The sequence below is a fragment of the Nicotiana sylvestris genome, chromosome 3 (genome assembly GCF_000393655.2).
Source record: "Nicotiana sylvestris chromosome 3, ASM39365v2, whole genome shotgun sequence".
NCBI lineage: Eukaryota > Viridiplantae > Streptophyta > Magnoliopsida > Solanales > Solanaceae > Nicotiana > Nicotiana sylvestris.
In genome coordinates, this window is record NC_091059.1 from 43,118,337 (window position 1) to 43,190,425 (window position 72,089).

The window sequence follows — 72,089 nt, forward strand, 5'->3', positions numbered from 1 at the left end:
ACAGCTGGCTGATGGACTACTAATGTGGTTCAAATGCTGATCTATATGTACATGTGCGGCATAAAATGCAGCACCTTGGAAGGGATAGGAGTATGATATGTACAAATTATGTAGGGAGGAAAGCATATGTAAAGCATACTAAAGTATGACTGTTAGATAGAAATCTAAATATAAGCTGAAAGCTAAACAAAAGTCTGAACCAGCAATTGATTTAGAACTAAACCGAAGTTTAAGCTGAAACTGAACAACTATTTGAACTGGTACTTGTCTGGTATTATGGGTTATATCCACCTAGAAGGTAAATATATAATCAACAGGCTCGGTTGGTGTTATGGACTATCTCCCCCAGCATATAATCAATAGGCATTGCTGGAGTTATGGGCTATCTCCCCCAGCATATAATTAATAGGCCTCGCTAGTGTTATGGGTTGTATCCCCCCATCATAATTAATTTAAGTATGTATAAGGCATAACACATGTGGCAACATCATATGGACTTAAGAGATCATGAGGAAAACCATAAATAGAATCACAAACGTAATCTGACGCTCATATTCCATAAGTTGGACGGAGGAGCCTATCGTCATTTTAGGGAGAAACTGAGTATGTACATGAGATACTAAGGTTAATTAACTCATTAGTATCCCTCTATAATTAGTTTAGACAAAGGAACTCAAGATTTGTCCAACTCTTCAAGTTTTCAAAAATTTCAGCAGAGTTTCCCCTAAAACTGGATGAATGATCCCCAAAAATAACAGCAAGCACTACAATATACACGGGAATGGATATACATACAAGATGATAGCATCGAACTAAATGAGATCCACATATCCACAATAGTTTCAAACGATCGACAAAACGGAATTGTGAATGTAATGTTGACTCCTAATATCTAACTTGTGACATAAAAGTCTAAATATAATTTAGGAATAATCTAAGAATTAACACATTTAAATTAATATTATACAATATTAAATGAAGCTATTAGGATAATATGGGGGTTAGGTATAAATAAAAATATCAAAGGAACAGAACAAACGAAAGTCTGGATGGCATAGGCCAAATTGGCAATTTGCCATTTTATTTTTGTTGTGTTTTGAAGTTCCAATATAAAATATTTTATCCCATAATTCATATATCAAATTGTATAATATACAAGGATACAATAAATGGTGATATTTCCCTTAAAAACCCTTAAAATATCAAGAAGAAAGGTTATAACATAGCTAAACTAAATCATGCCGAAAACGAATCGAAAACCCTACATACCTCTAGTGTTCTTGCTTCCAAACCTTGTTCCCTTTTATCCACACCCTTACATATGCTTGTATTACTAAAATACATAGTTAAAAATCTTCCTTAGCCATGAAGCTCTTTCCAAACCACGAGTTATAAGGAGAAGGGGGATGGCAAAGTCTTACATATATCATAAGGATCGCGTTGATGTGTTCTTCTCTTGACTTTGAGTTGTGGATGATGGAATTGCTTACAAAACCCCAAGGATGTATTTAGAATGTCTATATAGATTTTTTAGGTATGATTTGGGTCGAAATGAGCCTTAGAGACAAAGGCTACATCTTTATATATCAAGATAATCCTCAATCGACCTTTTTGGTCCCAAAAGGAGCTGCTTGCGCTGTGTCGCGAAAACAAGAATATTTCTTCACTTTGACATCATATCAATGAATAATTTAATGTGTTAAATAGACTCGTAGATATTCAATTTGGTGGGTAGATCACCTCGTAATTCCAATCACATTGAGAGAAAATCTCAGCAACATTAGACCTAAATTTTAAATAAAATTATGAATGTAACTTGCGACAACTTTTGTCGACTTTTTGTTTCCTAACCAGTTTGACTTCAAAACTTAACACATGAATAAAACACCTCATAATATCACTTCCTTATAATGTTAATAGTATTACCCTAAAAGTATGGGTAATGACATTCCAAACTTGTCGTTTCGACGAAATTTATTTTCTTCGATATGCTTAGCTTCTAAACCTTCCAACGCTCCTGGCATCTGCAGTTCATGATCTTAAATATTTGTACCATTCAAGGTAACATGATTAATTTACTTTATGTACTTTCTAAGATGATATAATTTCTAAGCTTACATCAACTGACCTATGACGTACTTTTATGTATGAAAATATGGGGTGTAACATCATTCCCCCCTTTGGAATATTCGTCCTCGAATGTTGACTGATGTGCTTATGAGTCTCATAACCTACAACTCTTACGAATACTTTTATACTGTCCTTTCCATCTAGGAAACTGTTTTGCGAATAAATCCAAAGGCCGGAGTATTCCCCCTTCTTTAGGCCTCTTTATCACACCACGACCTGTGGTCATAATTCTTTCAATCTTGTTATTGTTTATACCTTCTGGCATGCAGCCTGTATGATTATCCTTGTATGTGCGCCTATGCGAATCTTTTTTTCTTTTTCCTCTCACTTTGTGAACATATACATAATGCTAGGCATCTATAGGTGTACTGAGGTTCTTCGCTTAGTACTTTGTCGAACTTACCACTATTGACACATTTTGTTTCAAAGTCTTAGTTATCTTTGTTGCATCTATGTAGGTCATATTATACCATAACAATTACTTCGGTTTACTATTACCGAGGTCTTCTACCCAACTCCAAGTTACTCTCTCGTAGCTTATCTTTATACTATATGTATAAATCTAAGTCCTTTAATGATTTCTCATTGTTGTTCATCTTAAGAATGGCAGCCTAATCTCATCTCATACTTTGGGAATTTTATCTATCTATTGTTGATTCACCATAATATTGATCTATAATCTACCACTGATAACTTGAAACCTCTTACGTAATACATTTCCACTAGGGCCTGAGGCCGTAGTTATGTATATGTATACTTAGGGCCGACGTCGCAGCTTGTGCACATATATATTGGGACTAAGGCCACAGTTTGTTTATTCAGATAAACAAGTGGTTCATCATTCATAAGAGGGATTATTCATATCTTTACTTCCTTAGTTCAGTTTAGTTATCATTTTAGTTACCAGTTATCAATTATCAGTTTAGTTTTAGTTTCATCACATACAATTCTTTCTTTATGTTGTTTTATATACCGGTGCAATTCAAATGTACTAACGTCCCTTTTACCCAGGTACTGCATCTCACGATGAAGGTAACAATTTTCAGGTTGACAATTCAGAGCGCTAGGATTCTCGTACCAGCTATTTGGTGAGCCCTAGTTCTTTCGGGGCATTATCATTACTTTATAGTCTTTCAGTATTTATAGACAGTTGATGTTTTTAGTATTTCATTAGAGGCTTCATAGACTACAATAATAGTTTGACAGAGTCGCATGCTTTTCATATTAAGTAATGTTGGCTACAGATATATTTCAGACTTCTGTTAGTGTTTCCGCACATTTATTTATATCATTTAGACTTTCAGTATATCAGCATGTGTTAGTTTATATTTCACATTCAGTATGTTATGATATCACATGTTGATTCAGTTAGCCAATTGGTTCGCTCGGTCATATATAGTTAGGCACCGGGTGTCGTGTTGTGTCCAGGCCCAGGTTCAGGGCATGACAAAGCTTAACAGAGTACTAGGTTCAAGTGTCCTATAGAGTCTATGAAGTCGTGTCCAGTAGAGTTTCATTCATATATGTTTGACGGCCACGCATATAAATGGTTAACTACCAACACATTTAGGATTGTCTCATTTCTTTCTACTCTAGATCGTGTCATAAAGCTTAGAGCAATAGGTAACCTTCTCTTCCTATTGAATTCTAGATGTATCGAATGCCCAAGCGACGGGCAGGAGAAAACCCAAGGTCCTAGAGAGGATGATTTCCTTTCTGGTATAATTATGGAGTACAGGTTGGAAACAAATATTTGAGAGGATGTTGAAAGTGATATACAGTGGATAGTAGTACATATTAGAGCATAACCTTATCAAAAAGTATGAAAGCAGTTATCATGTTTTAAGGTTATCAGTTTACTCCAACTACCAGTTATACAGTCTATCAGTTAGCAGGTTTATGGTTATTAAGTAAGCCAATATTCAGTTAATCAGTTATCAAATCTCAAATTTTCAGTTCATTCAAATTCTATTGACTTGTGAGTGAGTATACAGTGATGCCTATGGGTGCTGAAAGAAAAAGTAAGTAACAGTGATTATAGAAAAATCTTTGCATGTTTTAGGTCCAAAGTAAGACCCAAGACTTGCCAGATGGTGCATAAAGTGATTGATCAGACAATGGTATACTTTGAAGGACAAGTTTGTGTATGGTAGTGTATCCGTATGTGTTTTACCTCAAAGAAAAAATTCATTTTAATTCTTGGAAATGGATTCACATATTGGATGATAATAGTTTAGATGTCAGACCTCACAGTATAACAGGTTAAGAATTTAACAACAATGGGCATAGAATTGATCACTATAGTTTTGGACATGAAGGAGTCTAAGGGGAAAATACGTAGGAGTCAGAAACGTTTGTTATTATCAAAGATGTGTTTCTCGTGCAACTCATGCGTATGACTAAGAAGATATTATGTATGAAGTGAGAACCAATAGTAGTCGATATTGAATTAGGGAATGAATTTAAGTTGTTCAGATTTATTCAATCAGAAGTAGAAAGTACCATGTTAGTAAGTTACTATAAGCAACAACTACTGTTGTGAGGTAAATGATATAATGGTTCCCTCTTAGGTTATGGGACTAAGTGTTTACCCTGGATGTTTATAGTCTGATATGATTTTGAAGTGTATAGAATGTTGGGGGTTAGATATTTCAATTTCTTTTAAGACAAATGAATTTTCCCTAAGTGTGATCCATGTGCATAGTTAAAAAAAGATAGTATGCGACCGTAGAATAGGGTCGGATGGTGATGCTAGTAGGTGGTTAATAAAACAATAGTAAGTAAGTTTTGAGTGGATACAGTGAATTAGCAATTTCAGCAAAGCTAGTAGAGGTACGATTTGATTTACTTATCTAGGTTAGCACTACTGAGTGGGTAACATTTTGAAATATTGAACGCATGTTGGAACCAAAAGAGTTTAAGATAAACCCAAAGTATAGTGACAGTGGAAGAAAAAAATTGCTAGCTAGTAAGAGAGCAAACAACAGGAGAATAGCCTTTAAGAGTTATCGGAAAGGGGTTTTCCCAAGATTGACAGTGTGACCAGAGTTAAATTATTATGATTGTTGTGAATACATTAGCTTTTCATCTATGTAAGTAATTTAGTTTTTCCTAGTAGGAAGATTGCTCAGAAGTAAGTCGGAAGATGAGTCATCATTGACATAAAGTGCAAAGAATTGTAGAAGATAAGGAAAGTTATTCGGATTCCAACAAAAGAGAAGGATCCGCAAGTACAAGACCTTAACCTTTGGTCTAAGGGTAAGATGTGAAAATTGTTTGTAAGTCCAGTTGGAGATTTGAAACCTGAAAAGTTAGCATGCGATAAAAAAACTCAGTTCAGTAATGAGGGAAAAATGATATAATTATCAAAAGGAATGTGTAAGAAACACGAAGTGAATTGAATGATCATCGAGCGTAGTTATTGTTGATAAAGCGATCATAGAAAAACTATAAAATCATGCACAATTATGTGTCACGAGGGTAGTTCCATTGCAAGAGACTCTAATCTTTAGAGTATTGGTCAAAGACTTAGCTCACAACAATACAATAAGTGTTTTTAGAAAGTACCTTAAAAGAAAATCAAGTATGGGATGTATAGCTCATGATTGAGGCGGATAAGAGAACTACGGCGAAAGAGGTTCACCACTTAGCAAATCTAGGAGTTCGGCTTTCTGACTCCGAAGATGGTGGAGTTGTTTTCCAGAACAGGACTTGTTTATCTTAATAGCCTAAGTGAGGGAAAAGCAGTTTGATGACCCCTACTTGTTATAGCTGAAAGAGGGGATTCACGGGCATAAGACGATGGCTTTTGAACAAGGAGGAGATTATGGTACTTTGAGGTACCAAGAAAAATTTTGTGTCTAGACATAGATGGACTTAGAGAAGGAGGATCATGTTAGAAGCCCATAATTCCAGGTATTATATCTACCCAGGTTCCCCCCAAAGATATATCATGATCTCAAGGATTTATTAGTGGAATGACATGAAAAAGAACGTTGCAAACATTGTGTCCAAGTATCCAAACTGTCAGTAAGTGAAAGTCAAGCAACATGAAGCTAATATTTTACCACAAAATACATATATTCTTTAGTTGAGATGGTAACTATGGACTTTATAACAAGATTATATCGCTCATTTTGAAATCATGAGTTGATTGGGGATTGTAGTTGAACTTACCAAGCCAGCACACTTCTTGCTAGTAAAGACCATGGATACAACAGAAGATTATGTGAAGTTGTACATTCAGGAGATCGTCCATTTGCACGGGACTCCATTGTATATCATTTTTTAGATTGTGGTGCTCTGTTTACAACGAACTTTTAGAAGTACTTTCAGAAAGGATTAGGCACAAGAGTAAACCTCAGCTCAGTTTTTCATCTTCAGTTTTGATGATATGTTAGTTAATTCCTTAAATGCAGGAGATCATTTAAAACATCTCCAAGAGATGTTTGACATTCTAAGGATGTATAACATGAAGCTTAACACGGAGAAGTGTGCCTTCGGGGTTTTCTCCAATAAATTCTAGGGTTTCTGGTCTTACAAAGAGGGATCGAGGTAAATCCTGACAAAATCAAATACATCAAAGACATCCCAGGCCAGCTAACAAGTGTAAAAGAAGTACAGAGGTTTACCTGTAGATTGGCGGCTCTAATCAGGTTCATATCAAGGTCCTCAGAGAAATTACACCACTTCTTTTCACTTTTGAAAAAGAAGAATGACTTTGTATGGACCCCAGAATGTCAACAGGCACTGAAGAACCTAAAAAGGTACCTATCCAGCCCTTTTTTGTCAAAACCGAGGGAAGGCGAGCAGATGCTAATTTATCTAGCAGTCTCGAAAGTAGCAATAAGCATCGTTTTGGTTCGAGAAGAAGAAGGTACATAGTTTCCTATTTATTATGTTAGTAAGATACTATCAGGAGTGGAGACATGATATCTGCACCTCGAAAAACTGGCCTTAGCTCTCAAAGTTGCCTCTCAAAAGCTTAGGCCTTATTTTCAATGTCATCCAATAGACATTGTGACAATCTTTCCCTTAAGGAATGTCCTTCATAAGCCCCGGTTGTCGGGTTGATTAGCTAAATGGGCAGTCGAAGTTTGTGAATTCGACATAGAGTACAAGTCTGGGACTGCTACAAGTTTTGGTTGACTTCGGGCCAAATTTAGTCCAGGGTTAATGCCTTTGGATGCTAAGAAGCAGTGTTAGTATTATATATGGTATCGAGAGTTTGGACCTTGTTTACGGATAGAGCCTCCAACATGGCTCAGGGGGAGACCCTGATACAGGCCATTAAAACTATGTCGTTAACTAATAATGAAGATGAGTACGAGGCTTTGGTTGCAAGACTCGATCTAGCTTGGGGACTGGGTTCCGGTGTAATCGAGATAAAATGTGACTCCCATTTGGTGGTGAACCAAGTGTATGGAATTTTTGACATAAAGGAGGAGCGCATGCAATAATACTTCAACAAGGTTCAAGCATTTCTTAGACGATTTAGAGAATGGTCAATAGTCTACATCCCAAGGGAGGAAAACGTGGAGGCAGACGTGTTGGCTAATTTGGGCTCATCTACAGAGATGAAAGGATATGATTCTTACGGGGTCGTCCAACTGTTGCATTCGGTACTAGATGTGAACAACTATTATGAAGTTAATTCAACCAATTTAATCTGGGACTGGAGGAACGAGTTCATTGAATATCTCAGACATGGTAAATTACCCGAGGACCCAAAATCATCTCAGGAACTACGGACAAAGCAGCCCGTTACTGTCTAGTTGATGGACAGTTGTACAAGAGGTCGTTCTCAGAAGCAAACTACATGATGAGGGAATTCCATGAAGGAATCTTTGGAAACCACTCCAGTGCAGACTCGTTGGTTCTCAAGTTAGTCAGGGTCGGATACTATTGGTCCCGGATTGAACAAGACGCAAAGACATTTGTACAAAAGTGCGAAAATGCCAACGTCATGCACAGTTAGTGCATCAACCAGCAGAATTGTTGCATTCGATGCTGTCACTGTGGCCATTCATGAAATGAGGGATGGACATAATCGGCCCCTTACCACAAGGGCCCGGGAAGGTAAGATTTCTTTTGGTTTTACCTAATTATCTTACTAAATGGGTTGAGGCAAGTCCTTACCAAAAGATCGGATAACGCAAAGTGGTTGACTTCATATGGGACCACATAATTTGCCGGTTTGGAATACCAAAGGAGATTGTTTGTGACAACGGGCCGAGTTTGTAGGTTCAAGAGTCAAAACGTTCTTGAAAGGGCTAAAGATCAAATGAATTACATCTTCATCATACCACCTGAGTGCTAATGGACAGGCGGAGTCAACCAACAAGGTAATTATTCAAAACCTTAGAAAAATTTAAAAAGATTCCAAGGGCAAATGGCTAGATGAGCTACCGGGTGTGCTACGGGAATATCGGACCACGGCAAAGTCGGGCATGGGTGAGACATCCTTTTCCCTCGTATACGGTTCAGAGGCTTTGATACCTGTGGAAGTGGGGGAGCGGACCTTAGGTTTCCGGGGCAAATGAAGAAGCGAACAACGAAGCATTGCTGGTCAAGCTATATTTACTTGAAGAACACCGGGATCTAACATACGTGAGGATGGTGGCCCAAAATCAAAGGATGGAAAGGTATTACAACCGCAGGATAACTCTCCGTTATTTCAAAGTTGGAGATTTGCTTCTGAGGAAGGTTACTCAAAGCGCTCGGAAAGTTAACGTTGGAAAGTTGGGATCAACGTGGGAAGGACCTTGTCGGATATCAGCTATAACCGATAAAGGCTCATATGAACTGGAAAATCAAGATGGAGTCAAATTGTCGAGCAACCGAAACCTGACTCACCTCAAAATGTATTATTGCTGAAGATCCTTGCTGGTACTAAAATTATGTGTTGCACTCCTTTTCCCTTCGTCCAGTTTTTGACCCAATCAAAATTTTCTGGCAAGGTTTTTAACAAGGCAACAACGTAAAGCATACTACGAAGGGAGGATCATTGGAATAAGGCAAGACCTTTAATATCAAGGCACTAAATATTGTGTGGAAACAGCTTGTGGATGGTTAAATAATCTTTGGTTTGATGGCAAGTCTCGCCACCCAAAACTTAAATAGATTATTTAACCATTCACAAGTTGTCTCCATCGATGAAGCAGCAATATAAAGTATTATAAGATGAATAAAAGACCTTCGGTGAATGCAAGACTTTTAGCATACGAATTCTCGTACTTAGCGGACCAAGAGTGCCACCAAAATCGGGTACTTTTAAAATCGTGATCAATGACTTATCGGGATCAGGGACTGCACGATCAGCCCCGTAGAAATAAATTGTACAAGTTAGCCACATGTACCGGTAGCTTTATTTATTTAAGCAAATGAATGTTTATGTAAATGTACTTTTGAAGATAGAAAGAATAAATCAAAGTTCTTTTGTGTTTTTATCTCATTTCTTGTTCGAGCGATAAGTTAATTTATTTTATCATTTGAGAGTTAACAAAAACTTCAAATGCTTTTGCCGTAATAAAAAGGAGACGACCTCTTCATGAGCATTGTAAACATAAGAGCCCTCTCTTATGGAACCCTCATGGTAAAGGGTAGATTCTAGAAGTGTATATTCCCGGAATCAAAAGCTATCGGATGCAAAATATTCCCGAAGCTTTATCAATTAAACATAAAAAGAATATTTTTGCACAACACTTAAGGAAAAAAGTTTATTTATTAATTAAAGCACCAAACTTAGTAAAATGTTTTGTCATAATTACAAAGGTAAAAGAAAAAATTTATACATCACTCTTTACTGCCAGAACCCGAAAGGAGAGAAGGGTCTTCATTTTCCTTGGCGGAAGAAGATTGTTCCGCTTCCGATTTGTGGCCTTCATCTTCTCCGGTCTCCCCTTCAGCTCCCGAATACTCAGAACTAATATTTGAGAAGTCAGATGCAGCGGACCGAGTAGGAAGGTTCTCACGATCAGTTAACTCTAGTCCTCGGGCCTAGGCAATGCAGTCATCGATATTGGCAATACCTTCATTGACCTCCTACAAAGTCTTCATATCCATATTATACATGGTGTAGGTTTTATCAAAAATAAGGGAATCTTCTTGATTTTGGAGTTTTGATGGGAGCTTGTCAATTTTGGCCTAGATCTCTTCATTTTCAGCCTTCATTACACAAAGTCTAAAATCGAGCTCAAGGTTGGTGGTTGAGTGAAGCCGATTTTGCTCCATGACTCTCTTGAGCCTCTCTTCCATTTTGGCCCTCCTCTTCTCGGCAGTAGTGGCCTCCTCGATTTTGGCACGTAAGCCAGCCTCCAATACCAGCAGGCATAGTATCGTGAAGCTCGGCCTATTTAGCCTTCGCTTCCTTGAGGTTCTCGTGTAGCTGGGTGGCTTCTTGACTATGAGCCATTATGTCTTGCTCGAAATATTGCAGTCTGGCCTCGAGCTCATCCATAATAAGCTGATTTCTTTCAGCCAAAAGTTGATCCCGCTCGGAAGCAAGTTCTTGTTTATCTAGGATCAATCTTTGCGACAGTTAGAATCAAGGAGGTTGGCCTAAAAAAGGTTAGAACCAACGTTATTATTACAAAATATAAACGAAAAGAAGATAGTAAGGGGTTAGAATTTTACCTGTACTGAACAATGTATAATGTTGTTTACTAGGCACTCCCTAGAAAGGGAGTCCATCTTTTTACAATCCTTCGTTGAAGCCAGCGGCTTCAGGTAATTGGCAAGCTCCATCGGCTTGGAGAGAATATGGCACTCCTTTGAAACCGAAAGATTGGCACTTCACTTTCCACGAGGATCTTGGGAAGGTGTCAGGTAATTATTTCCCAAGTTCCCGTGGCCAGGAGGCCATGGAAAAGTGGCATTCCCTACTTTTTTTGTTGATGGTGGTGGAGGAGAAGCAGTCGATGTTGATGGAGAAGGGAGAGCTAGTGTCGATGGATAAGGAGTTGTTGGTGTTGATGGAGAAGAAGAAGCTGGTACGCATGGGCGGTAGTTATCACTGGCTCAGCAGTCGGCGATAGAGGAAGGTTAGGGGCCAATCTCCTCAGACCAGGAGCATCGACAGGGATCGAAAAGCGGGAATAAACATTTTCAACCAAACTCATTTCCCCCCAAATTTCTTGAACTTCCTCCGACGATAGATTTTGAAGCTCTGCTGGCTGAGAACCCGGTTGAGATGATGAAGACCTTTTTCTTCTTTGAAGAGGGGTACCTTCATTATTAGCCCCTTCTTCATCATCAATAACCATTGTGACCGGTTCAGTTGATGATCTTCTCACTCTCTTCTCCTAAGCCCCAGTCGAGGAGGTTCACTTCCTCTTTGGTTTCTTGCTTTTAAAATGGGGACTACGATATGAGGCATCCCCATTGGAGGCTCGAGAAGATCCACAAACCCTGCTCTGGTTAAGGTCATTCCGTAGTACCCACTCGGCTTCCTTGGGGTCATCGGGAGTATCAACGTCAGGGCACACAACAGAACCCCTCGGAAGCCTTATACAAGCAAATAGATAGTTAGTAAATTGTTCTTAGAATGTTTAGACAGATAAGATTGAAAGAAAGAATAATTTTGCTTACCATGATTCTTGGCTCTCCACTCGTATTTAGGAGCCATTTATTTTCATCGTGGGATTTTCAGAATAGTGATATATAATATTTTTTTGAACCCATTGGGATAGTCCTTGAACCCGTGGTGGTTCCCACTAGGTAGCTGGAATAAAGAAAATAAAATGTTAGTTAAGGAGAAAGGTTTTGCATGAACAATAGAAAATAAATATACGAGACTTACGGAAAAGGTTTCATGATTCGAGAATAGCTGGCGCTGTGGTTGGGGGACAATGTTCCCAGTAACAATGACGACAAACCATTCCATCCACACACGGTCGTTGTCATCATCAACACTGGTGAGAAGAGCGTGGTGACCACGCTTGCTGAGTTTCAGCACACTCCCGCAGAAAATTTTGGGGGAGTAAAGATTCTTCATGTGCGCAAGAGTTAAGGTTTCTCTGGTCTTAGAGCACAACTGACGAAGGCAAGCCACCATACGCCATATAGATGAGCCTATTTTTGCCAAGCAGACCCGGTACCGGTGGTAGCACTCCAAGATTATTGGTTCAAGTCCTTCACTCGACCCCAAGGTGAAGGGACCCAAAGTAAAAGGGTATGTATAACATACATGAACCCCGCTCTGGAGTAGGTAACTCGTTCTACCCCATCTGGGGCGAAGTTTTCAATATTGTTGCAGTTACAGTCCTCCATCACAAGAGATATGCTAGAAGGACGGATGGAGGAGGGATATCTACGAACATGGTGGTAAAAGGATCAGTGAAGAAATTCTTATTGAGAAAGTTGAGTGTTGTAGAAAAGTTCTAAGGAAATTCAGAGAAGGATAAAGAGTTGTGAAAATAGTGAAAGTAAAGAGTAAAAATGATGAGTAGTGGGAAGTTATACACGGTAAAAATCGCGGTCATGATTACCTCGAAAACCGGCAAAAATACTTGTTGAATCACAGCGCAACACGTGTTCGGGTTATTAAATTCTAGAAGACGTGCGTCCTTTCGAATGTTAGAGACCGTTCAGGAACTTTTTCGCCAATAAAGGAATTCTTATCTACTTCTCGGTAATATTAAGTTGTGTCACAGAAAAGTAGGAGGACTATCTGTATGGGGTAAAACTGGTTTTTGAAATTTGGGCGAATGACGGTGTGACACGTGGCACAGAAGACAGGTGGGATATGAGATCAGCAAATAGTTATCACCGGTTGCAAGCACCGAACGATCAGTGTCGGACAAACCTCGAAGACAGAACAACCGATATCAAAGATTTGCAGCATTGTCATCAGGTAATATTCATTGGGCAATGTTACAGAGAGTATTTGCATTTAAAGCCAACAGTTTGCACCCATCAATGGCGATTTTATTTGCATTCAAGAGCAGCTTGATTTTTGGATCTTGTCCCCCTAAATATGGCTATAAATAGAAGGGTTAACAACCATTATAGGGACATGAAAGACTCTGCACATAAAAGTTATAATCTATTATCTTGTTACACTTAATTTGAACACATGAACAATTGCTTTTACTTTTGTCCTCGGAAAGGCTAAGTTCTGACTCATGCTTATTATCTCCTTTAATTTCAGTCGTTAATATTATATTTGTCCTTATTTATTTATCATTTTTAGATCAAATCGATTCACTTGTCTATAAACTACGCTATAAATTCAACTGTTCTATTTTACGAGTAAACACCTTTCTTCTTATCTCCATTTGAAGGTGTTCTCCCATACATATATCGAAAAAGGCACAGATATTCCATCGAACTTTAAGAAATTGCCTATCTACTTTTACGCTACGTCCACCTATTGGTAAATGGTTTACTTTTATTCTTCATCCACCTATTGGTCCGAAAATACATATAACATTATTTTCTTGTCTAAAATTACCCCGCAATTAACGAAAAATTATGTGGTCCCCTTTTTAATATGTTGGCAGCATGTAATTGGGCCACGTGGATTCTTGGTCCGAATCGATTTTAACCCGCCCCAAATTGAGACCCGCCCTAATTTCTAAAGCTCCTCTCTAAAGCCGTCAACCAAAAATTGACTGCTCTGATGACGGAAATGTTATCGAAATAACATCACAAGAAAGAGATATCATTGTCGAAATTTATTTTCGTCAAGCAAAAGACATCACCGCCCAACCTTACCCCATTTCATTTTCTTTCTTTGATTTTCATCTAGAATCAGTAATATTTTAGTTTACAATCAACAATAAATCAGTTTCAAGCTCAAAATCGCATTCGAAATCGACTTTAAAAGTTCAGCTCGAGCTTAATCCTTCAATGGCATTTTCCATAAAATGTTATGTTAAGTTTCATTGTCATACCACAATCAAAGTTCAGATCTGACTTCACAATCAGATATATGCCACAGAACTCAATCTTAATAAAAAAATTCACAAATATTGCACGGAATCAACATCAATAGTGAAGAACAAATAAGTTTTTTTTTTAAAGTTCTTCACATTGGCTTTACCCAAACACCAAATCTCTAAATGGGGTTAACACTTTTCATGATAAGAATTTTTGTATTGGTTTGGATTTGTGGTGGTTGTCAGCATTCTTGATTGCTATTGATTGCTTATGTTGTAGGATTTGAAAATCCCAAATTGGTATTGTAGACATACTCTATCATGTATCTCTGAGAGACCGACTAAAGTTTGAGACAGTGACGTCCATCTTTTTACGGATGGGTCGGGTGTAACAAATGGAGCGGGTATAACTCAATTCGATTTGGGATGCACGTGGCACAGTTATGTGCTGCCAACACATTAAAAAGGGGACCACAAAAAATTTTGTTAGTCGTCGGGTAATTTTAGACCAGAAAATAACATTGTATGCATTTTCGAACCAATAGGTAGACAAATAGTAAAAGTAAACTATTTATCAAATGAATGGGGTATATATATACACTAACGTTAAACTATTGGTTTATATATGTCATATTTTTACTAATGAAACCCGTGGTATTATCTAAACACTTCGTTACTTACCAGCCCACTCCCCTTTCAACTCCCATTACGGGTGGCACATGTGAGCATTTCCTTTAAGTTTAATGGCATATTTGAGCCTTTTCCCAAGCCACAACTACATCTCAACCATTGTAACAACCCCAAATTTTACAATGAAACACATATAATTCACACACTCATATGTACTTTCCATATCTAGTTACACCTTATTAGGGGTGGCAAAATGGTTTAAAGAAAACAGTTAACCACCCATATTATTCACTAAAAAATGGGTTGGATAATGAACTTTTTAAAAACGGGTCAAATATGGATAAGAACAATATTATCCATTTAGAAAATGGATAATCAATGAGTAACCAATGGATAATCAATGGGTCTAACTTTTACATTTGTAAACCCTCAAATTGGGGGTTCCTCAAGTTAGAGAGACTAAAAATTCTCCCAAAAGTGATCATATACAAGAAGTCATGGATAAGGGATTTTTACCTTCCTATACCATATATGAAACCTTATTACCCTCAATGTTTAAGGTTTGTGTTTATTACATTTCAGCATACCAAATTACCATTTATATACCATAATTAATTCAGAGGTATAATTAATTGGCAGTTTCTTACTCCTTAATTAAAGGTGTCCATATATCCCACATTTCTCTCTCCCCTTAATTACTAAGATCTTACCAGCCTGTTTTCCCCCTCCCATTTCTTTCTCTTCTCTGTTTCTATTTCTTGTTTCTTTATTATTCTACTCTGTTTTGCTTTTTAATCCATTTTTATAAACATAAAAAAAGTATACTAAATAAGTTGTTGGCTAGGTGATGAATCTCATTTTACCTAGTAATTCATGTAATAATTGCTAAAATTGTAGTAGCTAAATGAAGCTTTTTTGCCAGCATAAGTTGACGGAAGTTGTGTTGATTTGATAGATGTACACAGTACACTTGTGGGTGGTTCTTCAATTACCGGAAAAAAATATCGAAAAGTACATGGTTAGCACCACCGTCGCTGCTCCTTTTTACCATCGCTATTGGAGATTTCAGAAGGTGTGTTGCTTGTGGTAGACTTGTAGATAGTCGTCCGATTGCCAGAAAAGTTGCCGGAGTCGGAAAAGTTCAATGTACCAATCCAATAAATGGTGACGATTTTTGTCGATGAAGAGCAAATTTTGTTGTCAATATATTTTTTCACATAAGATTGTAGTTTAATTGTAGTATAAATGTAGTAATTTTGTAGAAATTGTAGATAAATTGCAGAAAAATTAGAAAAATTAGATAAATTGTAGACTGTTTTTTGCAGAAGATTTTGTAGAAGCTTTAGTCATTTTGGATTTGTGAAAACAGAAAACAATGCATCTACAATCAGAATACAAATAATCTACAATTTATCTACAAGATATCTACAAACTGGATACATTGAATTTTAATATCCCAATTTTCATTTCAATTGTAGCATAATTGACATTTTCGACATAATTGTAGAAATTTTAGTCTTCCCAATCTACAATTTATCTACAATTCTACAATTTATCTATAATTTCTGGAAATATGTCTTCTTCTTCTTCGAGTTTCAATCTGAAATTCAGTCAAAACCAAGTCTAATCTTCACTAAAACCCCTCAAAATTGAGATATAAACTCCTAAACATATTCCGAATTATTTACAACAACACACAATCCAAACAAATAATGATTTTTGAAAACCCAAATTTGAATTCAAAGCTTTCAAGCTTTTTAATGGCTATCAATGGTGGAAAATATATGGAAGAACAGATTTTTTCAACTTTGAGTTGTTGAAACTCGAAAATTTGAATTGTTCGTTCTTTTTTTTTCGAGAATTTGAATTGTAGTTCTGGAGAAAAATACGCAGATGAGAAATCTCCTTTCCCTTTTTAAAAATTGAATTTAATGTAGAATCAATTAACACCAAGATTCTCTCCTTAATTTTAGCGCGTTTTTAGGGAATATTCTGCCCTTTTAATGCCTAATAGTCATTCGTATATAAATTGTAGTCATTTTCCTAATAAATTCTGTCATTAAATTCCCTTTTAATGCCTACAATTTATATACCATTCGACTATTAGGTGACATAAATTGTAGTCAATTTATTTAAAAATTAAATGACCTTTTAATGTCTCCTAAATAAATTATGTCATTTTCCCAAGCCATTACCATGTCCAGTTACACCTCATTAATGTACTCTCTAGTAAGCCCGTCTCTTTTTTCTTTTTCTTAAATAACTTTTATGTGGTTTTTAAGTCTTTTTAAGAGCTAATGTACGAGAAATTTTTGAATGATGTAAAATAGGATTAGATTCACAGTCCAATAAATCAAATAAAAAAAATCCATGTAAAATTATAACGTTATAGTAGTACAAGGGACAAACTTCTTAAAAGTTTGTTACATAAAAATATAAGTTTATTGCGTAAAATAAAAAAAAATGGAGGTTTTATACATGAATATAATTCGAATGATAAACAAAATTTGCTACCCAAGAGAATTATGCAACACAATAGGGAAAAGACTCAAATACGCCACTGAACTTAATGAAATGGCTCATATATGCCACTCGTAAAGAGGGGGTGAGAGGGGAGGGTGCTAGTAAGTGATGAAGGGTTTAGATAATGCCACGTAGCAAAATCTGATAGCAATCGTAACAAAATCTGATAGCAATAGAATTCCTTTAGTGGATAATGGCATATGAGCCAATAGTATAACGTTAGTGGCATAAATATGTCCAACTTTTAACGGATGGGGCCATTTATTAAAGTCTGATTGCATATTTGAGCCTTTTCCATACATATATTTTCCAGTTTTTGTTTGGACTCCTCTTTTTAGCTTATTGTCTCCGAGATAGCTTTGGTTCTTTCTTTTTCTGGCTGAAACCGTTGTCTGAATGCGTTCCATTGCCAGGAAAAAAGGAGTGTTGCACATGGATTTCTGTTCTACTCACCATCTTCAAAGCGAGTTAGATTTCCAGAAAGACAAGGTAACTATTGAGTAATACCAATAATTCACTGTTATGCAGGGGCAAAATTCTTACAAAGCCACTTCTGTCCACACTAACAACGCAATTTCAGCCCAAATTAGAAAAATAATATCTTTGAACACCTCAAACTTACTCCTGATAGTGGGCCTAGAAAAAAGTGCATTGGAAAAGACTTACAATTCGCTGTAACAAGGTGGCAACTCATCATCTCGACTAAAACCAAGAAAAGGAAAAAATAATTAGCCAATCACATCTTGAACAGCATATTAGAACATAGTACGCAACAATTCACTTGATTTTGCCACGAAGCACACAGCCAAATTACAAGAATATACTTGTTTCGTAGAACACTATTGGCTAAACACGCTATATCCTGTATTTCTAACTTAAACCTTCAGATGCAAAACCTGCACTAGATTCAGTCTCCATTCCTTACGTCTTACTTGTGGTAGAGATATACCAAGGAGAAAATAAAGAAACCAGCCATCTACAATGCAAAGAAATGGGAATGATCACAAAAAAATTCATGTGCGAGCAAGACAAAAACAATTTAAATGGTATAACTATAGAAAGATGGCCACAACACATTATTGTTTGAGTGAGGAATGTAATAAAATCAATCCGAGCAAGTCAGCAAAATAATAGAGGGGGGAGAGCCTGTCATGTATATTCTGTGGTTGCTTCATTTAAGTCCCCTGTTCCATGTCCAACACTTGAAAAGTAAATTTTACACAACACAATGGAAAAAAGTAACAGGTAGTTCAGAATTTAGATTATCAGATTAGGGTTTTCTGCGAAAAGGAAGATTAGGATATTTTTTTCTTAGGTCAGATAACACTTCCATGAAGTAATTCGCAAGCTACCACTTTCTCCAAAATTCCGCCAATAACACACCAACGACAAGGCGTGCCATTTGCATTTTACCCTTACCTTTTACCACAGCCCACAGACTGCAGCCTATTCCCCTTTACACCCCATGTTTACCCCTCCCATTCCAGTTCAGCCCATTCTCCATCCACACACCAATTAGGATGGTTGGGCATCATGTAGAATAAAACTTATGTAATGGCAATAACTGAAATGGGCTTCCAATCCAAAGAAAGTAAAATAACGTAAAAGAAAAGTAATATCAAATAAGAAGAAAAGGGATGTCACAACACCACAGCTGGAACGCTATTTCATTTCAGTCTATCAACTACGTGCAATTCATGGTCACATCATGCATCCGAACCCTGTTTGTGGCCCGACTAATGTTCCTCTGCGTGAATATAATGCACATCCTCAGATGCTTCAGCAGGGTTTTGAAAGAAGGGAAAGGAGATCATACTTAACAGATTTGCTAAAATATTTCTATTGAGCATCACTAAATGCTTAATTCACCAAATGCATGTTTTTTTTGCTATATACTAGATTAACGTGCTATATGCTCAATGCAACATAGTTCTTTACCACGACAAGGCAACATAAAGGGTGACTTCTTATTCCTTTTCTTTTTTCCTATTTGTTTTTTGAGAAAGAAGAAACAGGGGTGACTTCTTGTTCTCTAAAGGGGAAAAAGGGATTCCAATCCTTTTTCTAAGAACAATATGTGGGTTGGCTGGGATTCCGTAATACATAACAAAGAGAAGAAAAATAATGTACCATAGAGAAGGATGCTCCGTAATAGGGAAAAGCAGCTGTTATAAATCTCTCATATTCGTTGTGTCTGAAGGGCCGAACAGGAATCTGCAAGTCAAAAGTTTTATCATTACAATTTCTCATGCAAATGCACCTCTTTTTCTCAAGTGACATTAAATTTAAAAGATGAATAGGCTGTCAATCCAGTCTTCATAGTTCAAAAATTATGGAGATCTATTCACCATTTCGAGCTAACAATTTCAAGAACTGATGAAAAGAGAAGACCAAAGTACAGATACAAAAACTTTCATAATGATCAGCAAACTGTTTCAAAAATCATGAAGACAAGAATTTAGTCCAGAAAAATATTAACAGTTACATTCGAGTTTGTAAACCTAAGAGATCATTAGTAATTCTTACACCCGGACTATGCAGGAAAGAAAGGTCATTAGTAATTCTTACACCCGGACTATGCAGGAAAGAAAGGTCATGACAAGTCATTTTGGCCAGCTTCCTCTCTGTTTTTATGAGTTTTATGCCCCACTTATTGGAATTAAACGGCTACTTATGTCTTTGGAAGAAGTATTTTAATGTTTTGTAGTTGTGTGAGAGCTTAAAGATTGAAGAGCATCAAAGTTTGGCAAGAAGTCATCAGTTTTGAGAGGAAAAACTGAAGCAGGAAGGTTCCTGGCCCAACCATGCAACGAATTGCTATCCGTTGTCACGGTTACAGAGGGGTCAAAGAGCTGAAGAACTGGAGCTTTCTGGATTTCGCCGTGGTTGATCCGTGACAGATGGCACAAAGGTGAAGCTACTTCTGAGCCAGGACCATGCAATTCGTTGGCACGGATCACCATCCATTGCCACGGATTGCGGGATGAGGCCTTTTTTGTCCACTAGACAAATTTTAATTCTGTCTAGTAGTAATTTTCAGAAGTAATTGCAAAATCAACCATTCGCTTGGAGATTATTTTAAGAATCATCAAGTTCACACACATTTGGATAATCTAGCATATACCACACTCCTCATGAAATCGACCCCAACCTTTGTTGGGTTTATTATTGCTACAACCATACTACTCAAATCGAGAGTAGGATTGGACATTACCAATATCATAAAATTTCCTATCATATCAGAAATTATAATTCCAATATCTGCAAGACACGTAAAGAATAGTACCTCTTCGAGCATATAACAAGAATTTTCAGTATGATGACTAATTTATTCCAAAAATATATAAACAAGATAAAGTGCCTTTGGATTTGTAAGGGGATACCTGCTTTGAAAGGCTCAAGCTCGTGTATCCTAGCCTGTTATACTCAACCTTGAACTGGAATACTCCATAAACATCTGGAACCTTGAAAGTTGTATAATAGACACCCTGTAGGAAGTGACATTAGAACTACTAATCTAGGTGAGAACAACTCCTAGAACTACTAATCTGTGGAGCTTTTAAGAGTACCTTCTTATCAGTTGACATGGTTTTCAATATGTAGGGGCTCATCATGTAAAACTGAACTTGCACATCATCAGCCACATAGGGTTCCCAACTTTTTCCAGACCATTCATAGATCTCAACAGAATATTCCTTCAATCAAATTGCCTTTTTCAGTATGTATCCAAAGACCATTTTTGCTTTATATTTTATGACAATGTTAAATGATCACAAACATAAAGTACAGAATTACCAATTCGTCATTGATTCTGTATATGGACGGTTCATCTGTCTCCTCAACTCTGTGATGTCTCACGTTCACAGCCTAGAATAGTTCACATATTGAGAATAGCAAATGTGAATGCTTAGATAGTGCCAGAGGGCATTTCCCTCCTTTATTTCCATGAAAATTGTAATGCCCGGGTTAAAATTTATAAAGAGAAACAGGGAAGCTGATTAACAAATTAGCTTTGAAACTGCACCTTGAGATGACCTCTTTCATGGAAAACCCACGTGCTAATTTGGGTCAAAAACTGCTCATTCCCTGATTTCTCATAGCTGTTATTGCAAGAGAATTTGCGGTAGATTAAGTCAGCAAGCATGAAGAGCGGTTATTATTAGCATGTACCTTACATAGAAGATGACTGCATGAAATATGTTATTTTTCAACCTTGCTCGCATAGAATTTAGTTAGAAGCAAGGAGACAAGGAGGAAAAAAAGATAATACGATGCTGCTGCTTATCAAAAACAGCCTTTATCTTTCAGAGTAATTATGCTTTCTTGATTAAATCGAGGCCTGTGCAGTCTATCACAAACTATAACATTAAGTTTGGACAAGTCAAATCAGTACTGAGGCTTATAAAAACAATTGAGGCATATAAACATATCAAGCCAATCAAGAAAGCTTCCAACATATATTAGACTATATCTATATACGCATATATCATCTAATTTAACAATCTAAGTGTACTAGTCACTAAGCTTAGATCATTATCATGTTAAACAAACAAAATCAATGGATGTATCTAGATGCTTACTTATTCGAGCCACCAGCTTTTTGCACCCCAGAACTGAAGAATCTGAATAGAAAATCAAAGGTTTTCAAATTAGATCGGGTTCAAAATAAAGTTACTCCACCTGATGTCTCCATAATTACTAACCGGTTGCTAAACATGCTTAAGGAGCCAGATATCATAATTCGGGCATTATTTCTTGCCTGCAATTGAAAACAGTATTATCAATATTTCTATGTTTTGTATGTGCTACTTAAAAACATTATGTGCTTGTTCAGGAAAAGGGTTTTTTTTTGTGGGAGGGGGTTGAATACAGCATTATGATCGGGCATCAGAAATTGGTGCTACCAATATGAAATTTTCATGGTAATCTATCATACACAGACCAGAAACAGAATATCGCGCTTATTATCTAGCAATGACAATTGCATTATGCGTACATCTTACCACCCCTCTAATTTTAGTTAAAGTGTGCTTCTATTTGCTTTTACTTTCTGTACGGTTTCATCACTTATTACAAACTACACAGCATCAACAGAACAAACTTTCAGGAGCCAATGTCACAAGCTATAACAACAGCAAGAAGGAAGAAATCAAAGTTAACCAAACGGAGAGATTTCAGAGAACAAGATTTATTTGACAGTAAGCAACCAATAGGATGAAACACCTGCACAACTGAAACAAGACCGATCGCGGATCCAGTAAGCATTGGTGGAGTTGATAATTTCGATTTAGGATTAGCTGAATACGCTGAAGGAGAAGCTGAGAGGACCTTCAGCACCTGAAAACATGATAAATGCACCACTTTTCACACCAAGTAATCATATCAAATTTATCATCTCATATTTTATTGAGCAAGAAATCAAGAACTTACCAAGCTATTGGCCGGATTTACAGAATGACCGATTCCCTTAGACAGAACAGGTGCCTGGGGATTTAGCAGTGACAAGAAAAAGTTAGAAACTTGCCCCGGAAAAGAAAAATTCGAATGGGAAGAGAAGGATTAGTATTTTGTTTTTTTGCAGAGCATAAGAACTTTTAGCACAAATAATTAGCAATGTACCATCATAAATGCCTAAAGAACTGCAAAAGAATTACACTTATGTGATGTTAGAAATATAGAAAAATATAATAACGCAATGTTAAGCAGTATTCTTAACAATAACAATAACAAAGGTAGACCGCTCAATAGAACCATATCTCTCTGACTTGGGAAATGTGCCTACTTTTTCATCCACCTTCTGACTCCCTTTCCGGTGGAATTTCACTCCTTTTCCGGTGAAATTTCTCCTTCGCATAGCATGGGGGAAAAGCTCTTCTTTATTTCAGGTGACAAGTCCTACGAGCTTATCGACATCAGTGAAGACAATGAAAGATGGTTCTTATGGATTGAAAGGGGCAGTAGATTACAAATAAAATTAAGATTGACGAGGACAACATCAGATGGGTATGTGAGCAAATGTACCAAGCTTCACGGGGCGCCGGGAATCTCTACAGAAGGTGGGGGAGAAAGATACAAGCCTATTTATACAGGGTATACCAAAATTACAATGTTTATGGCAGATACATCAGAATTGAAACTTGGATTGGAGACAGGAAATCTGCAATCATAATACCAGAAAACGATTACAACAGGGGGTGGGGAGATATAGCAGGAAGAATATTACAATTTTTGGGGAAGGCTTCCAACTACAAGTTCAAAAAATTTGCAGATGTACAAAAGAGATCCTTTCTAGTGGCTGCAAAGATTCCACAATGGCCTACACAAGTTAACGAGCAAGTAGATGTTGTTGATGCTACTGAAGGTGTTGCTGCTGCCGATGAAAGCTCCCAATTCCTATCCAAGTGCCTGATTGGATGTTTCAACGACCCTTTCAATCAAAGCCCCAAAGCTGAAGTCATCCAAAAATGGTTTATCACAAGGTGGAAAGTAACAGCCGGTCTCATGGTCACTCCGATGGCTGACAATCAGTTCCTCTTCGAGCTACCATCGAGACAGGAAGCAGCCAGGGTAAAAGCAGGGGATTGGTTCTGGAATGGTAGACACTTAACCCTTGAGTGGTGGTCGCCGGAATCTGGGTCATCTCCAACCAAAGGTGAAATGGGACAAAAGTGGATCAAAGCCTTTGGAATTCCTCTGCATGGCTGGACATCAGCAACTTTTCGCTTCATAGGAGATAAGTTTGGAGGATTCATAGGCACCGATGAGGACACGAAAAACAGGGCACACATGTTCTGGGCCAGAATCTGTGTAAAAGACAAGGAGATGAGTTACCCAGGGGTCGTCGAGTTAAAAATAGGCATCAGGAGCAACAAGATTTCAGTTTTGGAGGACGTACTCATAAAACCTGCAAATTCCGGCGAGGTTTCAGTCGCCGTCAGAGTAGAGAAGGCGGCAGTCTTTGATAAACCCTCCTCGAGTCAAGCGAAGGACCCAACAAAGAACCCAGTGGTCTTTAACCATAATAGACCGATCATCTTTAATTCAAAAGTGGCTGACGTGGCAGCCTCAAGCTCAGGGCAGTGCAAGTTACCAGCTGTGAGGCACACTAAATCAAATTGTGGGGTTAAAGAGAGGGCTCACAATTTGGGCCTCTTAGTGGATCGTGAATATTACAAAAAGGGCCCAAAAGACAAAAGCATGCACCGAGGGGGAAATTAACAAAGCAAATCTGGAGAGCAACTGGGCCTAAAATTGACCCATGTGTTTTAAAGCCCAACCCCTACATCTCTGTAAATTATTTTGACCCACTAATGGTAGAACTAGAAGCTTCCTTCTCAGAAGGGCCCAGTGTTAAACCTCCTTCAATAACCCACTGCGACTCAGAGGCAGACGACGAAGGAGAAAAGGTTCTGCAAAAAATCTGCAGGAAAATGCCACAATCAACTGAAGTTGTAGACAGTACAGATGTCGAGCTCTCTTCCTGCGACACACTTGCTCTCCCATGGTATGAACAGGGCTCTTCAAGCATGCAAGTAATTGATACCCCAAATATTTACGAGCATACAAGATGGACAAAGGCAGTGATGTTAAAGGCATGCAAGGCTTTTGGGGTTAACGTAGAAGGGTTTGAGCATGAGATTATGGGCATCATCCTCCGAATGGATCAAAAGCGGCAAATGCAGCTACAGAAACAAAAGTCACCAGGCAGGAAAAAGAGAAGGGGTAAGAAAAAGCAAGAAACAAGAACTGGAAAGACTGAAATGGGGCCTAAATTACAAGGGTAAAAGGAAAGGGGATAGGGACAGGTTTTACAAAGCTTTTTCTGGATGAAAGTAAAAATATTAAGCTGGAACGTGCGGGGATTGAATGAAGCTGATAAAAGGACTACAACTTCATCACTGATTAAGAAGTGGAAGCCGAATATTGTTTGTTTACAAGAAACAAAAATTGAAGAATTCCCAGTATCCTGGATTAGGCAAATATGGGGTAATCATTGGGTTGAGTGGGCAGAGTTGAAATCTGTAGGTAACAGTGGAGGAATTATCATCCTATGGGACAAAAGACAATGGGCAAACAGGGATACTCATCAAGGCTACTAAACTCTATCATGCATGCTAGAAAGTCTGCATGAACAATTCAGATGGTGTTTTACAGGGGTGTATGGGCCACACACAAATCCTGAAAGAGAGGAACTATGGCTAGAACTTGCAGCATTCAGATCTATCTGGAATGAGCAATGGGTTATAGGGGGTGATTTCAATGTTTGTAGGTATGAAAGCGAAAGTGTTAGATGGTCCAGGGCCATGGTATCCTTCTCAGACATCATTCAAGACATGGGTATTATAGACTTGCCTCTACAAGGAGCTTATTATACCTGGTTCAGAGGTGAAGACTCATTGCAAGCTTCAAGAATAGACAGGTTCTTAATTTCCCCTGAATGGTGCGACAGTTTCAAAGCTATCAAGCAGCTAGCCCTCCCAAGAGTGATCTCTGATCACATACCCCTACTCCTTGATTGTGGCGACTGGGAAGCCACCCCCTCTTATTTCAAATTCGAGAATATGTGGCTACAGGTGGAGGGTTTCATTGATAAGGTTAAAAATTGGTGGCAGAGCTATGTGATAGGAGGCAGCCTAGATTTTATACTTGTGCAGAAACTGAGAAGGCTCAAGGCAGACATCACTAATTGGAACAGAGAGGAGTTTGGCAGACTGGAAACACAAAAGACTAAACTATTGGAGGAGTTAGCAATGCTGGAGCAAACAACAGAGAGCAGGACCCAAGCACAAGTTGAAAAGGAGAAACTAATGCAGATAAGAGTGGAATTACAGCAAATAGCAAGGGTTGAGGACATCTCATGGAGACAAAAGTCAAAATGTTTATGGCTTAAAGAAGGTGACAGGAACACTAAGTTCTTTCAGAAAATGGCAACTCCCACAGAAGGAACAATTACATTGACAGACTGAAGATAGGGGAGGAAATCATTGAGGACCAAGAATCCATCAAAGCTGAAATCCTAAGCTTTTATTAGGGGCTCTATTCAGAAAGTGAGCAATGGAGGCCTAGTGTCAACTTTGAAAACTTAGCTAGGATCTCGATGGAGGAAGAAGTGTGGCCGGAAAGAGCCTTTGAAGAAGAAGAAGTGATGGCAGCCATCAATTCTTGTGCACCAGATAAAGCCCCAGGACCTGATGGCTACACAATGGCTTTTTACCAAAAAACTTGGAACTTTATCAAGCCAGACATTATGGCAGCAATCAACCATTTCCACCATAATTGTCATATGGTAAAGTCCAGCAATGCCTCCTTCATTGCACTTGTCCCGAAGAAAAAAAGGTGCATTAGAGCTCAAGGACTTTAGACCAATAAGCCTTATTGGAAGTGTGTATAAGATAGTAGCTAAACTAGCTAAACTTCTGGCAAAAAGAATGAAGACAGTGATGGGGAAGCTAATCTCAGGGGAACAGAATACATTCCTAAAAGATAGACAGATAACTAATGCAGCTCTTATTGCAAATGAGCTGCTGGATGAGAGACTTAAAAGTGGAGTCCCTGGAATCCTATGTAAACTAGACATAGAGAAGGCATTTGATCAAGTCAACTGGTCCTATCTTCTGTCAACACTAAGGGGAATGGGATTTGGTGAAAGATGGATAAGGTGGATCAAGTTCAGTCTAACCACTGTCAAATACTCAATCCTCATCAACAGATCTCCAGTTGGCTTTTTCTCCCCTCAGAAAGGGATTAGGCAGGGAGACCCTCTCTCGCCTTTTCTCTTCATCATAGCAATGGAAGGTTTGAGCAAAATGCTTGATAAAGCAAGGCAATTAGAATGGATTCAAGGGTTCAAGATAAGCAGCAACTCAGGTAATTCAATCTCAATCTCCCATCTATTATACGCAAATGACACACTAATCTTATGTGGGGCTGAAAAACTACAGTTGCAGTACCTCAATCTAACCCTCCTTATTTTTGAATTTATTTCAGGTCTACACATAAACATGCTAAAAAGCATGATATATCCTGTCAATGTGGTGCCTAACTTAGACGAGCTGGCCGGTATAATGAGTTGTGGCATTGGCTCATTTCCTACTACCTACCTCGGACTACCCTTGGGAGCAAAACACAAGTCAGTGGAGGTGTGGAATGGTGTGATTGAGAAAGTGGAGAAAAGGTTAGCAACTTGGCAGATGCAGTATCTCTCAATGGGTGGAAGGGTGACTCTGATCAACAGTGTTTTGGACAGCATACCAACCTATATCATGTCCTTATTCCCTATGCCAAGTAAAGTTCAAAAGCAGCTGGACAAATTGAGAAGATCCTTTTTGTGGGAAGGTAACAGTGAAGGTCACAAATTCCATTTGGTGAAGTGGGCAACTGTAACTCAACCAAAGTCACTAGGTGTTCTGGGCATTAGAGATCTTTCAAAACACAACAAGAGTTTGCTAATGAAGTGGCATTGGAGATATGGGCAAGAAGGCACAAGCTTATGGAAGGAAATAGTAAAAGCCAAATATGGTCACCTGGATAATTGGAGTACCAGAACCATAAGAGCTCCTCATGGGGTTGGGCCCTGGAAGCACATCAACAGCATAAAGGAAGTCTTCCAACAAGAAGTGTCCTTCAAAGTTGGTAATGGAGCACATGTGAAATTTTGGAAGGATAAGTGGCTAGGGAGCTTCACACTTCAAGAAACTTTCCCCACTCTATTCCACCTAGCTACTGATCCTAACTCAACAGTCGCACAGAATAGATCCAACAACACTTGGGAGGTCCTTTTCAGGAGAAACATACAAGACTGGGAGATTGAAGAAGTGCTTGACCTACTTGGAAGGTTAGCAAATTGTACAATGAGTATCCAGCACACGGATAATCTACGATGGGGCACTTCTAAGGAAGGGGCATATACAGTGAAGGCAGGCTACAATAAACTTTGTGCTTTGAATGAAGTTATTGACATGTGGCCTTGGAAGCTAATCTGGAAAACCAAAATGCCTACAACGGTCAGCTGTTTTGCATGGACGACTCTTAAAGGTGCTATTTTGACACAAGACAATCTTTGTAGGAGGAGCTTCCAGATTGTTAATAGATGCCACATGTGTAAGCTAAACTCAGAATCAATCAATCACCTATTTCTGCATTGCAGAGTGGCTATTGATCTCTGGCACATGTTCTTCTCAATTTTTGGTATCAGCTGGACACTACCTCAGAACATTAAGGAAGCAGTTGAAAGCTGGAGCTTTTGGAAAGTCAGCAAGGCCATCAAAAGTATCTGGAAAATGGTCCCAGGTTGCATGATTTGGTGTCTTTGGACAGAAAGGAATCGAAGATGTTTTGATGGCATTTCAACTCCTATTCACTTTTTGAAAGCTAGATGTCTGGTGTATCTTTTTGGTTGGAGTAATATCTCCCCTGTAAATAATGTTATCCCCTTTCTAGACTTTATTGGCTCAATGAGCCTAGCCTGATGGCCCTTTTTTTGGTTAGCTCCCTATGATTAGAATAGCACATGATGTACTGGAGCTAACATCTCTTCTTTTGTACTAATTGCATCTTCTTGATGCCAGCAATACAACACCTTACTTCATCAAAAAACAATAACAATAACAATAACCTAGTGTAATCCCACAAGTGGGGTTTGGTAATAAAAAAACTAGAACAAAAGCAACCATGTAGTAATAGAAAAAATCTAAGAATATTGAAATATGAGGATAACACTACTACTACTTACACTTTGGATCATTGTTCCCCATCGTTTTATAATGTATTGTATTGTATCGTATCGTTTTATGAATACAATGTTTGGGTAGATTGCATGTTTATTATTGTTAAATAATATTTTGCTATTTGGTTTGACTATATCATACTGTACTGTAACTGATAAGTTTACAAAAATATCATCAATCGTTTAAATATTAAATTTATCAAAAATTATGCATAAAAATAATTTTAAAAAACAAAACAAAAGGCAAAACACCTTTAGAAAGCAGAACAAAGGAGCAAGACGGAAGAAGGCAAAACAAAGGAGCACAACTAATTAGAATTGAGTTAAAAGCAAATTAGGAGAAAAAATAAAACAGAAGGCGGTAAAACACCTTCAACGTTGGCAGCAGAAGTTCTGGAAAAAAAACAAAGTAGGTTATAGGTTGGAGATTCGGAGTTAAAATAGGAAAAAAAAAAAAGCTAAAGTGTAAAATAGAATTGTGAAGTAATAAGTTAGGGCATAATTAAAAAGAAAAATAGGAAACAATCCCACCACACCAAATCGGTTGTTTTAAAAAAAGGGATTTTTCATTGTTCCGGAACAATGAATTTAACAATACAATACAACCAATTTTAATGAAACAATCAAAACAAACATTGTTTTAGGATAACAATACAATACGATACAATGAGGAACAACCATCCAAACAAGTTGTTAAATGAAAGGAAAGATTGTCTACTGTCCTTTTACCCTCGACCTCCACGCCCTCCTATCAAGGATCATGTCCTCGGTATGCTGAAGATGTACCATGTCCTGACTAATCACTTATCCCCAATACTTTATTCGCCCTATCTCTACCTCTCCTCAAACCCACCATTATCAATCTATCACACCTCCTTAGAGGAGCATCCGGGCATCTCCTTGTCACATGCCCGAACTATCTCAGTCTCGCTTCACGTATCTTGTCCCCCACAGAGGCCACGCCTACCTTGTCCCGAATATCGTCATTCCTGACCATATCTCTCCTGGTATTCCCACATCTATCTCAGTATCCTCATCTCCGCTACATTAATCTTCTGGACATGAGAGTACTTGACTGGCTAACACTCCGTCCCGTACAACATAGTCGGTCTAACTACCACTTTGTAGAACTTACCTTTAAGTCTTGGTGGCATGTTCTTATCACACAAGACACCGGATATCAACCTCAATTTCATCCACCCTACCCTAATACGATGTGGGACATCAGCATCGAACTCACTATTGCCTTGGATTACTGACCCAAGGTACTTGAAACTCTTTTTTAAGAATGGCTTGTGAATCCAGCCTCATTTCCACGTCAACCTCCTTAGTAACGTCACTGAACTTGCACTCCACATATCCTGTTTTAGTCCTGCTCAACCAAAAACCTTTAGACTCTAGGGTCTATCTCCAAACCTCTAGCCTAGTGTTAACTCCGCCTAGTATTAACTCCGCCTCATAACTTGTCAATTAGTACTATGTCATCTGCAAATAACATGCACCATGACACCTCTCCTTGAATGTGTTGCAACAATACATCCATCGCCAAAGCAAATAAAAACGGGCTAAGAGCTGATCCAGGTGTAACCCAATCACGATTGGGAACTGCCCCGATTCTCCTCCCATTTCTTAGCTTCATCATACATGACCTTCATCACCCTAATGTATGCTACAGGTACACCTTTGGCCTTCAAACATCTCCATAAAGCTTTTGCTAGGTAAATGAACAGCATATACAAGTCCCTCTTCCTATCCCTATACTGCTCTACCAATCTCCTCACAAGATGGATGGCTTCCGTGGTCGATCACCCCGACATGAATCTAAATTGGTTCTCGAAAATAAACACACTCCTCCTCACTCCCATTGTCCTAACCACGGTCTTAGCTCCATCATACATGTGCTTCATCGCCCTAATGTACGCTACAGGTACACCTTTGGCCTTCAAATATCTCCATAAAACCTCCGTCGGGACCTTGTCGTAAGCTTTTTCTAGGTCAATGAACACCATATACAAGTCTCTCTACCTATCACTATACTGCTCTACCAATCTCCTCACAAGATGGATGGCTTCAGTGGTCGATCGCCCCGACATGAATCCGAACTGGTTCTCGAAAATAAACACACTCCTCCTCACTCGCATCTCCACCACCTTTTCCAAACTTTCATAGTGTGGATTAGCAACTTGATACCCCTAATTGTTACAATTTTGAATATCACCATTGTTCTTGTACAACAGCACTACTTCACCTCCATTGTTCGGCCATTTTTGCCGTCCTAAAAATGACATTAAACAACTCAGTCAGCCACTCCAAACTTGCCCTGCCGCGCTCTTCCAAATTTCTACTGAAATCTCACATGGCCATATCGCTCTTCTCTGCTCATCTTACGCATATCCCCCTCAATCTCCTTAACCTTAATACGCCTATAATACCCAAAATCACGTCGACTCTCGGAGTGCTCCAAATCACCTAGCACAATCATCTTGTCCTCCTCTTCATTCAAGAGTTTATAGATGTATGTCTACATCTTTGTCTAATATGTGCTCCTTCCATCATTGTACCTTCTTCGTCTTTGATGCACTTCATGTGGTCCAAGTCACGTGTCTTCCTCTCTCTTGCCTTGGCTAGCCTGAACAGCGTCTTGTCACTGTCTTTGTCCCCAAGTTCTTGATACAAGCATTCAAATGCTGCCATCTTAAATAGTATTCTTAAAAGTGAGAAAATTTTGAATGGTTCATACCGCTATCTAACTAAGTTTTATTATCATTATTATTATTATTTTGACAAGGTAAGGTTTATTGATATAAGTCAGGGAAAAGGTGGACGTGTACATCCCCAAAAAAAAGTGTAAGCATTACATGTTGTGCTAATGAACTGCGGAAGTTAAGCATGGCATCAGGCACTATCACATTTTCCACTGTCATGTTGCACCAAAAACTCTATGTTTTATCAAGGCAAGAAACATCAACACAAATGAATGAAATTCAAATATTACTACAATTATTATCAAATTATCATGATTAATTACTGTGTGTACCTTAATCTTTTCACTACCCAAGATGACTTCAGATTGAATGAAATCATCACCGGCAATTAATGTATGGTCCCCTTCTGTATCAGAAACTGCATAGCTTGTATGATCAATAACCACGGCATCTGGATCCTATTATCAATCGTATATCAAAGAATAACTAAATCGGCAAAAAAATTGCTAGTTTCTCAACTTCAGAGGAGTAAAATAAACTCATAACAATGAAATTAAGAAAAACAAGGAAAGTCACTAAACAAAATCGGATTCCTATTCATATCTTAGTTGTAGAAGGCTCCTAGATCCGGATATTAATCACCAATTCTGAATCACATCAAGCTCATCTAAGCAAGATAAGCAAGAAAGCAAGAAAGCAAGAAACATGCACATATTATGAATATGCTACCTCATCAAAATCGACTCCACAGTCAATTGCAATCTCTCGAATTAGATCAGAGACAGACGCATCCGCAGCAATAATCAAATCATGACCAGAATCAACAAAATCCAGAATATCAGCTGCATCAACTGATCCCCCAAATCCTGAAGAAAATGTTTTAAGTTCAAAAGAGTGCATTTAATTCCTCTTAGGCATGACTTAAACACCCACGAAGCAGTTAACGCATTCCCGAACAACAAACACTGTAACCATTTGTGTTCAAAAATGTAAATCAAATCAGAATCACCCATCAACTACATCTAAATTTCAAACTAGCTAGGACCCGCCACATGAATCTTGAATATTCATTCTACTCTATCTGAGACCAGTGTTCTCAAAGCAAAAAAGCGCATAAAAGTGACCAAGTCCCTCAGTTCATGGGGCTTGAAGCAAAAAGAGAGAAGTGAAGTGCACTACTATGATGATCAAATCGCAATTGGAATAACAAATTTTAGCCTCCAATAAACAACAATGCAATAATCCAGTAATCCAACCCTATTGAGATTCAAAGAAGAACCTCCGCTTTTCTTTTGAAACACTTTGTGCGTCATTGACTGAAACGCATGGACTCACCAGTGACATTATAACTCCTTGCTTCGTCACTTTAAGCACGAAAAGATAGCTTTTAATGACACTCCTAGGACCATTTATTTGCTATACTTAACAATTTGTTTTAAGGTACATTCTGGAGAAAACTAGATGCTCTCTAAATATTGTGTAATGAAATGTTCTATATTAATTCCACTATATATAATTTCATCAACATGAATCCTCAGTATCCATTCAACTTCATTCACCTCCGCTTAATTCCTAATACTAAAAAAAGATTCCTTTAACATTAATTATCGGTTCTATAAGAACAAAAGTTCTCTGAATCTCACACTTATCCCAACACAAACATACATATCATGATAATATTTTTTGCATCAAATACTTCAAAGCAATGTGGAAATTAGAGGTTCTCTAACTTTCATAAATATTTAATCCAATATGTTCATGAAATATAGAAGACCGTAAGAGTTGTCCCCATGTGACTAAGAGGTCATGGGTTCATGCCGTGGAAACAACCTCTTGCAGAAATATAAGGAAATGTTGCATATAGTAAAAACAATGTGAACCAACTTTTCTCCAGACTCCGCATATAGAGGGAGCTTAGTGCATTATCCTCTACATCTATTCTGCTCCATTCGAACCCATCATATTACAATACCAAAAAAATAACTTGTCTTTTAACACAAATTGTTCATTATCTAAAACCAGAGGTTCTCTGGACTCATACTTATCTTTATAGTTTATACTAACACGCATATCATGATAATTATTTGACATCAAATTCGAGATGTTGAGAACAAGATAGACACACACACTTACCATCAATGGTAGTGGAAATGATAATCAAATACACCTCAATTGTTGGGCATATGGATTTTCTATATCTATTTCACTCTATTCGCTCTCATTTTGTTCAAATTCTAAATCTCACACTTATCCATATACTTAACATACATATCTGGCAATTATTTCGCGTCAAATACCAGATGTTGAGAGCAATGTAGAAAAGCAGGGACAGAGAAAACTTACGATCAGTTGAAGGGGAGAAGAGAATCAAGGCGTCGTATAAATACTGGCCGTATCTTTGTAAGGCGATCTTTGGATCATCCGCGAGCTTGAAATCGAGATCAAAACCTCGGGATTGAAGGGAGTTGAAGTAGAGAGAGTGTGAAGATTTGATGGCGAAATCGTCAAGCAAGACGAGGACTCGCCGATCCGTAGGGTTTTCCGTAGAGAAGGCATCGCTGAGAATGGCCACAGTGAGGAGGAGTGACACTAAGACTAGTGCTCGTGACATCTTCAACACGTGCTTCTGGCTTCCTAGGGTTCCGACGAGATCTTTATGTAAAAAAGAACCTTAGCTCTTCGAAATCAAATCAAAATGTTTTTAGAAAAACTAAAAACAATTCGAAAAAATTTTTTGAAGTGTGAGTGAGGGACAATTATTATTTTACTTAAAATACTCCTCAAATTAGTTTTTAAAATTTAAAATAAAAAGGATCAAAATTATCCCTATTAGTAAATGATAAATAGTGTAAAGTTATCCTTCGGTCCAAAAATACCTTTATTTCTATTGTTAAAAGTACTCTTTGATTTTAATTTATACATATGAGTACAATATACTTGCCGCTTTTTTTCCCCACCCGCCCCCATTTGTTTTATAACCCAAGTTAAAAATGCTTAATCGATGAAATTAAAATTAAAAAAAATCAAGATCCAATGACACCCCTCTTCTACACATCTTTATTGAATCCTAATCACAGTTATTGAAATCATCTGAGACACTTTCTTTAAAGTCAAGTACATATGTCTCACAAGTTGAAAATAGGCCATATGTGGAGATAGTGATGATGGTGATAGCACCTAAAGTATGTCTTTCTCATCTTCACTTTCCCAAGTTGCCGACCAACTTGATGGTGTTAATGGAGTTGTCATTGTCGTCGTTGGAGCTCTTTCTTCTTCTCCTTTTATTTCTTTCTTGATTGCTACTTTATCCTCATTCTCTATTTCTCCAACCCTTTTCCTACCCAAGTTCAAGGTCGTTGGTCGTGGAATCTCTTTATCTTCTATTTTAAAGCTTGCAAATTCAAGGGAGAAATTCACTATTGCTTTGTTGCTTATAAGCGTAAAAGCAACAATGTCATGCCTTAACTGTCTCAACGTGTCACGATCCAAAATTCGTTAAAGATCGTGATGGCGTCGGACACCACTGTCAGACAAACTAACACTACATAGTTAATTAAATTCTCATTTTAATATTTTGAAATCATAAATTTCCTTCTTATTTAACTAGTAAAAAGATGAACTTTACAGAATAATTAATAATATGTTCAAATCTTAATACTGAGTATCTCATAATCATCCTAAAAGCCGGTGTCACAAGTGTATGAGCATTTATTAGGAAATAAAATAAAATACAATAACTATCCAGAATACAATTTGGACAGAGAAGAAAATACAAGTACTCTGAAGGAGACTCTGCTGGCTAAGGATCATCCCATAAGATGCAGCACACCTAAGTCCCCGTATCAACTACGTCGTTGCGCCCACAAGGCCACTAGACCTACATGTGTCTGTACAACAAAATGTACAGCAGGTATAGTATGAGTATGAAAATAACGCATACCCAGTAATATTCAACCTAACCTCAAAAAAGTAGTGACAAGGGGTTAACTTCGACACTTACTACTGGTCCAAAAATATCGGGTATAGTAAAGAGGTGAATAAATATGAGGCAAAGTAAATATATGAAATAAACAAGTATAAAATACATGGTACAATTCATTTCTTTACAATTTACTCAAGCTCTCAACTAGCAAGTTCCCTCCTCAACCGGAGTATATATATATATATATATATATATATATATATATAGTGGATTTCATCAAAGAGGTTGTCATAATTCAAATCAGGGAAAACCTCTCAGATACACTAGCTTCTTGCCAAATATTACGCACGATTCCACGAGGATAATATATAGGAAATGCCGAGGCATACGGCTCGATCCAACATAAAAGTAAATTGTGCACTGGCGAGGGTCGAACGACGCGAACCATAGATGCATCTATTACCCCGCTTGCGAATCATACATGCGATGCACTGAAATATAAATTTAGGGAATTACCCTGCTCGCGGATTATACATGTGACGCGGTCAAATATAAATTTAAGGAATTTTCCCCGCTCGCGGATCATACTTGCGACGCAGTCACACATAGATTTCTTAAGTTATTATAGTATTCTTCCATTCTTTTCAAAATACGAAGTTCAAATGAAAACTTTTAAGATCTCAACTTTTCCTCAATTTCAATTCTTTTCAAAACATTTATTAAGCAAACTCAATCTCGCTCCGTCTCAAGGCAAACAATAAACATAAAACAATAACAATATCAACCATGCATGATATAAGCCTAAAACTACCCGGACATAGGCATAGCTAGTAGCTACGTACGGACTCTCGTCACCTCGTGCATACGTAGCCCCCACAACTAGAAGCACATAACTATTTGTTCACATATGGGGTTAATTCCCTCTTACAAGGTTAAAAAGGAGACTTACCTCGCTCCGAAGTTCTACAACCGGCTCCCAAGTGTCACGTCCCAAACTATCCCCTAGACGTGACTGGCACCTAGCTAACACCACCTGCAAGGCGTACCCCTTTCTCTAATGTTTAACTATTTACATAAACACTGAGAGAGAAAAAAATGCAGGCTTAACAGTATTATCAATAATTAAAGAGGAAATGATTATCACCCAATACCTTAGTCAATTGATATAAAAACCAACAATTACTCAAATAATAAAACTCTAGACCAAATCCCACACTAAGACCATGGAGCATCTAACAGAGCAACATGAGTTTTATTGACGGGTATGCAAACCCTAAAGAAAAAGGAAATAACTAACACGAGCTAGGTAAGTCTCAAACGAAAGCCTCCACGAACAATGTGGTGGCTCACCTCAGTAATAGGATCCCCTCGAACAAACTCGCCAGCCAGTAGCTCTATCTCCCGCAACGGTATCTACATAGAGATGCAGGCAAAGAGTGAGCTATACGTAAATATAACCCAGTAAGATTCTCGACCCCCCATTTCAAATACCTCTGGAACAAGTATTAAAAAATGCAAACACACCACAACACGAATGATATAGTAAATATGATAATTATACAATAAGACAATATATGTGTATCAACAGAATTATTAAGAATTACCCAACAAGAGTATCCACTAAGGGCTTATCATAATTGCAGTGAAAGAAATTTACCAACACACCTACGAGTCCACAACGGCACCACAATGCCTCAAATATGTAACAGAGCATACACAATGCTCACTGAAGCAAACACAATGCTCCAAATATATCAAGAAGCATACATAATGCTCGAGTGATGTACAAAGGCTACACAATGCCCCAATATCATAGCGCACAGTCGTTTCAAAATCAACATCATGGCGCACAACCATATCAAATTCAACATCATGGCGCACAGCCGTATCAAAGTCAACATCATGGCGCACAACCGTATCAAACTCAACGTCATGGCGCACAACCGTATCAAGCTCAACACCATGGCTCATAACCGGATCAAACTATCAAACTCAACATCATGGCGCATAGCCGTATCAAACTCAACACATTGCTCACAGCCATATCAAATTATCAAACAACTTATAAAATAATATCTTTTTCCGTATTTTTCATAAGATGATATATTTATGGCTAGTCTAAAACCACCGATTCTGCCAAGTGCATGCTTGTCCCAACACATGGACCAGGCAGAAATAACACACTTTCAAAACGAATTTTAGAAAAGCAAGTATCAAAGCTTAAAGTCTCACTTACCTCGAATTTCACAATCTACTCTTTCTGATAACTTAGAACTATACTCTCAGGAATCCGAATTACCTCAAACTACACAAAAATGGGTTTGGAACAGTCAATAGCCCTTAACTGAATATCCTCTCAGAATTTAGAGCAAGTCAAAAAAACAAATTCAACCCTTAGTCTAATTAATCAATATAGGTACCCAAATCAATGTCAACTGCGACACTCTCATGAATGGAAAAATGTGGCAAAACAATGACTTCTAATATAACCTATCTGTTCTGAAATTCATATTCATATTTGCTGGTTTCTCCTCTAATGAAATCTACTACTATTTTTATTGTTTAGTATTACATGGGTCATTATTACTACTGTCAAGATATTCCCTCATCGGTAACACTTATTAGTTAATTAATTTATCAACAATCATATGTGATACTTGTAAATTTGGTCTACTAGAAAATTATTAGTATACTATTTTATATAAATATATAATAACTTTCACTTACTAGCTTAGTATTTGATCCAATCGCTATAAATAATAATTGATTCTCTAATCCAATAATTAATAAGTATATTAAGATATTTCAGATTATTACATTCCCCCCACTAAAAAGAACATTCGTCCTCGAATGTTAAGGGAGCTATACCTTAGGAAAGAGAGTATGAATACTTCGTCGTTATATTCACCTTATATTTTTTTTCTTCCTATTTACACTACATACGCCTTTTGTAACTCGTTTGGAAACTTATTAACAACTACAACTATCCCAAGAGATTGAATCTTTACTCTAGTGTCTTAAAAATCATAGATAGATGTGTTGAACACTTTCTATTCATCTTATGTAAAGCCTTCATATAAGGTACTTCCTCGTCCATGTAAATCGTGAATACCCTTCCATTTCATTCTAATACCATAGGAACAACAATCTTAATACCCTTACCTGACAATTGTGCATCACATAGAATGATAGTCAGTCCATGCACATAATAACATTAAATTTAGACATCGGCAATACTAGTAGAGTGACTATGGTCTCTCTTTCCTAAACAAATATCACATCTCCTTTATATAATCTATCCACAAATATAGTCTCCCCACTAGGATTGTCATCACATATGGCACATGAGGAGTACTAAATATGACAAAACTAGTCGTTTCATACCCAAGTTCACTTAAATGTCAATATTACAATCCATATCAAATTCGCAACTATCCCTCTGTCCAAATTGTGATCCTATATGCCCGATAAACACAATCAACAATAGTAAGCTCCCCCACTTAGGTAAAATTATACTTTTTCAGTTATCACATTACTTCGTCAATATTCAAACTTGCTCAACTCATACAGTACAAGATACAACATTATGACAATTGTCAGAACAAAACATCGAATTCGATAACATTTGTGCTAATTCTTTTCAACTATTTCAACTCTTTGAATTGTCTATCTCTCTTGTATACGGTGCACGACAGTCTCCATACTGTACGTCTTACCCTTATTTTAATAGCTAATCATGCCACTGTTCGCTAAGTTTCATACTCACCCTTTTACTATATTGGTGCATTAAACATTATACTTAAGTTTTACTTTCTCTTACAAATCGAAATTTATTGACAGATCCCAAGTATAATATGTTGTACCTTTTACATCACCTAGTGCCACTATCAAGGTCATACTCAATGCACTTAAATTAGAATAGTCATGTCACAAATACACTTATAACATTACCATCACGATATCACTAGTAATCAAATCACTTCAAAAGACATCATCTTTCTCAAAATATCTTTCACACTAAGCCTAACAGTCTAGCGGTGTTTAAGATATTGTTACCTTACACTTTATACTTCTGTTTCCAATTCTTTTCTTCTCCAAATCAAACTCATAATATGGAGTTGTATCCATAACTTCAAATATTGAACATATCGCTCTCAGGAAAAATCAAATCCTTAGATCACTTTACAATTCACACAGAGTTTCAACATTCAAAAATTTGACTAACTCTCAAAACCCTTTTTTTCTAGTTCCACTTCCTTGGGATGAATTTTATATCACTCTCGTTATAAACACTGTCACACCTCCTTTTTACCACACCCCAGAAGGGCATAAAAGAGTTTTTCCAATCAAAGGACAATCGAAACGAGATTGACATTAAGAAATTCAGAGTCGCCACTTGGGAGGTTTATGGTGTCTCAAGTCACCGGTTGAATCCCGAATCGAGAAAAATATGACTTTGTTTAATAGTCCGCGAACCAGAAATCCGAGTAAGAAATTCTGTTAACCCGGGAGAAGGTATTAGGCATTCCCGAGTTCCGTGATTCTAGCACGGTCGCTTAACTGTTATATTCAGCTTAATTATTTGATTTTAAACAATTATGAACCTCTGTGCAAATTTTAACCGCTTTTATTCCATTTTGAAGTAGATTGAACGCCGTTTAAAACATGTCTTTGGACCGCGCCACATGAAATGCACCCGCAATCTGGAACACATTTTATTCAACGGTTTGGGATTTGATTTTGGGTCACATGAAATGCACACCCGAGTTTAAGAAGGTAAAATTATTAAATAACGCGCCCTAAAGCAACTAACGCATTAATAACTTTGCGAGGGCCATGGAATTTGCTAGATGTCACGCCTCGAATTCTAAGAATTTTAAAGGAATAATTAAGCGAAGGACACGCCATTGAGATTTTATTTGGCGCGGATCATCTCAATTATCTTTAAAAGGGAATTCACATTAGACTTTGGAGGGCCATGAACTATTTGAGTTGCCTAATATGGCACACCTCCAATCTATTTTAAAAGAACCCAACTAATCAACTAAGGAAAATTTGCGGAGCTTCTGCTTGTTTTAAGCTAAGGATTCTACATTACTGGATTACCAAAACGCGTCGCATTGGAAAGTTAAAAACCCAAAAGGAAATTATTTCGGACACTAAGAACGAAACCCCTTTAAAAGCGTCTTCAGATTTTGGGCTTAAACCAAGCCCAATTTTCTGATAAAGAAAGCTCCCAAAGGTCCGTATCCGACATATCTTGCAATTGGGCCTGCATGAGGCACAATTTTCGTGTCCCAAATATTCAGAACACCCAAATAATGTCATTTACTGATGATACCAAGAAATGAGATTGATTTAGTAAATTGAATCTTTAATTTTGAACGTCAACACCGATTAATCATCACACCTTCATGCTTTCAAAATTATATGCACATATTTAGACTGATTTAGCTACTGAAACGGACCCGTGGTCAATGAGTGAGTTACTGGGATCGAGGGACAAGCCCAACGCTGACCACCTCTAATGTCTATGTTGGATTCGAATACATCTGGACTTGCACATTCCTCACGGAAACTCAAACCCAAACCTTTCCACATTAGCACCATTCAATCCACAAAAGCCAACATGCTGATCATTGGATTAACCAACCTAAACCCATTCTTTAAGAATATGAACACTAGAATCAAAAATGGAATTGACGTGTAAATAACAACCAAATCTCTTAATTGTCATATATTCTAACTCACCCTATAGCCCTTTATACTCAAACGAAGTTTAACTTCAGCACTTGAAACAAACTGACACCAACTTAAACATCATTTCAAAGCAAAGATGATTTAGTAACTAAATTTGAGTGCAGACAGAGGCTTCAATCAAAATTCAGAGTAAAAAGAATATAAATATATCCAATACTAAACTAGACCTAATGTTAGTCAAGCTTTCATAACAGTTCAGAAGCATGTTGCAGTTCAATTATACAATATCAAAGTCCAACTACTAACTCAAACGGACAAAGTGCTACCCAAGTTTCATAATAGCCCTATGCCAAGTACGCTGATAGCACTAATTTACTTGAACCAGAATTCAATCAATCGAGACAACAAACAAATTTCACATGAAAATCAAAGAAATGCTACTGAAAATAGAATAATGCCATGCTTCGAATTTAGCTTCTGTTTCACTCTTCAAGTTCATTTCACAACATTGAGGCTCGAAATAGATACCTGGAGATTTGAAAGAGCAAAGAAAAGAGGAAGAAATCAGTAGAGCATCAGCAAGAAGTCAGCAGCAAAAGTCAACCAGATTCGGCAATTACGACACTGAAAACAGCTCGCCAATTCAATGGAACAGTGACCCTTAACAAGCTTGAACCAGAAAACTTTTCAAAAAACCCAATATCAATCCATTTGAACTCTCAGAATAAGAAACCTTTGTTTTCAGAAGTTGAAAAAAAAATCAGAAATTACTGAAGAAGCTCAAAAAACCAGTCATTGTTGATATTTTGTATTTTCTCTCCACCTTTCCTTTTTCTGACTTGAAAGCCAAGTTATCGTGCCTTTATAGGCAAGTTATTAGGGCAACTTTCAGATATTAGTCTTTGCATTTTGCCCCCTTTTGAATGTTTGGTTTTAGCTTAGATACCCCTAGTTAAACCTTAGAATTTCAAAATAGTTCCCCTCCCCAACTTCCTAGAAGCTTCCTAGTTAGTTAGAAAAGATTCCCTACCCAGGTTTCCCAATTTATCCCTTAATGACCCTAAAGAACCAACCAGATTAACTGACCCAGGCTAATGGGTCTATAGACCCAAATTAAATCCCTCTTGGGCCTTTTAATTTTCAGAACCTTCTTTTGTCATTGAAAGCCCAAGTTTCACAAACCAACCCATAGAGTCTCAAAGACTCGTGAAGTTTGGGTCCCAAACAAAAGTGTTTTCAAATTCAGCCTCCGAAGCCATTACTGACTTCACAAGCCTGGAACCAACCATGCAAGCATAGAAGACGAAATAAAAATGGAAAAAGCACAAGGTTAGACAGACGAGGAGGAGATGTAAGAGAAGATGAACATCAACGACCTAAGTGTAGGAAAATACCATTTCTGAAGACGAAGAATCGAACTCGAAGGCACTCTGCCCAGTTGAAGGCAATTTGACCGGACCTCGACAAATCCGAGATGAGTCGAAACTCACATTAATCAACGACTCTTGACAAAAGCCATTAACTAATGTTAATTTCGACTCAAAGCATGCCAAAATCAACGCAACGAATTGAAGAAACGAAAGCTTGACAATTCCGGCTATTTTAGATTTGAAATTTGAGGGATTCCGTTGAGTGTTTTGGGAAACGAGGGTAGGGATATGATTTAGCACAGTTCGGTGGTTGCCTGGTATGAATTTGGGGTGGTTTGGAGACTCGCCGCCGCCGTGGGACGATTTCCGGCGGCGGTTGGTGGTGGCATGTGGTGTAGCAGGGGTCTTTGAATGAACTGGTCTCTACAGGCTGTTTGGACATATTAATGTAACGGGGGGGGGGAATTCTCGATCGTTGGATGGTGGATATTGAACGGCCAGGATTTTTTTTAACTCTTGAACTCAAAACGATGTAGTATGGCTTCAATACTATGTCGTTTTAGTTGTCTCAGAACCTGATGTTTGGACCGGGTAAAATGGGGTGAAACTGGGCTGGATCAGATGGTAACTGATTGGGCTGGGGAATCAAATCAATAAATTGGCCCAAATAAATGATCTCTTTCATTCTCTTCCTCTTTTCTTTCTTCTCTCTTTTCTTCATTTTTCTAATTTCAAATCAATTTACAAAATTTCATTTCTTCTTCTTTTTTTCTTCTTTTTTTTTCAAAATTAAATTAAAATCTAAATTAAATCTTAAAAGCAGTGTTGAACCTAAATTATAATTATCACCACTAATTAAAAATAAAAAACCACTAAAATCGAACATTAATTCCAAAAGCGCAAATTAAACTATTTTTGTGATTTTTCTTTTTTTTTTATAAAATAAATAATCACTAATTAATTCTTAAAATGCTAAATTAAATCCTACAAACCAATGCACATATATTTTTATATTTTTCGTTAAATAAAATGCACTGACAAAAGTGCACACAATTATCAGAAAATGCCATGAAAATCCACAAAATTGCAAATACCGAAAGAAATTATTTTGTTTTGAATTTCTGGGAGTAATTCATATAAGGCAAAAATCACGTGCTCACAAACACATAAAACAAAAGGTGTATAGTTGAAAGTCTTAAGGACACAACAAGTCTATATGCCACTAATCCAATCTCATTCAAAATCTCATAACTCCTTTCATGATAAAATCTTCTAAAAGAGTTTTTTTTTCCACCTTTCATGTACTCCAAATCGCAATATCATTTATATAATAGGAGTTTGTCTACTCTATTATGTTCGAAATCACTTCGATATTTAGTGCAACATCATCCGAGGCTTGTTAAACCAAATCTGGATCCTTGTTACTTACCATATTCAACCAACCAGATAGAGCAAGACACTCACATTCATGTAACGCCTAAAACGATAAGATTTGCATATCAAATTAATAAAACTACTATTATGCACAAACTCGGTCTAAAGTAATTGATCATGAATAACTAGTAGGTAATATCTACCTGCCTGATGTTGTGACTGAAACTCATATTTTCTTGCGCCTCCATTTGGAACACATCCAAGCATCATAACTATAGTCCTGCAGTGGAACAAATCCACAAATTTTATATACAACAGTGCTAGAACACATTCAAATACTCCTATATAATACTCTCGCGTACGACAGTAATGGAACACATCCATATGCCCCTACGTAAATATTTCATGCAATGTTAATCATCACATGTGATGATATAAGTATTTCGTACAATTACACTATATTTCAAAAACATCGCTGAATAGGATATTATGCTCTATATCATGCAAACAGGACTAAGACCGTTGGCAAAGATCATGCAAACATTGTCTGTATGGTATGAGTTTCAAATCCCGTGTTTTCCATTCCCCTTAAATTTGGTGCACCAGGAGGTTCGAGTCACCCAAGACCAAGACTTCCTGGACACCCTTATCCACAACTAACCTCAAACCCAAAATGCATGCCTCGTACTCAGCCATGTTGTTAGTACAGTAAAAATGAAGCTGAGGCGTAACAGGGTAGTGTTGTCCTGTTTCAGAAATAAGTACCGCTCCTATCCCCACGCCCTTTATGTTTGCAGCCCCATCAAAGAAAAGTTTCCATCCCGGTTTCAAAACTTGCTCCAACTCATCAATGTACATCACCTCTTCATCGGGGAAATAAGTTTTCAAAGGTTCATAATCTTCATCAACCGGGTTCTCGGCCAAATGGTCCGCCAAGGCCTGTGCTTTCATTGCAATTCGAGTCACGTAGACAATGTCAAACTCTGTGAGCAAAATCTGCCACTTTGCAAGCCTCCTTGTGGGCATAGGCTTCTGAATATATACTTCAATGGATCCAAGCGAGATATGAGGTAGGTAGTATAAGATGACAAATAATGTTTCAGCTTCTATGCCACCCAAGTTAGGGTGCAACATGTCCTCTCAAGATGAGTATACTTAACCTCGTACGACATGAATTTCTTGCTGAGGTAATAGATGGCCTGCTCCTTCTTGCCAGTTATATCATGTTGACCCAATACACAGCCGAATGAATTGTCCAAAATCGTCAAATATAGAATCAAAGGTCGCCCTGGTTCTGGCGGGACCAACACAGGTGGATTTGACAAATGCCCCTTTATCTTATCAAATGCCTCCTGACATTCATCTGTCCACTTGACCGCAACGTCTTTCTTTAACAGTTTGAAGATAGGCTCGCAAGTTGTCGTGAGTTGAGCGATGAACCTGCTGATATAATTCAATCTCCCCAACAAACTCATCACCTCGGTCTTGTCCCTCGGAGGTGGCAATTCCTGGATGGCCTTAACTTTCGATAGATCTGGTTCAATGCCCCGGCGGCTGACTACGAATCCCAACAACTTTCCAGATGGCACCCCAAAAGCACACTTTGCAGGATTAAGCTTGAGATTGTACCTGCAAAGCCTTTGGAAGAACTTCCTCAGATCCCTGACATGGTCAGACTGCTTTCTAGACTTCACGATCACATCATCCATGTACACCTCGATTTCCTGGTGTATCATATCATGGAATATTGTTGTCATTGCCCTCATGTAGGTTGCCCCAGCATTCTTCAAGCCAAATGGCATGACCCGATAGCAGTACATTCCCCACGACGTGATGAATGCCGCCTTTTCTGCATCTTCCTTGTCCATTAAGATCTGGTGATAACCCGAGTAACAATCCACAAAAGAACCAATCTCAAGTTTGTCACAATTATCAATCAAGATATGGATGTTCGGCAATGGGAAATTGTCTTTTGGACTTGCCTTGTTGGATCCCGATAGTCAACACACACCCTGGTCTTGCCATCCTTCTTCAGCACAGGCACAACATTGGCTAACCAGGTGGGATACCGGGTGACCCGAATGACTTTGGCATCGAACTGCTTGGTGACCTCTTCTTTGATCTTTACACTCATATCCGTTTTGAACTTTCTCAGCTTCTGTTTGACAGGAGGGAATGCCGGGTCAGTGGGCAACTTGTGAACCACTAAATTAGTGCTTAGACCCGGCATGTCGTCATAGGACCATGCAAAAACATCTTTGTATTCGAACATTGCTTTAATTATCTCCTCCCAGAGTTAAGGTTCCAGATATACACTTATTTTAGTTTCACGGACATTATCTTGGTCCCCTAGATTAACTGCTTTTGCATTCAAATTAGGTTTGGGCTTTTCCTCAAAATGACTTAGTTCTTTACTAATTTCTTCATAGGCCTCATCATCATCAAATTCCAACTCGTCATCACACTCAATTTCTTATATTATTATTTCAGAGTTAGATTGACTTTTAAAACTGGGCCAAAGATTCCTCATGCATGTCATGTCATTGATATCAGCATAAAAAGAACTGTGCAAAAGAAGAAAACAAAAATAAAATTAGAAGAAATGAAGGAAAAGGAACAATTGCATTTCATTGAATTTAAAGATAACAGGGTTTTAACACATCCAACTGGATGGAACATAATATCTAAATTACAGACCCTGGAATAATCTAGACAACTAAAATAAAATCAAAACCCACTACCAAGACTCCCTCCGGGTAGGAAGAGGAGTAGCTTCCCAATTGTTGACTTTTGCACGTGGTCCCACAAATTGCACATCTGCCTTGCTGGACCCTTCCCCAGCCTCAACCATGTTAACCTCAACGAATAACCTTTCGAACCCCTTTTCCAAGTCTCCATCAGCATCAATCAATGATCCAGGAACCTTTGGCAACAATTGCTTTCTGATACCCAGCCTGACGAATGATCTGGACAGACGCAAGATTGGCCTTGACAATGCCCATGTTTTCTGTTTCATTTTGCGGGCTCGTCTCACATCTGCAACTGTAGGCTTGAACCCCAGACCAAAAGTATCCAGATTCTTTGGAAGAGAAACTGGTTGCACAATACCTTGCAGAGATGCGCCCAAACCTTTGCCCGGTACAAAATTATTTTTCAACATTTCAACGGCTACCATGACTGATGCAGTAGCTACCTTTGGAGTTGGAATGCACTTCCCTTCTGGAATTTTCTCCACCGCTACCATGTCAAAAACCTGATAGACCCACGACCCCTTGTCATCTTCAAACTCTATGAATGGAACAATGGCATCACTGGGAATACACAAATTGTCTTTGCCATGTACAACAATTTCCTGTCTATCCCATTCAAACTTAACCATTTGGTGTAGAGTAGATGGGACCACTTTGGTAGCATGAATCCAGGGTCGACCTAACAACAGATTGTAAGAAACCGCCACATCGAGCACCTAGAATTCCATAGTAAATTCAACCGGCCCTATTGTAAGCTCGAGCACTATGTCCCCGACTAAATCTTTTCCTCCCCCGTCGAATCCCCGAACGCAGATACTATTCTTGTGAATTCTTTCATCATCCACCTTTAACTTGTTCAGAGTGGAAAGAGGGCAAATATTTGCACTGGAACCATTGTCAACAAGTACCCGAGTAACCACAGAATCTTCATATTTCACCGTCAGATAGAGGGCTCTATTGTGCTCGGTACCCTCTACGGGCAACTCATCATCAGAAAAAGTGACTCTGTTTACCTCAAATATCTTGCTAGCTATCTTTTCCAAGTGGTTTACTGAGATTTTGTCAGGAACGTGGGCTTCGTTCAAGATTTTCATCAAAGCCCGACGGTGTTCATCTGAATGGATCAATAATGACAAGAGCAAGATCTGAGCTGGTGTCTTCCTTAACTGCTCCACAATGGAATAGTCTTGCACTTTCATCTTTCTCAGAAATTCTTCTGCTTCTTCCTCAGTCACCGCTTTCTTCACCAACACCGGATTATCTTTTGAGGTCTTAGCTTTTCTCAACTCTTCGGGGGCAAAGCATCTCCCCGATCGAGTCAAACCATGAGTCTCACACACTTTTTCTTTAACCTCTTTCCCTTTGTAAGTCACAGTCACTCGTTCATAATTCCATGGGACTGCCTTACTGTTGACTATCGGTAATTGAGTTACCGGTTTGATAACGACAGGATCTTTGGGGGCGCCTTTCACAATTACCACATGCTTGTTCGTCACTCCTAGCACAATCACTTTTGCTCTTTCATGTTTTCCTGCAACGTCATCTGAGGACCCCTTCTTGACCTCCACAGTTGGTTCATTATTTGCCTTGTTCAATTTGATCGCAGACTTCTCACTTGTTGACTTTTTAAATGACCTGGCTTCACTAGCTCGAATCATCATGACAGTTTGCGAAGGCTTCTTAGGCTCCCCTCCCTTATGCACTATCTCAATCATATTTGTTTCATGATGGGCTGGCAAGGGATTCTGATTGATATTGGGCGCCTCTAGAGCTTGGACCTCAATTCGATTAGTGTCAATGAGTTCTTGAATGGCTGTTTTCAATTTCCAGCATTTCTCTGTGTCATATTCTGGGGCCCCTGAACAATACTCACAACTCACCGAGCGGTCAAGATTTCTGGGAGGGGGATTCGGCAATTTAGCCTTGATCGGATTCAACATACCCAACTATCTTAGTCTATGGAATAGACTAGCATATGATTCTCCCAATGGAGTGAAAGTCTTTTCTTCTGCAACCTCTCATTCTTAAAGGCTTGGTTGGCTCGAAAACTCGTTCTAGGAGGATTTCTGTAGGCTTTTGGGGGTGGATAGTTATTTTGTGGAGCTTGGTACAGACTTTGTGGAGCTGGCACATGCCATTGTGAGTGAGCGGGAGGTTGGGTATAGGTTTATGTGTGATGGATAGAAAAATAGGGATCTGGCGGTGGGTAATAGTGTTGTGGTAGGTTATATGGAGTGTGGGGGTATGTTTGGGGATAGGGTCGCGGCTGGTTGTAGTAACAGGGAAGGTTCCTGGATCCAACCCAAGCTCCTGACTCAATTGTCACAACATCCTCCTTCTTCTTCTTCCCGAGCACACCCCCAGTACCATTTTGAATGGCCTGAGTGGTCGGTTTGATCGCTGAATAACTCATGATCTTGTTGGGCTTGAGTCCCTCTTCAACCATGCCTCCCATTTTTACGACTTCATTAAAGGACTTACCTACTGCTGACACCAAGTGACCGAAATAAGTGGGTTCCAAAGCCTGCAAGAAATAATCAACCATCTCGCTTTCTTTCATCGGAGGGTCAACCCTCGCTGCTTGCTCTCTCCAACGGAATCCATATTCCCTGAAGCTCTCGCCGGGCTTCTTCTCAAGCTTTGTCAACGACAGACTGTCTGGGATAATTTCGAGGTTGTACTAAAAATGATAGGCAAAGGCTTGGGCCAAATCGTCCTATGTGTACCACCTGTTGTGATCTTGTCTGGTATACCATTCTAAGGCCAATCCACTTAAACTTTGACTGAAATATGCCATCAGCAATTCATCTCTTCCACCTGCTCCTCTCATTTTGCTACAAAATCCTCTTAAGTGTGCTATCGGGTCACCATGCCCATCGAACAGATCAAACTTGCGCATTTTGAATCCTGCTGGCAACTGAACATCTGGGAACAGACATAAATCCTTATAGGCCACACTTACTTGACCTCCCAACCCCCTCATATCTCGGAACGACTGTTCTAAGCTTTTGACCTTTCTGATCATCTCTTCATGCTCGAGATTTTTGGGTGGTTTCTCGGTCTCTACCGGGAGATCAAGATGAGGGGTGTAAGGATATGGTTCTGGAATTTTGAAAGTGGGTTAAGGGGGATAGTACTGGTTGTCGTGAGTTTGGAACAGGGGTTCACTGGAAGATTGGTGTAATGTAGGAGGTGGAGGTGCCACAAAACATGTTTAATTGGTGGGGGAGGGTATGGGACTTGTTTGGGTGGTGGATCTTGAGAAGTATGGGAAGTGGCGCCATGGCATTGTTGGTAGAGGGGAAAGGCTGGAGATAAGTTCACAGTGGGAGGCTCTGGAGGTTGGGCTGATGGTGGGATATAAGCAGGGTTGGCGGGATAAACCGGTGGTGGATACCCCTTCGCCCAGGCTTGGTACATTTTAGCCATCTGTTGCTTTAGCTTATACATTTCTTCCCTCATTGCATTAACGTCCAATTCTTCCACTTCTTTCGATGGGTTGACAATACTTGTTTCCGGTTCCTAGTTGGCCATATTCAGCCTGTCTTTCGATCGGGTGTTGTATGAGTGAGTTGCCAGAATGCCAGTCAACTAACCACCTGCCTGGACTTAATACATCAAACAACAACCTTGTTAGCGATTAGGCTTTAACAGATTGGTAACCGCACATTGGGCATGAATGCACCTAAACAATTAACCGTCTCTATTATGTATTTGATCGGTTGCATGCGTCATCCCGGCCTTTTCTTACTTTTAATTGCAAACTTCCCCCTTTTTCTTTCTTTTTCGTTTCCTTCCTTTCACTCTTGCCTCTATTCTCTCTTTGTTTTTACTCTCTCTTGATTTCTTATTTTCTCTCTTTTCTTTCTTGTTTTTCCGCTCTTTTCTTTTATTTACTCTCTTATTTTTCCTCTTATTTTCTTTCTCTCTCTTTTTTATTTGGTTACGGTCGAATTCTATGGAGATTGCCTATGTATCATGACCCCGCATGAATCATACCAAGCGTAGTTCTTGGAGATAAGTGCGAAATAGAACATTTTTTGGGATTTTCAGTTTTCATAAAAAAAAACAAATGCTTCCATTACAAAACTCAAAACTAACAAATTCCAAAAGACTAACAGATTTTGATGCAAAGATGGAATACAGACTCCGAAAATAGACTATCATACTCCAACAAAGAAAATACAGACTCGACAACAATTTGACGGACTCTAGCAAAAAGAAAATACGAACTCCACGTGACTTACAGACGCTAACAAAAAAGGAAATACAGACTCAAACGAAAAAAATCATGAATACATCAATGCTCCTGGTGCCCGCGTGACATCATTCGGTCTCGCCGCGGGCCTATATGCAAGCTCCCTTTGAAGTCGATCCAAGTCGTTCATTATCTGTTTAACAAATGTCATTGCTGCTGCAAAGAAGGTAGTGCGAGTCATATCCTCAGGCACTTCATAATGATGTAGTTGGCGATGCTTCTAATTCTCTCTCTTATGGCGCCTTTTTCTTGTAACAAACGCCCAATCTGTTGGGCCCTGACTTCCAAAGTTTGCTCAGCTGCATGATTTTGCTCCTGAAGTTGTTGCAAATCTATTTCTAATTGTGCCAATGCTGTATAACAATGTTCCCTTTCAACCTTGAAGTCTTTTGCCTGTTTGATCATTTTGTTTTCCGCGGCGATGACCCTTTTCTCTAACCCTGCGACCTCATCGTCGTACTTTTCTTTCAACTGCTTAACCAGGCGTGCTCGTTCATTTGCATTTTTAGCCAATTGCTTTCGAGCCTTGGCTAGTTCGCTTTCTGCTTTGTTCAAATAAAAACTATAGTCATTTACTTTCTGCCTTAGGTTAGCTATGAGTTTTTCATCTGTCACTTCGGACTGGATTTTCTGCAGCTGTTTTCATTTTCTGAATTTGGGCTCGAAGGGCCTCATTTTCTTTGGCTAGCTTTTTCTTTTCTCCTTCGTCCGCCGCGACTTGCAAGCTATTCTCGAATTGAAGTTCTCTGCCTTGCTTTTCCAGTTTGCTTATGGTAGCCCTGTACTCATTTTCTTTGGTCAACCAGTCTCATTGCACTTGTGCTCCGTCGGTGAATTGTTGGACATGAGGTTTTTTGCGGGCCTTTCGAGCTCATGTTGAACTCGGGATATTTTTCCATACCAGGCAGTATAATTAGGCTCTACCACGCCTCTGGATAGATCTCGCACTTGAGTATTAGGCCCTAAGAATCTGCACTGATGCCAAACCTGACACACTTTTTCTTCTGGGAAGGCAGCTTTTGGCTCCAACTCAATGACTTGCCGACTCAAATCTTTATTGTGTGGGATGGTCTGGTATCGGCCTAACTGACGTAGGACTCTGTGCGGAGCATAAGGCTGGATACTCCGAAGACCCATCAACAGCAAAAAACACACCTCAGCCAACATATAGATTACTTCGTCGACCGAGAGCCAACCGAATGTCCATTCGATCTTATTTACGATCAAAGATCTCAAAAGAGCATGCCATGCTTCCGTACCATTCGGGAACTCATAACCCTCTACCCGATTTTCTTGTTTTTCGATGCATTCAAGGCCAATCATACCATAATTCAAGTATCTGGGACGGTGGCAAAGGTGTTCCTCCATCCATAGTTGTAACAGCATATTGCACCCTTCAAAGAACTTCCCTCCTTCTCGATAATGGGTCAGTGCTCGGTAAATTTCTGCCAAGATCAACGGCATTATAGTCCTATTTTCCTTTTTCATCATAAAATCGGCTATCCCTACAAGTCCCAACTCTATGTTCCCGTCTTTTCTAGGGCAAACCAAAACACCCAGGAACGTTGTTATGAAAGTTAATCCTCTCCGAGCTTCCCACTTGTCTTGGTTTCCCGCGTGAGTAAGAGCGGTATCTGGCGTTTCGAAGCCACGAGGATTCCCGTAACGTCGATACAGAAAGTAGAAGGTGCAGAACCCTTTGGCCAAATTTCCGTCTCGGATGTCACGACTGATGCTTAACAAGTTCAAAAATTTATGAGGGGTTACTGTTCTTGGTGCCACCGGGTATTGACTTCTAAGATTCCCTTCAAAACCGGCATAGCCTGCTATCTCCTCCAGTGTAGGAGTTAACTCGAAATCAGCAAAGTGAAATACATTATGTGTTGGGTCCCAGAATGGTATCAAGGCCTCAATCACGTCTTTTCTTGGCTTAACCTTCAAGAGCCCGATAAGACCACCCAATGCTTTTGTCACATTTCTGCTATCTTCCCCCAAATAATGCCACCACATATGTAGCTCCAAAGGGATCTCTTCACGGACTGAGAAAGGTTCATTTTGAATTATGCTCATCCTGCACATTTATTAAGGTGATTTTAATTAAAAGAAAACTATGACTCATTTTGACGCAAGAAAAATGACCATCTTTTTTCCAAAATCTTCACACAAATATCCGGCTTTGCTAATACGGCCTTTTAGCACTTCGAAAACGAAGATTTTAAGGCTGTGTCGGCTAACCAGCCAAAACCTTTAAAAGTGACTAAAAGTGGCTGTTCTTGCAAAAATAGCCTTCCGGCACCCTTTTAGGGACATTCAGCTATTTCTGACAAGAATGACATCACTCTAATTATTTTCAAATTAAAGTAAAATTTTTGGACTTTTGGGCTATTTTTGCAAAAAGGAAGTTGGACCCGATGGGGGTTGCCTACGTATCTCACACCCTGTGAGAATCAAACTGGCGTAATTTGGGCGAATAAAGCAAACTATTTTTGAAAACAAGACTCTTTTTTTATTACTTTATTGGCAAATAAAACTATTTTTTGAAAACAAAAACTTTTTTTCTTTTTTTTTTTCTTTTTTTTTTTCAAAAATTCGGCAGAGTTTCGACACTATTTGGACATTGTTTTTTTTAGAACAGGCGATTGACTCTCATACTGCTATTTATCTTTCCTCAACTTTTCCCAATATTCATGAGTCGGTCAGCATGCAAGTCCGAAGCAAATAAATGCACAAATAGCAAGTAGGATGCATCAGGATGGTCTTTTTGTTTCGAGTGCACCTGTCCTAGACAAACCCAACCCCTGTGTTGAGTCTCCAAAGTCAAAATGCACATGATGCAAACAAATGTTCCTACTAGGGATCCGACATGAGGTATTGTTATACTAGGTTTAAACCTGGGTTTATTTGTTCTAGACCTGGCTTACCCGAGCTGACAGCTCGAGCCGAGGGGGGCAGCGTACCGGGAATACATAAGCTTCACCGGCTTTGAAACTTGTCCGAACCACGTTCTAAATTTTGAATATGACTCTAACAGAAAAGAAGTCACACGAAGTGCACACTTCTTCATGATATAGAAGACTCATAGAGAAGAGGGATTTCACAACAGTTTATATACAGTTCACTGAATATCCAAGCGGTAAAAGCAATCAACTAGCACATTAGGCTCAAATCATGTAACAAATTCAAATAATGGATAAAGCCAACTATAACAATTATTCTAAGCTCGAATTCTTGAACCCTCAACCAGAGATTCTAGGTTCGATCCCCAGCAGAGTCGCCAAAGCTGTCACACCTCCTTTTTTACCACATCCCAGAAGGGCCTAAATGAGTTTTTCCAATCAAAGGACAATCAAAATGGGATTGACATTAAGAAATTTAGAGTCGCCACTTGGGAGGTTTATGGTATCCCAAGTCACTGGTTGAATCCCGAATTGAGGAAAATATGACTCTGTTTAACAGTCCACGAACTAGAAATCCGACTAAGGAATTCTGTTAACCCGGGAGAAGGTATTAGGCATTCCCGAGTTCTGTGGTTCTAGCACGGTCGCTTAACTGTTATATTCAGCTTAATTATTTGATTTTAAACAATTATGAACCTCTGTGCAAATTTTAACTTTTAACCGCTTTTATTCCATTTTGAAGTAGATTGAACGCCGTTTAAAACATGTCTTTGGACCGCGCCACATGAAATGCACCCGCAATCCGGAACACATTTTATTCAACGTTTTGGGATTTGATTTTGGGTCACATGAAATGCACACCCGAGTTTAAAAAGGTAAAATTATTAAATAACGCGCCCTAAAGCAACTAACGCATTAATAACTTTGTGAGGGCCATGGAATTTGCTAGATGGCACGCCTCGAATTCTAAGAATTTTAAAGGAATAATTAAGCGAAGGCCATGCCATTGAGATTTTATTTGGCGCGGATCATCTCAGTTATCTTTAAAAGGGAATTCACATTAGACTTTGGAGGGCCATGAACTATTTGAGTTGCCTAATATGGCACACCTCCAATCTATTTTAAAAGAATCCAACTAATCAACTAAGGAAAATTTGCGGAGCTTCTGCTTGTTTTAAGCTAAGGATTCTACATTACTGGATTACCAAAACGCGTCGCATTGGAAAGTTAAAAACCCAAAAGGAAATTATTTCGGACACTAAGAACGAAACCCCTTTAAAAGCATCTTCAGATTTTGGGCTTAAACCAAGCCCAATTTTCTGATAAAGAAAGCTCCCAAAGGTCCGTATCCGACATATCTTGCAATTGGGCCTACGTGAAGCACAATTTTCGTGTCCCAAATATTCAGAACACCCAAATAATGTCATTTACTGATGATACCAAGAAATGAGATTGATTTAGTAAATTGAATCTTTAATTTTGAACGTCAACACCGATTAATCATCACACCTTCATGCTTTCAAAATTATATGCACATATTTGGACTGATTTAGCTACTGAAACGGACCCGTGGTCAATAAGTGAGTTACAGGGCTCGAGGTACAAGCCCAACGCTGGCCACCTCTAATGTCTATGTTGGATTCGAATACATCTGGACTTGCACATTCCTCACGAAAACTCAAACCCAAACCTTTCCACATTAGCACCATTCAATCCACAAAAGCCAACATGCTAATCATTGGATTAACCAACCTAAACCCATTCTTTAAGAATATGAACACTAGAATCAAAAATGGAATTGACGTGTAAGTAACAACTAGATCTCTTAATTGTCATATATTCTAACTCACCCTATAGCCCTTTATACTCAAACGAAGTTCAACTTCAACACTTGAAACAAACTGACACCAACTTCAATATCATTTCAGAGCAAAGATGATTTAATAACTAAATTTGAGTGCAGACAGAGGCTTCAATCAAAATTCAGAGTAAAGAGAATATAAATATATCCAATACTAAACTAGACCTAATGTTAGTCAAGCTTTCATAACAGTTCAGAAGCATGTTGCAGTTCAATTATACAATACCAAAGTCCAACTACTAACTCAAATGGACAAAGTGCTACCCAAGTTTCATAATAGCCATATGCCAAGTACGCTGATAGCACTAATTTACTTGAACCAGAATTCAATCAATCGAGACAACAAACAAATTTCACATGAAAATCAAAGTAATGCTATTGAAAATAGAATAATGCCATGCTTCGAATTTAGCTTCTGTTTCACTCTTCAAGTTCATTTCACAACATTGAGGCTCGAAATAGATACTTGGAGATTTGAAAGAGAAAAGAAAAGAGGAAGAAATCAGTAGAACATCAGCAAGAAGTCACCAGCAAAAGTCAACCAGATTCGGCAATTACGACACTGAAAACAGCTCGCCAATTCAATGGAATAGTGACCCTTAACAAGCTTGAACCAGAAAACTTTTCAAAAAAACCCAATATCAATCCATTTGAACTTTCAGAATAAGAAACCTTTGTTTTCAGAAGTTGAAAAAAAAATCAGAAATTACTGAAGAAGCTCAAAAAACCAGTTATTGTTGATATTTTGTATTTTCTCTCCACCTTTCCTTTTTCTGACTTGAAAGCCAAGTTATCGTGCCTTTATAGGCAAGTTATTAGGGCAATTTTCAGATATTAGTCTTTGCATTTTGCCCCCTTTTGAATGTTTGGTTTTAGCTTAGATACCCCTAGTTAAACCTTAGAATTTCAAAATAGTCCCCCTCCCCAACTTCCTAGAAGCTTCCTAATTAGTTAGAAAAGATCCCTACCCAGGTTTCCCAATTTATCCCTTAATGACCCTAAAGAACCAACCGGGTTAACTGACCCAGGCTAATGGGTCTATAGACCCAAATTAAATCCCTCTTGGGCCTTTTAATTTTCAGAACCTTCTTTTGTCATTGAAAGCCCAAGTTTCACAAACCAACCCATAGAGTCTCAAAGACTCGTGAAGTTTGGGTCCCAAACAAAAGTGTTTTCAAATTCAGCCTCCGAAGCCATTACTGACTTCACAAGCCTGGAACCAACCATGCAAGCATAGAAGACGAAATAAAAATGGAAAAAGTACAAGGTTAGACAGACGAGGAGAAGATGTAAGAGAAGATGAACATCAACGACCTAAGTGTAGGAAAATACCATTTTTGAAGACGAAGAATCGAACTCGAAAGCACTCTGCCCAGTTGAAGGCAATTTGACCGGACCTCGGCAAATCCGAGATGAGTCGAAACTCACATTAATCAACGACTCTTGACAAAAGCCATTAACTAATGTTAATTTCGACTCAAAGCATGCCAAAATCAACGCAACAAATTGAAGAAACGAAAGCTTGACAATTCCGGCTATTTTAGATTTGAAATTTGAGGGATTCCTTTGGGTGTTTTGGGAAACGGGGGTAGGGATATGATTTAGCACAGTTCGGTGGTTGCCTGGTATGAATTTGGGGTGGTTTGGAGACTCGCCGTCGCCGTGGGACGATTTTCGGCGGCGGTTGGTGGTGGCATGTGGTGTAGCAGGGGTCTTTGAATGAACTGGTCTCTACAGGCTATTTGGACATTTTAATGTAACGGGGAGGGGGGGGGGAATTCTCGATCGTTGGATGGTGGATATTGAACGGGCAGGATTTTTTTAACTCTTGAACTCAAAACGACGTAGTATGGCTTCAATACTACGTCGTTTTAGTTGTCTCAGAACTTGATGTTTGGACCGGGTAAAATAGGGTGAAACTGGGCTGGATCAGATGGTAACTGATTGGGCTGGGGAATCAAATCAATAAATTGGCCCAAATAAATGATCTCTTTCATTCTCTTCCTCTTTTCTTTCTTCTCTCTTTTCTTCATTTTTCTAATTTCAAATCAATTTACAAAATTTCATTTCTTTTTTTTTTCTTTTTTTTCAAAATTAAATTAAAATATAAATTAAATCTTAAAAGCAGTAGTTGAACCTAAATTATAATTATCACCACTAATTAAAAATAAAAACCCACTAAAATCGAACATTAATTCCAAAAGCGCAAATTAAACTATTTTTGTCATTTTTATTTTTATTTTTTTATAAAAAAACTAATCACTAATTAATTCTTAAAATGCTAAATTAAATCCTAAAAACCAATGCACATATATTTTTGTATTTTTCGTTAAATAAAATGCACAGACAAAAGTGCACACAATTATCAGAAAATGCCATGAAAATCCACAAAATTGCAAATACCGAAAGAAATTATTTTGTTTTGAATTTTTGGGAGTAATTTATATAAGGCAAAAATCACGTGCTCACAAACACATAAAACACAAGGTGTATAGTTGAAAGTCTTAAGGACACAACAAGTCTATATGCCACTAATCCAATCTAATTCAAAATCTCATAACTCCTTTCATGATAAAATCTTCTAAAAGAGTTTATTTTTTCCACCTTTCATGTACTCCAAATCACAATATCATTTATAGAATAGGAGTTTGTCTACTCTATTATGTTCGAAATCACTCCGATATTTAGTGCAACATCATCCAAGGCTTGTTAAACCAAATCTGGATCCTTGTTACTTACCATATTCAACCAACCAGATAGAGCAAGACACTCACATTCATGTAACGCCTAAAACGATAAGATTTGCATATCAAATTAATAAAACTACTATTATGCACAAACTCGGTCTTAAGTAATTGATCATGAATAACCAGTAGGTAATATCTACCTGCCTAATGTTGTGACTGAAACTCATATTTTCTTGCGCCTCCATTTGGAACACATCCAAGCGCCATAACTATAGTCCTGCAGTGGAACAAATCCACAAATTTTATATACAACAGTGCTAGAACACATTCAAATACTCCTATATAATACTCTCGTGTACGACAGTAATGGAACACATCCATATGCCCCTACGTAAATATTTCATGCAATGTTAATCATCACATGTGATGATATAAGTATTTCGTACAATTACACTATCTTTCAAAAACATCGCTGAATAGGATATTATGCTCTATAAAACGTCAGAATAGACCTTAGGCATGATCTTGCGTAGAATATCATGTTCACTCAAATTGGGATCACAACTTCCTCGATGTGCCTGGTAAACCAACTACGAACACTAAGATAATCTATCTTCACTTTTTCTTTATTTTCTTCTTGTTATTTTAGCATTTTCACTATTCTAGCATTTCTCTATTCTTGATAATCACTATTGCGTTCTTCCAGTTACAATCACCAAGCTTTGCTTGGTTCTCATTCTACAAGGGATCATATATAGGTTTCAAAGGACCCATCTGACTAACATAGTAGACTATTTTACTAACTACTTATCTTTATATATGTGCCATAGCAAATACATTTACCAATTGCTCCCATGAGTAACTTTCAACAAGGGCTGCACTTAAGACCAAATAAATCCACTTTAAAAAGTTAATGAAGACCCCTTAGTCTAGCCGTAAAATGTTATTTTGAGCCTGACTTTTAGTCCTTACATCATCACATTTATGTAAAATCATATATTTTCTTTCACTAAAATATATATCTCAGTTGGGATTGAATTACAAAAACAAAATTTTCTCTCTGCCATTGAGAAAAATACATCACCTTATTGGATTCTCTTTAAGCTTTAGCGAATAATTTTTGAATAAAAAAATAATATTACTTCGGGAGGCATTAAGTTGATATAAATACCTTCTTTAAATTGACTTTCACCACTAGGTACAACATCCTTGACGTGGTTAAACTATTACACTTTTTGCTTTCTCATTCAATTCTTTACCTATCTTATCAGACTCACAATGAGTAATTGTATCCACAATATCAACTGTTGAATAAATCACTTTTAGGAAGGAACAAAAAAAGAAGAAGAAAAAAAACAGGTTCGCATGTCACTTAACTGTTCACTTGGAGTCTCAACGTCCAAAAATTTGACTACATCTCTAATTTCTTTTAAAAAAATCCATGGGTTCTTTTCTAACTGGAGTTACCCCCAAAAATAATCACTTAACAATTCTTAGATAGAACCAATGCACACAACATTCCACGTACTCAAGGATACTCTCAATCACATATATTTTATTCAAAAGTTTCAAGTCAAATGTATCATCCAGCAGAGTAGGATACTAGTGTTCTAGCCATTTGCGAAAGGGATATCCTAAGAATAAATTCGATTCAGCTTAACGCACAAATGAAGAATGAAAGAAGGAAAAATATCCTAAATGCTTAGTAGCCTCAAGATCATAAGTATGGACGCCTATATACCCATGAGCAAGACTCTACTAAACACTACTCCATGACTCGGGACTTAAAGCCTAAACTCTAATACCAACTTTGTCACGTCCCAAACTACCCCCTAGACGTGACTGGAACCCAGCTAACACCACCTTCCAGGCGAACCCCTTTCTGTAACATTTAACCATTTACACAAACACTGAGAGAGAAAAAAATGCAGGCTTAATAGTATTATCAATAATTAGAGAGGAAATGATTATCACCCAATACTTTAGTCAATTGATAGAAAAATCAACAATAACTCAAATAATAAAACTCTAGCCCAAATCTCACACTAAGACCATGGAGCATCTAACAGAGCAACATGAGTTTTATTGATGGTGTGCAAACCCTAAAGAAAAAGGAAATAACTAACACGAGTTAGGTAAGTCTGAAACAAAAGCCTCCACGAACAATGCAGTGGCTTACCTCAGCAATAGGATCTACTCGAACAAACTCGTCAGCCACTAGCTCTATCTCCCACAACGGTATCCGTATAGAGATGCAGGTAAGGAGTGAGTTATACATAAATATAACCCAGTAAGATTCTCGACCCGCCACTTTAAATACCTCTATAACAAGTGTTAGAAAATACAAATACACCACAACATGAATGATATAGTACATATGATAATTATACAATAACACAATATATGTGTATCAACATAGTTATTAAGAATTACTCAACAAAAGTAGCCACTAAGGACTTATCATAATTGTAGTGAAAAAATGTACCAACACACTTACGAGTCCACAACGGCACCACAATGCCTCAAATATGTAATAGAGCATATACAATGTTCACTGAAGTATACACAATGCCCCAACATCATGGCATACAGTCGTATCAAACTCAACATCATGGCGCACAACCGTATCAAACTCAATATCATGGCGCACAGCCGTATCAAACTCAACATCATGGCGCACAACCGTATCAAACTCAATACCATGGCTCATAGCTGGATCAAACTATCAAACTTAACATCATGATGCACAACCGTATCAAAGTAAACACATGGGTCACAGCCGTATCAAACTATCAAACAACTTATATAATAATATTTTTTTCCGTATTTTTCATAAGATAATATATTTGTGTCTTGTCTAAGACCACCAATTCTGCCAAGTGCACGTTTGTCCCAACACATGGACCAGGCAGAGAAAATACACTTTCAAAACGGATTTTAGAAAAGCAAGTAACAAAGCTTAAAGTCTCATTGACCTCAAATTTCACAATATACTCTTTCTGGTAACTTAGAACTATACTCTCAGGAATCCGGATCACCTCAAACTACACAAAAACGGATTTAGAGCAGTCAATACCCCTTAACTGAACATCCTCTCAGTTTTTAGAGCAAGTCAAAAAAACAAATTCAACCCTTAGTCTAATTAATCAATATAGGTACCCAAATTAGTGTCAACTGCGGCACTCTCATGAATGGAAAAATTTGGCAAAACAGTGACTTCTAATATAACCTATCCATTCTGAAATTCATATTCATATTTGCTGGTTTCTCCTCTAATGAAATCTACTACTATTTTTATTGTTTAGTATTCCATGGGTCATTATTACTACCGTCAAGATATTCCTTCATCGGTAACACTTATTAGTTAAATAATTTAGCAACAATCATATGTGATACTTGTAAATTTGGTCTACTAGCAAATATTAGTATACTATTTTATATAAATATATAATAACTTTCACTTACTAGCTTAGTATTTGATCCAATAGCTATAAATAATAATTGATTCTCTAATCCAATAATTAATAAGTATATTAAGATATTTAGGGTTATTACACCAAGCCCTTCTGACGACTCAAACCGATGCCCAGCCTCCAAACTAGTCAATAATTATGCAAACTCATTAATATATACTCAAATACTTATTATAATCCTATTTACAACAATTTCCAATTCTGCTTGAAAAGTCGATAAAATCACCCTTGGCCCTACGTGCCCCGATTTCGAAAATTTGCGAAGATAAACTTTACCCATAACATTACGAACTCAAATATATCATTTATTCCAAATTTCATTTCCAAACTCGTGGTTCCAAAAATACATATTTCTAGTTTTTCTACCAAAATCCCAAATTTTCACAAACTTTACATGTATAATTCCATATACAAGCCATGTATTTAACTCACTATGTGCGGGAATTACTTACCTCATAATAGATGATGAAATCCCCTCTTCAAAGGCTCCAAAAATCGCACAACCAAAGTAAAAATGTGAGAAAAATGAGCCAAAACCCGTTTTTTTATAACACACTGCCCAACCCGACCACTCGCACCTGTGGTCAACAGCCGTTTCTGCGCTTCCGCTTTTGCGGCCTCTTCTTCCGCACATGCGGTCCTTGTCGCTTCTACGGCTACTGACATCGCACCTGCGCCATCGCAGGTGCGCACATTTTTTCGCTTCTGCTGTTCCCAGTGACATTGGCTCCTTCCGCGCCTGTGAGCCATCTCTCGCACCTGCAGCCCTCTTCACGCAGGTGCGGTTATACCAGATGCCCAGTTGCTTCAGTTCTTCCTAAACTTTAAATTTCAATCTGTTAACCACCCGGAATCCACTCGAGGCCCCCGGGACCCCGTCCAATCACACCAACCAGTTCCAAAACATAACGTGGACCTGCTCGAGACCTCAAATCATATCAAACAATGCTAAAGCCATGAACCACACTCCAATTCAAGCTTTATGAACGTTAGAACTTCAAATTTCTTCATTCAATGCCGGAACCTATCAAATTACGTCTGATTGACCTCAAATTTTGCACACAAGTCACATTCGATATTACGAACCTACTCCAACTTTCGGAATTGAAATCCGACCCCGATATCATAAAGTTCACTTTCGGTCAAACTTCTCAAAAACCTTCAAATTTCTAACTTTTAGCCAAATGACTCCAAAATGACCTATGGACCTCCAAATCCACTTCGGATACGCTCCCAATACCAGAATCACCACACGAAGCTATTCCCGACTCAGAATCCCAAACAGACATCGATAACATAAAAATGCACCTCCACCTCAAATTCATGAAACTCTTCCAAAATGCTGACTTCCATAATGGGCGCTGAAACGCTCCCGGGCCATCCAAAACCTGACCCAAACATACGCCCAAGTCCGAAATCATCATACGAACCTGCTGGAACCTTCAAATCCTAATTTCGAGGTCGTTTACTCAAAAAATCAAATCTTAGTCAATTCTTCCAACTTAAAGCTTTCGAAATGAGGATTTTCCTTCCCAATCAACTCCGAACTTTCCGAAATTCAATTCTGACCACGCGTGCAAGTCATAATACTTGAAGTGAAGCTACTCATGGCCTCAAACTGCCGAACGATGCACTAGATCTCAAAACGACTGGTCGGGTCGTTACATTCTCTCCCACTTAAACATACGTTCGTCCTCGAACGTGCTAAGAATTGTGCTAGAGTTGTCTAAAATCACCGTTTAACATCTACCCGTGCCACCACAACTCAGTTGAGCACATTAGCTCAAGCTAATCTTAAGATATTCCCTCTTACTCAGCCAAATGGGCTTTAGGGCCCAATTCCAACATCTGGGTTTTTTTTCCAGGCCTGTTTCCATCATACGAACATTGTATCAATCTTTATGCGATGCACCAATACATGATTGCTTGCCTTTGCTGAATCCACACTATGCACTGCATAACCCATATAACCATAATAACATCCCCTAATAACAATAGCCAAAATTTCACGATTTTGATACTTACAATGCACCTCATGGCATAGATAAGCCTTGTTCCAACTCTTGCAATACCGTCGCGATGGAAGAAATAACAATATTTTCTCTTTACCTCCTGACAGGAACCATTTCCTCATTATGAACCAAATAACAATATTTTCTCTTTAATATGCTTCATATAATCCTATCTCACTGATCCTAGATCCAATAATCTTGCCTCACCCAGTACGAGTTGCTTAGGCAATAAGCCACCTCAGACATGACCAAAAGCCTTTATGATGCCACAATGTGCCAACAAGCTAGCACTCAAATGTGATACATAAGAAAAGCGAACTCGGGAAAGGACTACGCAACCCACATACTAATTAGACAACCGAAAAGGTATTATGAACCTTCTTTAGAAAATGGGAAACAAAACATACAAGAATAGATATAGGGGACTGTACTCAACATCACACTGTTGCGGCGTGCAATCCAATCCAAACAATATACCCGTGGTGGCGTACCACTCGATCCACACAAAAAATCTACATAAGAATATACTTACCGAGCTAGAATGCTTATAACTATGAAATACCTGAATATTATCACAAGCGCGCCAAGCGCATAATACTATCCCTGGGGAGACAGATAACGCCATACGCTGCAAGACTCAAGCACAACTAAGGTACGATATATGATCTAAATCTCGAGAGTCATCCTGCTCACATAACACCATCGCTATGCGGAACCTCAATATACATGAAATTTATCAAGCCGTTTCGCGACTCACACGACACAATATAATATTACATAAAATAGCCGACGACGAAATAACATCCAACGTCCGAATACTCCTCCATAAGGAGTGGTATGTTGAAATGAATACATCTGGCCTGATATAGAGCCCACACTCACATTTAGATCCATCCACAGACCTCAAGCCGGTTCTGATTGTACTGCACTAGGCTAGTAACCTTTCAAGGATTCACAATAACCCTCTTTACCATGACACACAAGGATAACCGTCAATCTGGAACAAACTTTCACAGTCCACAACATAATCAACCGAGCGCCTTCAGGCATAAATTCTCACATGAATGACATTACCAAAATCTCCATGCTTGGTTCCAATATTCGATCAATCAAGCAACTACACGTCACACTTAAACAATCTTCCCGTGGGATACGCTCCCATGACCTTCCGCACCAAATAACAATCTGCACACCCATACCACCGGCCATACTAATGCTGTAAAGCGAATCAAGAATCTGCAAATCAACACTCAAAACCTCTTATACAGGACACCGATCTCAGGTGACGCTAAAGATAATACCAGCTTACTCTAACCATCTGAATCCTTTCTCGCTCATCCGATCTCATGCTATTCTTGCTAATTCCGATGGCAACCTTGATCCTCAACTTTCAATCCCCATGGCGCTCACTGTTCCAAGCATGTCAATGAGCAAAAGTACAAGAATTTCATCTTAACTTCTGAACTACTAATAGGGTAAATACTTCATTATATAGAAACTTTTTACTTAACTCATTTCAAGAGAACCATTGCAACACGTGACTGAGTTACCATACCCGCATAAGATACCAAACTCAAGTAGTGGTCTAAACTACCATAACTCTTCCGGGATCTATCTGCACATAACAGGCTATAATACTCGAAAGCCTCTAAATAAAATCAATTACGGCGACCGTCAAACCTTGCATGTACCGTCACAAATCACATGAGTAACTCAACACGCTAAAGGAGCTGATCATTGCCATCATGTTACATCCTACGTTTTCTTACGTGAGAGTATGTGGTAAGCCAATTGATGTAAGCTCGAAAATGAGATCGTTTCTGAAAGTACATAACGCAAGTTCATCATGTTATCTTGGAGGTTACAAATCTTTAAGATCATGAATAACAAGTACCAAAAGGGTTGGAAAGCTTAGACGCTAAACGAATTGATAAAAATAAGTTTCGTCGAAAGTCGACAAGTTTGGAATGTCATAACGTATACTTTTAGGGTGAGACTAGGGTGATTAACATGATGAGGAGGTTAAGTTATGAGTTATTTTAGCTGTATGATAGTCGTATGTTATGTTTTTAAGTCAAGCGAGTTGTGGAACAAAAGTTGGCAAAGGTCACCACAAGTTGCATTCATAATGTGCTAAGATTTAGGTCAAATGTAGCTGCACTTTTCTCCCAATATACTTAGAATCAAGGGATGATATACATATCAAATTGAAGATCTATAAGCCTAATTTCTAACTCATTAAACCATTCATCGATACGACATTGGACTAGAGAGATATTCACATTTTTGCGAAACTGCACAAGCAGCTCCCATGGGACCCACAAAGTCGGTTTAAACTTCAGCTTGTATTTAAGTCATTTATATGTCGTTTTAACTCATTTTTCTCATCCAAAATAGTTCCTAAACCCTTCTAAATTCTCTCCAAGGGTTCCTACATGATTCTAGGTTGAAAATCTAAGATAAAAACATGAATTCAACGCTAGAAATCCAGTGGTGCTTGCTAGATCGTAGTTCTTCATCTTGTGGTTGTTTTGGAGGATTCTTCAAAGGTAAGTAACCTCAGATTTCGTTCTATTCTTTATGATTAAGCTAAGAATCAGTACCTCCTTCATTTATATTAGAGGCCCCAATAGAGGAGATACAACCTGTAAGAATCAGTACCTCCTTCATTTATATTGAGGCCACAATTGACAGCGATTCAGTTTGATTAACATCTTGTTTTAAGCTCTTATCTCGTTTCTAAGTCTTTCACATAGCATCAACTGCCTAACAACTAGCATAAAAATAGATCACGTATTTTTAGAACCACTTAATCAAATTTAATTGTTATTACCATTTTCATGGTAAACATATATGTTGTAGGTATATTCATGGAAAAGGAATTGGATTCAAACCATATTTTGTTAATCGTAAATCGAGCTTGCCGCTCCAAATGGTTGTTGAACAAATTGGAGAGCTTACGGTGAATTATATTGTTGTTGTTTGGGATGTTTGGTGACTTTTGGTAACATATGAGATGTAGTACAAATAGGGGAGGTGCTGTCTGTTTTCTTGTAGAATATTAGTTTCCAAATATGAGAGTTACAATGCTTATATGATGACGACAAAGTTGGTTTACTCATTATAGACGTAAGAAGATCATATTGATCTTACATGAATATTGGATCGAAGATTTCAAAGGTATGTTATGGCACTTTCTTCTTTATTTTGGTATGATCTAAAATGAAATGCACATAAACGATACACTATTTCATAATGGATCTACTTCTAGCAACTAAGATTTCTCATGTTGTTCTTTCCTTATAAAGTTATTCTAAGAAAGTATGTATGATCCTTAAATCCTACTGAGGTTCTTATTGATGGTATGGATGTACATAATGTTAATCGAAGGTGCAATGATCTTACATCACTCCAAACGGTTTAGAACGTGATTCCATGAGTCCACCATGCATTAAATATAGTATCTATTTTACTCTATCTAGCCATGCTGTAGTCGGCCAGGTACGGAACCTATTGTGCAACCACTGATCAGTTGGGTTTATCGATCTTCACATGGCTGGGTACGATTCTACCGAGCCTTATGATGGTCGGGTACATTTTTTACCGAGTCCTTGTTGAGGCCGTGTGCGATATGATGATGATGATACCCACAGAGGCATATGTTTTTAAAAGTTTATGTATATATGTATTATGCATTTTATGTTAGTAGCCCCCAGAGGCACTCAGATGTTACATGTTGTATCTCATCTATCTCTCTTTACATTACTGTTCTTGTTTATGTTTTCCTGCCTTACATACTCGGTACTTTATTCGTACTGATATCCCTTTTGCTCGGAGACACTGCATTTCATGCCCACGGGTCTCGATTGATAGGTTGACAGTCCTCCAAGTAGGCTATCAGCTTTGCGGAAGGTGTTGGTGCACTCCATTTGCTCCGGAGTTGCCTATTTGGTCAGTATGCTTTGGGTATGTATTGGTTGGTATGGCGGGGCCATGTACCGACCTTTATGATTTTATGTACTCTTAGAGGCTTGTAGACAGATGTCAGGTGTATGGATACTTGTATGGCCTTGTCGGCCTATGTTTTGAGTTTATAAATGGTCATGTCGACCTTATAAGCCCGTATGTCACATGTATAAGTTTGTATATCATGTTGGGTCATCATATGTTGAGCATTCCCTTATGTTTTATTCTTGTTATCTCATGACGGGTTTTCTAGATCATTTACCCATGATAGTATGATAAGAAAGATATGTTATGTTGGTACTCGGTTGAGTAAGGCACCGGGTGCTTGTCGCGGCCCCTATGGTAGGTTATGACAAAGTGGTATCAGAGCAGTTCTGTCCTAGGGAGTCTACAAGCCGTGTCTCGTAGAGTCTTGTTTATAGGTATGTTGTGTACCACACTTATAAGCAGGAGGCTACAGGGCATTTAAGATTATCACTCTTTCTTCTTATTCTAGATCGTGTGGTAGAGCTCAGTTGTAAGAATTCAAACTCCTAAATTCGACTTTAGTCATAATACAATGATACCTACATCCACAAAGATAGTTGGTAATAGATTGAATGTGGCTCTCGAAGAGCTGAGTTAGAGGAACTTGATTTTGCATCACGCTTATGATGAGTAAATGTAAGGTCTTCAGTAGATTATGTGTGTACTAAGATGTGTAAGCTTCTTGATAAGGAGCCCTAAAGCATGAATATCTATCCACCCATATTGTAAAAAGTAATAAGAGAATCAGAAGGTAGATACAAGTTTCAACAAGCAAAAGAAGCAAGGTGAAGGAGGGTACGAGGTATCCAGTTAGTGAAGATTATCAGTTTTTCCAATTCAGGCAGAGAAATATAATTATTATAAGTTACTTTCAACAATAACAGAGATCTATACAATTGGCCACACCTATCTCAGTTATGCCCTATGAGAGCTAACATATATTATTTAAGAGAAATATGAGATATCAGGATCTGGTTGGAGTTAGAGTAACCCAAAATGGCGGATGGATTGTTAGCATTAGCTGACATTTCCGAAGGATATTGCAAATATAGTAATAGTTCTCCTTGTGAGATAGCTCGATGGTGCACTCTAGAATAGTACATTTAGATATGAAATACTAGAATGTCCAAAAAATTTAGATGATCGACACAATACTAGAAGAGATAAATATTTACCTTTGTATGGCTCCCGTCCCTAGTAAAGAGAGAATGTTAGGCGACTCGAAGAGCCAATGGATGGAGCAAGGGGTTCTAAAAGCAAAAGAATGTTTTGTTAAAGTTTTCAGAATATGGTGATAAACAAAAATATTAGCAGGAGAATAAGAAGAGAGTAAATAAAGTATTATGAGTAAGATGTGATAAATGGGTGATAATGGTAAATACAAATATGACACAATGATAGAGTCTATAGTCAAGTGAAGGAAAAGATAAGAGGTGATAGGCCTTGAGACAATAATAGAGTATAGGCCAAAGGTCATATCCTCATTTCGAGAAATGAGTTGGTGAGCCCAACGCGATTACCAGAAGGCTAAGTTAGACCCCTGTAGTAACAGAAATTAGTATGGTCTAGTAAACAAGATAAAACCGAATATGAATTAGGGACCAGAGGATTTGATAATGGTTGACATCGTGAGAATTTCAGAGATCGTGTTCCAACAATAATAGAATAGACAACAGACGAATAACCTTTAAAGGTCATTTAGGAAGTCGCTTATCTAAAGCAAACACTCTGAGCAGAGTTAATCTTAAGGGACTAAGTGTGCCAGTTACACTAGGTGTCACCTTCGTGCGTAAGAAATTTAGTTATCCCTTGTACAGAAGGTTACCATAAGGCGATTAAGGTTCATTGATGATGTGAAAAGACGCCAAAGATGAAGAGGTAAAGCATCTATAGGTAGATCGTCGTAGTACTAAATCTTAGTACTCCCCTAAAGGGGGGAATATAGTGTGATATGGTATTAAGTCGGAGTTAAGCGATTCAGGTAACTATGGAATGGTAAAGGAAGAATGTGGTCAAAAAGAAAAGGGATGATGTTGCATTTATTCAGTTTCTACAAATATGTTGCGATTCCAGAACATTACAAGCACGACATCGGGTAAAGGCAGTAAAAGTTTCCGGCCAGGATGTTATTGATAAATAAGTGTGAATGAACACTTGATACATCAGGAGCTAGTGGCGAGAGGTAAGTTAAGACAAAGGATATATACCAAGAGAGACTATGCAGAATATATATATGAGATTGGACCAACGAGTAATTAATAGTTGATTCAGGAATAGCCCGATTATGGCTAGATAAGAGGTCACAGATAAATCAATAAATCATGCAAGATAAATATAGTGAACCACGGCATAGGGAATTCAGTCTCGCAAATACGAGATCGCAATCATCTAAAAAAATTTAGATAGGAGTTGAGGCAGTTAAAGGTACCATCTAAGTTTTATGAAAATAAGAGAGAGTGTCACTAAGGAGACAATCAAAATTTGAGCTTAGAAGTAACCCTACGAGCACAAGGGCACGAAGTTATGTAACTAAGGATTATTATAGGCGAGTAAGAACAACGAAAATTTCCTTCGGGTGTACGATATAACAAGATCGCAACTTTACAAGAGCCAGAAGGTCTCCCTAAGTATTACAACGAAAAACTAGCTGAGGAAATAAGGAAGAAGGTTTCCACCTAAGCATAGTGAGCTAAAGAGTAAATGATCTTGTAACAATAGTCTCACTATAATATTGTATACACTCCATAAGAAAGTGGCACCTATCGTGGCTAATGAATGGGAAAAAAATCAAAGGTGATGTTTGAGATCATATGAGGTACAGGAAATTACAGTATTCGTGCGCAATAAGACAAGCCAAGTATTCATGCAACAAGTGATAGAACAACCAGGAAAAGTAATTGCTTACATTTAAGGACAATTGAGAAGGTACGAAAGGAAATTTATGGTGCTAGCAAGTTAAAAGAAGCTTGCGAGTAGTATAAAAAGATAGGTGTAGGTCGTAAGGTAAAGTATCGTAGAGAAACAAAGTTTTAGGTAGATTGGAGTAAGGATATGAAAAGGTGAGTGAGTAGGTGACGAGAATATGTTTGTTCTCGGGATTAAACTCATCAAAACAAGGGAGCTGATAATTTCCATATGTAATAAAAAACTCGGTACAACCTGAATGAACACAAATGAGTCTAAGACTAGGAGCAATTGGAAGAGATGAAATGCTACCTCGTTAGTAGAATAAGGGTGTAATTATGATAGATAAGAGGATGACCTTTAGGCCTTTGATTGAGGAATAATTTAAAGAAAAGGAATTTTATAAATTGTACGGGATTAGAATACCCCCATAAGATGAATCATGTTAGGATGCTATGAAATACGATTATTGAGGTATAGTATCATCCCTAGGTGGATCGGGATCGGGCAAATCACTTCAGATGTTCCCCGATGAGACGTGAGCCCTAGTGACAATGTATTACGTAAGAGGTTTCAAGTTATCAGTGGTAGATTATGGATAAAAATTAAAGTGAATCACCAATGGATGGATAAAAGTTGCAAAGTATGAGATGAGATTAGACCATCATTATTAAGATGAACAGTAATGATGAAGCATTAAAGGACTTAGATTTATACATATAGGACAAGCAGCAAATGAGTAACTCGGAGCTGGGTGGCAGACCTCAGTAATAATAAACCGAAGTAAGAGTTAGGATATATTATGACCTACCTAGATATAGTAAAACCATAAGCATAGATAACTGAGGCTATGGAGCAATATATAGCAATAGTCGTAAGTTCGACAAAGTACCAAGCGAAGAACTTTAGTGCACCTATAGATGCCTAGAGGGACATGTTGTCATAGTTCTGTTTATGTTCACAAAGTGAGGCCTAGAGATTGGCTAAAAGTTGGAGGAAAAAGGAGAGAAGAGTCGCATAGGCACACATACAAGTACATGGTTGTACATGATGCATGACAGAAGGTAACAACAGTTACGAGATTGGAAGAATTCCGACCACAGGCCGTGGTATGAGAAAGAGGCCTAAAGGGGGGAATACCCTGGCCTTTGGATTTATTTATAGAACAGTTTCCTAGATGTCAAGGACAATATTAAAGTATTCGTAAGAGCTATACGTTATGAGAATGATAAATGCATCAGTCAACATTCGAGGACGAATGTTCCAAAGGGGGAATTATGTAACATCCCATATTTT

The 72,089-nt window shown here is 38.2% G+C and overlaps 1 protein-coding gene across 2 annotated transcripts; it reads right to left on the reverse strand.

Moving 5' to 3' along the window:
- Positions 1-17,658: 17,658 nt before the first annotated feature.
- On the reverse strand, positions 17,659-34,333 carry LOC104213884 (dolichyl-diphosphooligosaccharide--protein glycosyltransferase 48 kDa subunit-like). 2 transcript variants are annotated; one of them, XM_070170750.1, is made up of 13 exons: positions 33,936-34,333; positions 32,322-32,458; positions 31,925-32,050; positions 22,593-22,646; positions 22,386-22,499; positions 21,866-21,921; positions 21,743-21,784; positions 21,187-21,262; positions 20,958-21,029; positions 20,732-20,857; positions 20,546-20,650; positions 19,293-19,376; positions 17,659-18,138 (listed from the first exon to the last, which is right to left on the reverse strand). In XM_070170750.1, the coding sequence occupies exons 1-13, from the start codon at positions 34,201-34,203 to the stop codon at positions 18,091-18,093; spliced, it is 1,308 nt and encodes a 435-aa protein (XP_070026851.1). In that variant the 5' UTR covers positions 34,204-34,333; the 3' UTR covers positions 17,659-18,090. The 2 variants fall into 2 exon arrangements, with proteins under 2 accessions (XP_070026851.1, XP_070026852.1); XM_070170751.1 differs by lacking the exon at positions 31,925-32,050 and having other exon boundaries at positions 33,936-34,278.
- Between the last annotated feature and the right edge of the window lie 37,756 nt (positions 34,334-72,089).

Excerpts from the sequence above, each read along its gene's own strand:
- LOC104213884 (XM_070170750.1), bottom strand. The coding sequence starts at position 34,203 with ATGTCACGAGCACTAGTCTTAGTGTCACTCCTCCTCACTGTGGCCATT. Across the intron at positions 32,459-33,935 it reads CTTCTCCCCTTCAACTGATC|GATTTGGGGGATCAGTTGAT; the intron begins GTAAGTTTTCTC and ends CATTTTCTTCAG. Across the intron at positions 21,030-21,186 it reads ATGAAAGAGGTCATCTCAAG|GCTGTGAACGTGAGACATCA; the intron begins GTGCAGTTTCAA and ends GAACTATTCTAG.